Consider the following 67532-nt stretch of genomic DNA (forward strand, 5'->3'; position numbering starts at 1 on the left):
CCAGCTGCAAACATGAAACTCATACCCAGAAGAACTTCGATCCCTTCGCCGATGTTAGCAATCCAGACATCCAGGAGATATATCACCCTCAAACCGAGAGTAATCTTCACCTGAGCACTAGCACCGATGTACGTCGGAACGCCTCCCATGCCAGACACCTTGGTTTGCTTGTGCGACTTGAGTGTGAGTCCGAGCTTACACGCTAAGTCGAAGCTCACAATATTCACAGTCGCACCGGTATCCAGGAGAACTCTCGTCCGGCAGTCGTTCACAGCACCATGCACCATCGCCACATCACGTTTCTTTGGGTCAGGATCATTGTTTTCCCACCATCCGTAGCGCTCTCCAGGGTTCAGCTTGTACTCCACAATTTCTTCAGAGTTCACCGACCCAGAGTTCGCTTGTTCAGAATGCTGGTTTTCAGGGGAAGTCATGAAATCCTGAGTCAAAGTAGTCATGCATTGTTGGTTATCTTGGGTTCTTGTTCTCAGCTCCGGGCCTACATACACTAGAACACATAACTCTGGGGCCTTCTTCAGCCCGGCGCGTACTGGGTCCCCACCCAGCGGGCTTATTGGTTTGACGGCCTCCCAGAGTTTGCTTCGCCATCCAGGAGTTTATCCAGGATTTGGCTCGGCATGTCCTTCAGTGCACCTGGGCGGGCGAGTTTCTTCACAACTTCCAGTGTCTTCCCGTCTTCACACGGTTTCCCGAGATGCAGTTTGCCACAGTTCTCGCACGGTTGCGCGCGACACAAGTGAGTCGGATGACCCACTTCCAGGCAGCGATCACACTTCACGTCTTTCCAGCAGTTTTCCTCTGGGTGCCCCCACTTGCCGCACTTCTCGCAGAACTTGTCCCAATTCGGGTTTTCGCGGCGAGGGGAACGGAATCCAGAGTTCGCGTTCGGTCCTGGTTGGGCGTTCGGTGGACGCCATCCCATGTTATCCATCACGCGATAGACCTCGTTCGTCAGCGTCTGAGTCCACTCGGCACCCTTCATACTCGCCAGACTCCCAGCGCTAGGCGTAGAAGCTTCTTCTCCAGAGATCTCACGAGTTGACCCTGAATTCGCGCTCGCACTTCGGGCTGAAACTCTGGGTTCGTCCGTGATTTCCCGGAAACGCGCATGAATTTCAGGGTCTTCGTCTGACTCAGAGTCAGAGACATCGCCCCTAGTCACATACACACGTCCTTGTCGCTTCGGCTTGAAACGTCCCTGAGGAATGTTGTCGGCACGAAAGTCACGAACTCTGGGAGGCGGAGCATCATGGTCGCTGCGGCTCCAGACATCTTCGTCCTGTTCCAGAGCGTACTCTAGATCAGCGATACTCCTGAATCTCTGGCCCTGCAACGACGTCTTGAGGCGCGTGTCCCTGAGTTTCGTGATGAACCTCCGGATATGCTTCTCCAGACGCTTCGGAGACTTGCGAAAATCAATGTCAGCCTTCCCAGCGGCGGAATTCGGACGATAAAAGAAATCCAGGGCGCTCTCTGAGTTCTTCATCTCCATCGTGAAGTAACGTTCAGAGTACGACGAGCGCGCTTTGCAGTACTTCTTCCTGAATGCAGACGCCAACTCCTTCCAGTCACGCTGAGTGTGTTTGGGCAACTGGTTGAACCAGTCACGCGCAGCTCCCGAGAGTTTCAACTTGAGTTCTTGAATTCGCATCTTCGTAGACCAACCTCCCTGAGCCGCCATGTTCGCAAAACGCTCCCACCAATGCACGCGTTCCCTGAGTGACGCCTTAGTATCGAACTCACCCCAAGTATTCGAGTTGATGTACGGTCTGAACGTCAGGAGCGTAGTGCCAGCTTGAGCCGTAGAGGCCGTCGTCAGGTTAACCCCAGGGTTCCCGTCCGAACTATCATCCGAACTCTCAGAGGACGAGTCATCATCGCTGGAATCGGAGCTTGGGTCTGAGTCCGAGGGTGGATTGGCATCCTGACGCTTCTTCTTCTTCTGCCGGTGTTTCTTGGGTGCAGAGCGCTTGGAGTCTGCTTTAGAGTCCTGCGAGGCCTTAGAGGTCGCTGTTCTCCTGGGATCCGACGTCTTCCCCAGAGACACAGGCTCGAGCTTGACATCCTGCGTCACCTTGGTCTCCGTAGCGCCATGTCCCCGCTTGACGCGCGCGATTCTGCCGGAAGTGTCGGCGGGAGTCTGCGCGAGGGTCGCTCTTAGCTGGGAGGCGGCGACTTCGGACGTGTTCTTCGGATCAGCTGTCTCCCGTCTCTGGCCTGTGACACTTGCGTTTCCGTTGATTACGCCACTGGATTCTTGGGGTCGGGTTGCAACTTCAGGGTTCTGAGCCACTGACGACCCCACAATTGTTGCCAAATCAGGGGCGACGATTGCGCGACGCGCTTGAACTTGGGCCAATGTTGCACGAAGGTCGCGCACTTGGTCGGCGTGGAAGCGCTGGATATTCTCGAAAGACTCCCGCTCTCGCTCTTTCTCCGCCTCAAGTTCTTGGACCTTCTGCTCCATAGTTGACATTTGTTCCTTCCAACCGGCGTAGGTCTCGGTAACCCAGCGCGCGCGCTCCGAGTCGGCTTCGGCTTCGTGCTGTTGCCAGCGCTCGGCGTAGGCGGCATCCAGGCACTCACGCTCAAGACGTACAGCTTCCGTGATACTCTGGGTCATCCCCTGAGTTTCAGTGGAACTCAGGGTCTGGCGGGCTTCCACGTTCTGCGCACGCCGTTCCGCTTCTCCTCGGGCGATCTCAGCGTGGACCAAGCGATCCGTAAGTTCCTGGATCTGGCGACGCGCGTCCAGGTCACGTTGTTCCCTGAGGCGCTCGCGCTCCAAGGCATCCAGACGTTCTCTGGCGAGAAACTCGCGTTGCTCCTGTTCCATGCGGGCCTGCCACTTCTGCTGTTGTCGCAAGACGTTCAGCTCGATTTGGGCGGACCCAGACCTCGCGGACACGGACGAAACTGACCCAAGATTCCTGAATCCACTCGAGCGGCTCGACGCAGATGATTTTCTGGATTTCGTCGAGCGTCGAGAGCGCACCTCGCTCTTAGAGCTCTAGTGTTGACTCCGCTCATCGGCGCTGACATCCCTTGGACCACCAAATCCAGCAATCGGGGCAGAAACCCTGAGTTTCGGCTCGGAAGTCGTGGCTGAAATCCTGGGGAGACCGGCCTTCCTGGGTGCGATCTCTGGGTCAGAGTGCACCGACGATGCCATCTCAACGTCATCTTGGTCGACTGACACAATACGCGACGGGATGACTGTCCGGGTGACCTGAAATCCAAGATCACCGGCAGCTGCAAAGCCACCGGCACTCTGGGCCACAAGCACTAGAGCTCCAACTCGTTGTCCAAGCGACATCATCGACGAAGACGAAGAGCTACCATAAGACGTTTGAACGCCCGAGGCAGTACTCTCATCCGAAGCGCGCGAGGTACCGATGACACTTGGCACCTAGCGTCCTTGGCTTCCGCCTCCAGAGAATCACGTCCATTGGACATGGAATTCAGGGGGGTGGGATTCTGAAGCGAGGCACCAGTCGAAGACTTGTACGCTGGAAGAGAGGACAGCGACGGTGTAGACAGCGCGGATGGCGTTGACGGGACTTGTGGCCGAGGCGGTCCATGCTGAGTACGCTTGGATCGTGGCTCACCATCACTCAACCCTCGTGGGCTCCGTGAAATCGTGAGTCCAGTGACTCTGAATCTCAGGACAAACTGTCGGCCCAGTAGATCCGCATCGTAGTCCGTCATCAATAGATCACCGTCTCCATCTGCCTTGTGGTAGTCCAGTCTTGGTGCTTGCTCTTGGGCGCTTGGTGCGGCGTGATCTTCAGAGTTTACCTTGAAAGGCACACCAGCTATCATCAATCTCCACTCGACCAGTTCCACAGAGATGAAATTCTGGGTCTCCTCCATGACAGAGCGCACCAGACTTTCTGGAATCCTGGAAGCACGCGTCGAAGACCAGCCAGGGATCAAATTGACAAACTCAAATCCGGCTTCGAAGAACAGAGTCTGCAGAATGGCGACGCATTCGCGGGTGGTCATGATACTCTGAGGAATCGTAGTCGCCATGAGGTCCTGAGCAGTTCCGACGCCCCACCGGGCGAGGTGAAACTCAGAGATCCAGGCTTCATCTTGATTCTCCAGAGGCAAACGTCACTTGAGGTAGCCTCCCGTTGCGTACGCGGCCGCGAAGTATGAGTTGGCATCCGGTTTCGGAGTCGGCCACTCATAAACGACACTTGGCGGCGTCACCTTCCCAGGATTCACCTCTTCCCAGCGTCGAACTTCACGTCGAACGTACAGCACCATGCTCCCGGCGTCCAACGCTGCTTCTCCTGATTCCGGAGCAGGCGCAGCAACTTCCCGGATGTCGCTTTCAGGCGTCTTCCTGGGTGCCGCTTGCGAACTTGGCGCTGAAACTCTGGGCTCAGGTGGTGCGAACCCAGAATTCACCTTGGAACTCTGAGTCTTCGCCTCCTCCTTCGCTCGCACGGGCTCCGACTTCACTTCCACAATAGACTCGTCCGAAGATGAGACCAAGTCAACCACCTCCGGGGGCTCAACCGCATTGGCGCCTCCCTCAGACGCCTGAGCACCACCCTCGCGGGTGTGCTCCTCTGGGACTTCAGGAATCCGCGACCCAGAATTCACCTCCGTCGAACCTTGGAACCCAGGGGAAACTTCTTCCTCCTGAGTTTGCGATCCAGCAGCAGGCTGACCTTGGACTGCAGACGCCTCGACGTCCCCACCTGGCACTACCTCGCTCTCGCGAGCAGCCTTCTTCGCCTTCCGAGCATCGCGGACGACTGTTTCCAGGTCCTTGTGCCCTCAGGCTCCATACCTTGAACACGACGCGACTGACGTGACGCCTCACCGCGTCCTCCATCACCGCGTCCACTCTTCTTCGCCCCTCGCCCTCCAAGCATCTTGGTAGCTTGAAGTTGACGGGCACTCAGCACTTCTTCAACACTTGATTCCGGTGAAATCCTCGACAATCGAATCCGGGCACGCGCACCAGCTGAGGCGAGGCCAATGAAACCTTTGTCGCCCAGGGGGGTTCGTATAGCGCAGCCCAAGACTGTTCCCCAGGGGTAGACCCAGAGAATCGACTTGAGAGTCAACAGCAAGAAGATAGACCCAGAGATTCGCAGCTGCAAAACTTTAAACCCTGAAACTCACTCCTCTTGGTTGGCGTGGGTACCTTGTGTAATCCCTGTCGGCTCGTTTGTCTTCGACAGAACGGCACTCCACCGGTTGAAAATGTAGCCTCGAAGAAGTGCGGGAGCGCACGTCTACTTCAGAACGCACCTCCACACCAAAAGGCAAACCCAGAGAATCAGATCCCCTGAAACCCAGAATATCACGAATTCAGGGTCCAGGTTTTCAGTCAACTCTGGGACTTGGAACTCAGAAGACACCTTACCCAAATGCCCTCCTAGCTCGATAAAACCAACAAATACAGAGTATACAAACACTACAACTAGCCGTCACTTATTGTTTTGGACCCTTGGACGGTGGGTCACACACACACTAGGCTCACTCGAGTCTGAAATTCAGGGGCCTAGCTCCCCTGAGACTCACACAAACGCGCACCACCTCCAATAAAGGAGGAAAATACAATCACTATCAGTTACCTTCCCTTCACACAAGCAGTCAATACAAAATCCTGGAGGTGACTACCTAGCACCCCAGAATACCCTCTGGAATAATATGAAATGGGCTACCACGAGCACAGCAAGTGGCCCAACCAGGATATGGAATAGATGGATCACCCCACGAAGCTCAAGGCCGTCGCTGGTCACCACCTAACTGGACTTGAGTTTGATGGAGCCCACACAGACGGCTGTCCTTCGCCATTGATGTGCCCTTAGCGACCCGCGGTCGTAGTCTCGGGTCCTCCGGATTTCCGTCGGCAGGCTTGGCCGAAGTCACTTGCGCAGTACAGGGTAAAAGGAACTCTGTTTGGTTTTTATCAGCAACTTCTCTCTCTCTCTCTCTCTCTCTCTCTCTCTCTCTCTCTTCTTCGGGCAAATATCTTCTGTTCACTATGCTTGGGGTCAAAATGTATTGTCTTGAGTATACCTTGGGATCAGCGGTCCAAACTTGCGATCGGCTTGCGAATCCATTGTCGCACGGCGTCGAAAGTGCCAATTGTGGGTCCTTCGACTTGGTTTAGTATGGTGCAGGACTCCCTCTCGACTCCTCGAAAGTATCCAGTCTGTGCATCCACAACGGTTCTTCAAGGTCACGCATCACTTTGATTGCAGACTGGCTTCGAACTGACTCGAGTCCCTGAAAACCAGGTGACACTCAGGGTCATCTTCTGAAATCCTGGGAATTCTGAGGAATCTTGGGGAACTGTGGGGATTCTTGGGTGTTGGCTCGGGAAACACTTAAGTTCAGTATAGAGAGTCTGGATTTATGGTCCAAACCCAGAGAATCATCTTTGGAACTCTGGGTCACCTGCACTCAGGGAGGTGAACTCTGGGTCATCGTGCGGCATTCTAGGTTTCCGTGCGGCACTCTAGGTAACAAATCTGCTGCAGTGCAGACTCGTGTGTATCTCCTCAAAGCCACACTTTTAGTGGGTTTAGCGGCCTCCTGCTCATGATCATGGTAGTAGTGGGTTGATTCTCAGGGTAATTTGATCCTCTGGGGCACTCTGAGCCACAGCAAGATGAGGCGTACTCATTCTCCAGAGACACTTTCCGCCAGACTTTAGGCACTCATCGTAAGGGAAAGTCCGCGGCTGGACTGAGTGTTCTCTGAAATTCTGGGCGTGCACTCCCAGGATTCACACTTCCAGCCAGTTGGGCCCATCTGCGGTCAGACGCTGGATTCATCCCGAGAAATCACTTCTCTGCCACGGTCGCCGTCCATGTCACACGGGTACAGCCGCGCCGTATCCCAGTCATCCACCAATCAGCATCCGATACAAACTCCAGGTCACAGAGGTGACGGCACATCGTCGGCAATTTTCTGGGGACCGCCTCGTGTCAGTCGCGTTCGCCATGTCATGTCTTGGCGGACGTGCAAGAAGTTGGGCGTATGGACGCCGACTCTCGGATCCTACGTGCTTTAGCACGTACGAGGGTTTCAAGGAAGAGCTCAGACAAGCGTTTGAGCCCCCGCAAAACGAGTTCCGGTCGAGGGCGGAGTTCCTCGACCTGCAGCAGGGCAAGCATGATGTCCATGCTTACGCTCAGAGAGCATGGTACTTGGTCTCGAACATCGTGACCAATCCGATCGACGAGGCGACCAAGGTCGTCACGTTCATGAAGGGGCTGAGAGATGGGCCTGTGAAGACCTATCTCTTCCGTGAGTACCCGAGTACTCTCGAAGCTGCAATTACTCTTGCAATGCAGGAGGAGTTTAGCCTCCGGCAGGCTAAGCTGCATGCACATGTGCCGAGGCCACAGCCACGCCCGGTAGTGAGGACGGGAGGCCCAGAACCCATGGACCTCTCGAGTGCTGCAACTGCTGGACCCCAGCAGTCGCAGGGAAACAATGTGCGATGCTACCGTTGGGGTAGAGTCGGTCACTTTGCACGGGAGTGCACGGCCCCCGTGCACCAGCAGGGTGGCTATCGCGGCGGTGCCGGGCACCGTCGCAGCCAAACAAAAAATGCTGGACGCCAGTAGGCGCGGGGCGCCCTACTGGTAATGCAGTTCCGCGTGTCGACCTTGGACACGCGACACTGAGGACTGCAGCCCCCAGTGAGGTTCATCCTCACTGCAAGAACCAAGATGACAAGCCTGACCTTGTCATCCTGAATGTGAACTCGATGAGAGCAAGCGGCTCTCTCCGTGCTTTGGTAGATTCTGGCGCGTCGAAGAACTTTGTTCGACTGCGAAGTCTATCAAGGCTTGACTTCGAGGATTTAAAGATACCTCGAAGTATGTTGGAAGTACGACTGGCAACGGGTGCCGTCGTGAAGACCGAGAAGCGCATGGTACGCGTGGGCTTCACGTATGAAGATTAAGAGTTTGGCGAGACCTTTATCGTCCTGGATCTGGACGATAAGTTTGACATTGTATTGGGCATGCCGTGGCTTGCACGACATGATCCGGTCATCGATTGGGAGAAGCTCACTCTCGTGCGCTTCGGTCGCGACAGCGGAACCGTGAGCGATGGCCCTGTTGCCGCTACGCACGCACCGACAGGTGCGCGCGACTCCCCACTCGACACAGCGCCTAATGCCGCTGTCCCGGAGCGCCCTGGGCGCGCGCGAGCACGCGCGCAAGAGCAGCTAGCGTCGGCGTTGCTGCCGACAGCTAATGAAGGAAATTTGTTGACCTTGGAGGTCGACACCCGCTTTCAGCGAATCAGGAAGAGTCTCCGGCCTCAAGGGGCACGGATAACGCAGGCGAGTCACACGCCTCAGCCGTGGAGGCTGACGCGAATCTGATTGGATCAGGTCTGGCCAATAACAAGAGCCAAGGTGACGTAACGCCGTCGACTCCGGGAGTCGATGGCTTGGGCGAATTTGATTCGTCGGCTCGGGGAGCCGACGCACCCTCCGTAATGGAGGGCTCCGCCAATGGTTGGCGTCGAGGTATTGAAGTCGCATCGACTCCGGGAGTCGATAGCTTGGACGAATTTGATTCGTCGGCTCGGGGAGCCGACGCACCCTCCGTAATGGAGGACTCCGCCAATAACAGGCGTCGAGGTGAAGATGGCGTGTCGGCTCCGGGAGCCGACGCTGCAGGCGGTGCGGACGGTTGCAAACGTTCCGCACCGGAAAAACTTGCATGCTGTCGTGCAGCCGGGCTGCACGACGAAGCGCCGGGCGACCAAGCCGGGCTTGAAGTCGCTCGCCCGCGGGACGAACCCGCCGGCGGTACTGAAGAAGAACACCCGTCCACGGCTGGGCCTGGACGAGGCTAAGAACCAAGCGGAGCCGGGCTCCGCAAAACAAGAAGACGGCGCATGCGAAGATCGCTGCGCAAGTCTCGGCCTGGGGCCGAGACGCTACAAGGAATGTCTGCAGGGCAGACGGAGGCTGAGAAGCCGGACGTCGAGACGTTGAACGTCTTGACGCGTACTTGTGCCGGGTTCCGGTACAGGGAGATGACTCTCGCTAACCCTCCGACGCAAGCGTCGGAGTTGACTTCGCTTCCAGTCATGAGCTGGAAGCGCTTCGCGCGTGACTTGCACGATGGACGCATCGAGCAAATATGCATTCTCTCGGACGCCGAGAGAACGAAGAGCGAGAATGAAGAACTGAGGCAGTTCTTCATGGAGACCACCACTGAGAGCGAGGACACTCTCAGTGAGAAGACGAAGAATGAGCGCTTTGAAGAGCAGAGCTGGGACTCGTTGAAAACGAGTCCCTACTACGAGATCTTACGGGGGTACGCGGACGTACTTCCGGAAGAGATTCCTGCGGAGCTTCCGCAGGATAAGGGCATCCAGCACGAGATTGATCTCGTGCCGGGCACGAAGTACTGTGTCACGCGGCAGTGGCCACTGCCGCGAGAGCAGGTTAAAGCGATCGACGACTTCTTTGAGAGTCGTCGCAAAGCTGGACAAGTGCGGGAATCGAAGTCCCCGCACAGTGCTCCGACGTTCTGTGTCAAGAAGCCACAGGGCGGCTGGCGCATCGTTTATGCGTATAACAAGTTGAACGATGCGACGATACCGGCACAGACGCCGATACCTCGAAAAGATGTCATCATCGATTAGATGGCCAGGAGCACTATCTACAGTGCTCTTGATCTGCGCGATGGGTTCTATCAGATCCTCATGCGTGAGAGCGATATCCCTCTCACGGCTGTGAGCACGCCGAGCGGCATGCTCTGGGAGTGGCTAGTGATGCCGCAGGGGCTGAAGCACGCCCCTGCGACCTTCAACAGGTGCGTGACGCACTTGTTGCGCTCGGTGCGCGACTTCGCACCGAGCTACTTCGACGATGTGTTCGTCCACAGCCGGGCTGCGGACGGGATGAGCGATGTTGAGATGCCACAAGGTGCACCTCCGGAAGTTGCTTGCGCTTATGCGCAAGTACAAGCTCTATGAGAACCTGAAGAAGTGTATCTTCGGAGTGAGCGAGATACCCGTGCTCGGGTGTCTCGTTGGGAAGAACGGTGTCCGCCCTGACCCTGAGAAGGTCAGAGTGATCAATGAGTGGCCGACGCCGTCGAACGTCAAGGAACTGCGGCAGTTCCTTGGCTTGGCCACGTACTTGTGCAAGTATGTGAAGGACTACGCGGGCATGATACGCCCGCTGTCACAGCTCCTGAAGAAGGACGCCGAGTGGGTTTGGACTGCTGAGTGTCAGCAGGCCTTCGATGCAGTCAAGCGCGGCTTGACTGAGGCGCCGATCTTGGCGGTGGCCGACCAAGATCGCCCATTCCACGTTGTGTGTGACGCATCCGACTTCGCAATCGGATGTGCGTTGATGCAGCACGATCACGAGGGTCGTGATCGTGTCGTCTACTACCAATCGCGTCAGCTGAAGCCAGCTGAGCGCAACCCGGTACATGACAAGGAGCTCCTTGCTATGAAGTACGCACTCGCGAAGTTCCGAGTGTATCTACTCGGAAGCAAACCGTTCGTGGTCTATACGGACCACGCGTCGTTGCGGACGGCTGTGAAGTCGCCGCACATCTCGCAACGGATGGCGAGATGGCTCTCATTCTTCGCAGAGTATAACTTCCGGGTTGAGTACAAACCCGGAAGACTCAATGTGGTGGCCGACGCGCTCTCGCGTCGACCTGACTACTCCACGGCTGATGCCGACGTCAATGCCATTGACGCCATGCGATCGAGCACCCCGACGTCGTCACTGTTGGACGACGTGAAGGTCGCGTACGCGCACAACGTGGACGCAAAGCTCTTGCTGGTTTACGGCTCAGCGCCTTCTGACCAAGCTCGTCAGAAGCTGCCGAAGCATCTTCGTGCTCGTGCACACCGTTACCGGGTGCACGACGGGTTATTACTCTACAGTGCAGTCGACGACAACGCGGTCCGCGTTGTCGTGCCCAATGACCATGACCTGCGACTCAGGATCATGTATGAGTATCACGATGCACCGACTACGGGGCATCCGGGCCGTGATAAGACATACCTTCTTCTCACGCGAGACTTCTACTGGGCCCACCAGTATAAATGGGTGCGCAAGTACGTCCGTGCTTGCGAGGTTTGTCAACGTGTGAAGCCTGCGCCTTTCGCGCAGGCTCCCTTGCAGTCACTACCAACTCCACGGGAGTGTTGGCAGTCCATGTCTTTGGACTTCGTGTTCGGTCTTCCCCCGGACAGCCAGGGGAACACGGGCGTTGTGGTCTTTGTTGACCGCTTCAGCAAGATGGTACATCTTGCTGCGGTACCCGCTGAAGTGACTGCGAAGCAGACGGCGCGTCTGTTCGTTGACGTGGTGTTCAAACACCATGGCATGCCGATCAACATTGTGTCGGATCGGGACCCGCGCTTCACTGCACACCTTTGGCAAGAAGTGTTTACACTTCTTGGCAGTCAACTTTCGATGTCGACTGCGGACAATCCGCAGACGGACGGGCAGACCGAGCGCGTGAACCGCGTGCTCGTAGACGTGCTTAAGAGCTACGCTCACTCGTTCCAACACTGGAGCGAGTGCCTGCCGATGGCGGAGTTCGCCATCAACAACTCGGTGCATGCCTCGACCGGGCAAACACCGTTCTCATGAACGCCATCAGGCACCCACGCCTCCCGAGTCTACTCGGGATGGTGGCTCCTTCCTTAAGTGGGGGAGGATCTACGACTGCAACGCAGCAGCCGCAGAATGCCGCTGACACTTGCACAGTGTCAGCCGCGACTACGCGCAAGAAGAACAAGAAGCACGCGTCTGTGCAGGGCACAGACGCCGACAAGAGCAAGAAGAAGAAGAAGAAGAAGAAGAAGAAGAAGAAGAAGAAGAAGAAGAAGAAGAAGAACGGGTCTGTGCAGAGCACAGACACCGCGAAGACGAACGCAGAGGCCGGGCCTACTGCTAGAAACGAGCTGAACGAGTTCAGCTCGGACGCAATCAACTTCGTGCAGCGCAGACAAGCCGTCATTCGGTTTGTCCAAGACGCTATCGCAGCTTCTGTCGACCGACAGAAGCTGAACGCAGACAATGTTGGTAGGGGCAACACTAATGAATTCAAGAAGGGTTCATTGGTTTTGTTAGCAACTCAAAACCTGCCTAAACATGCAGTTTCCGACTTCGGGGCGAGCAAGCTTGCCCCGCGCTTCATCGGGCCGTTCACGGTGTTGGCACGGCATGGCAACGCCTACACGCTAGATATTCCACCTAGCATGCGCCTCCATCCGACCTTTTACGTCGGGCAGCTGAAGCCATACCGGCAGCACAAGCCACCTAGCTCGGCTGGCCCGAAGCGGAAACCCCAGCGGGAGCGAACCTCTGCTCCAGCGCGTGAACGCGCTGGGCCAAGCGTGCGACGCGACCTCCCACGTCGACAGAGATGTCCGACGCGGTCTGCGAGGCCTGAGCAACTTGAGCTCTCAGGATCGCCACCTCCTGCTTTAGAGCGGCGAACTCCCGGCTCTGATGCTGTTCCACAGCAGCGACCCGCTCTTTGAGCGTCGGGCCAAGGTCAACCCCAGGTTGACACGTGTTCCCACCACCGCCGCCTCCGATCCGCGACGCCCGCGGCTCAACACGCTGGATTGTTGAGCGTATTGTGAACTATAGTTTCCCGAAAACGAACCGGCAGCCGGTTCGTTATCGTATTCGTTGGAGAGGGTATCCGCCCCACCAAGATACATGGGAGCCACGGGACGTCCTGCTGCAGGACGTTCCGGAAATGGTGAGGGCGTACGAAGCTCACCACGCACTGCCGACGCGAAGGTAGTGTGAGCGCTGTGGTCACCTACAGCGCCCGAAGTCCCACGATCGTCGCGTTCCTCACGTGCCAAGAACTTGGCACGGAGATCCTTGAGACTCTCAGGTACACGAATCGTCGTGTACCCGTTTAGGTCGCGGTCGCTCAAGCGCGCCGCACCCGGAAGACACAACGTGCACTGTTGGCCTTCGGGCACAGCGCATGGAATACCAGCGTCCACAGAAGATCTGTGGAGCTGCTCCAACCTCCCGCGCGTCGAGAATGTCTCTAAGCGTTCACAGGCGTGCTTAATCCGCTCACGGTAAGCAGCCAGCTTCTTGTTGAAGTTCTCAACAAAAGCATTCCAACTTTGACAAAGTGCCTGCCACTCAGGCACTTTGCTGCGAGAAGAGGTCTTCTTGCTGGAGAAGTACCGGAGCTCGTGGAAGAGCCCGATGTAATAATCGCGCCTTTGATTCGTTAACGGATCAAAGTGCTGCTCCTCCGCCACAGCATCGTCGTGGATGCCGCTGCATACGTACAGCGAGATTTCATTTGGAGGCACAGTGTTGCCCACACGGTCTGCGATCTCTGACGCAGACGGCATCCATGGATCGCGCGCTGCTCGGGCAGCGCGCGGAGAACTTGAAGACGCCATCTCACGCGGGGAGCTTAAAGCCCCAGCAGCGGAGAGCGGAGTTTCGCTCTCGCCGCGCGAACGCTTCGAGCTCGAAGCGTCCGAGTCGTCTCCTTCACGAGGGCGTCTCGACCCGGCATGCGGGTCGAGACTATCACTGTCGATAGACTCCTTGCGCTTGTTGGGAGAGGCCTCGCCCTCTTCCATCTCTACGTCGTCACTCCCATAGTTAACGGCATCGTTGACTGCAGAGGAACCTTCGAGGACAATCTCCGACTGAGTTGTCCCCGACGCGGCCTTTGCAGCGAGCGCGTCGCGCTTTGCCTGCTGGCGCTCATGGTACTGAGCAACAGAGAGGTTGCCCTCTGTTACGGCGGCGGTCTTCTTCTGCGGCGAGCTCATTGCGGAATGAGCTCGAGTTTTCTTTCTCCCAACATGAAGAATTGACGAATGGTCAATTTCCTGGTTGACGTGCCGTGACTCGGTGCGTCTAACCTTGTGGGGGGGATGGTGTAACAGGGTTACACGCACAAGTGGCTACAGTCACTTGTAACTCTAACAGATACGACGTCTGTTAGAGGTTCGAAAGACTTTCTCGACCTTGGTGTAGACACACCAAATGCTACATACATTTACGACCACCATGACGGGTGGTCCATAGAGACTTAGGATTCCTATTGGCTGAGAACAGCATCTCTTAGCCAATGAACGACATGCATAGCATTGGAATTCTGCCAACCAGCCGTTGGCAGATTCCTATCTTAGAATCTTAGAATATTACATTTAGAGGAAGTCAGAAACATAAAACAAAATAGCAGTTTTCATTTTAACCCAAAAACATTATTTGGATCGTTTATTTAGATTAATCTATACTCGGAGACCCGAGTATAAATAACTCTAAGTTAAACTAAGCTACGCTTCCTCACATACACGCGCACACGTGTAAGCTAAAGTAGTGAGCCAAAGTAGGCCCATTACAGTTGGGGTGCAGGACATATTCAATCCGTTGTATTTTGAGTCCGATACAAAACGGACGAGGGCGAGCGGATGCGAGTTCGAGGCTCACTCAGTGCATTCACCAATCGCCAACACCCGCCGATTAGGCGGGGGCGTGTCTGCGCGAGCGAGCGAACGCGAGCGCTGCAACCCGATATTTTTTTTCAGACACCGCGCCTGGCCGAGCCGAGGACTTAGCGTAAGGCATGAGGGGGTGGGGCAGGCCGCGCAGCGGCGCTCCCCGAGCGAAGCGAGAGAGGGGCGGGCCCCCCGAAGTGCCGTCGCTAAGTCCGCAGGCGAGAGCCAACGGGCGAGTGTCCGCCCTGTGATGTATAAGTCCAGTGAAACGGCAGCTTTGATTGGCTAAGTTAGCTGGCCCAGACTTAACTTAGCCCGCGAGGGTAGGCTTCGACACAAATAAAAAGCAGTTATTGTGCTTTGCAGATAAAATGTCGACCGGTTTTATGGCCTAGATCGAGGTAGGCCGGTCCACAAATCAGGGCACAAATCAGAGGGGGTAGCATGGACGATCTCGATTTACTTCGATCGACCTCGAATTACGCTTTTGAAAACGCAAAAAGGATCGATTTACCGTAGATCGACCTCGTTCTACTCAAATCCACCAGCAGGTCGACCTCGAGCCCTGATTTGGATTGGCGTAGGTCGAGTTATTAGCCGGCCTAAATAGATCGATCTGTCCCTTTCTTTGACCTCGTTTTATTAAATCGATCTTGATTTATTATAACTCGAGGAGAGCTCCAAGTCAAAACGACAAAACGATTGCAAATCACAATATTTACTGTAAAACAGAACGGGTTAATGTAAAACGTAAATTTTATAGTGGGTATGTGGTATTTTGCAGGACACATTCCACGATTTTGCAGGACCTGTTTTATGGTGCAGGACCAATTTTCTGGCTGCATAAAATCGTCCCCGGCCGGGGATGGATGTCACGGCCCTCAAATCGTGAAAACCTCAAAGTGCTCCAGGGAAATCAATGCCTTGAATCCCCCACGAAATCGATGAATCTGGGGTTGGTCTCAATGGAAAGAGGGAGGAATACCCTAGCCTAGGCCTGGGCCTAAAGCGCACTTCTACAGGCCACGCTCTCGCTTCACAGGTACCGAAATTGCAGTTTTGGGGGATCAGGTTTCACCTTTCCTCTACCGTCTCTACGCCCGGACTCGGCTATACGAAATCATGCCAGCACACACTTAGAGACACCGGAAAACACACTTAGAGTCTACAGCTTTCCGGTGTCAGTAGAACTTTTCACCGAGTTCAGGGGTCATTTTGGGAGTGCTTACGTACACAGTTTTTTTGATGGGGGTCGAGGGGGTGAATGTGATATAGAAGAGGACCAACGGAGGCTCGCGGTTGCGAGGAGCGTAGCCGCAGCAAACCCGCGCGGTAATTGTGGAGGCGGGCCCAGCGACGAGCATTCCAGCGAGCCGAGCACTGTTCTCGCCAGGTGAGAGAATCTTTTTATCGCAGGAGCGCAGCGACTGCCTTTGCGGAGCGCAGCGGAGCAAGGCCATTTCCCGCGGACGACATCCGTCCTGCGGGAAAGTCGTCACATTGTGGGGTGATGGGCTGCCTATACAAACTCCAAGATATCACCGAAAATAGACTGTGTACGTAAGTCCTGCCGGGTCATTTTACTCCGCCGATGCATTTCTTCGATCGTTCGTTTTCGCCTCATTGGTGTCTCCGCCGGCGATGGCGCGACTGATCCATTCCACACATTCGTGTGATTGTTCTCTCCCCCGTGTTGTACGCTGAATCTAGAGCCGATGCTTGTTTACGACCGCTGCGCACTAAATTCTGTTCAAAGCCGAAGACGAACTAATTTTTATTCGATAGGGACCCCGAGTGTCAGTCTCGAGGTACACAACTTCAAGAAGCAGAAATTCCAGTAAGTTATGTGACGTAACTTACGTCGAGATCAACACGTTCAGCAGCAGCATCACTAGTCTTGAGTACAACTTCCCAGTATTTCTTGATCAACCAAGCCTAAGCATGACCATTGGCAGCAGCATCCGCCAGCACACCACAGGCAAATTGGCACAGTAGCTTCTGGGGCCACTGTGTTTCTTTCGTGGCTTCTTTGGGCATCATCAATACGGTTTCAATTATCGCCATCACGGGCAAAGCCGATATTTTATCCGGGAAACGGCAATCTCCCAGACTTTTGGGGAGATGGTGTGTTGTAGCTTCACGCCCAGTGGATACTCGGGCGTGTGGGGCCCGGAAAGCGACGAGTTCGCGCTTGTTCGTGCAGGTAGAGACGGAGTGGCGAGGCAGCATGCTACAGTACCAATCGCTCGGAAAAATGGTTTACACATGGAGGTAAAGTATGTCCACCGAAGAGCTCTTTTATTTAGCGTTAGCTTCAAGCTTGTCGTGCCATGCTTCGCGGGTTGTCGTCCCACCAATCCACTCCAACCCACTCCAACCCACTCCAACCCACTCCAACCCACTCACTCCACGCGATTGCGACTTGAATGAATCCCAGGGGATGGACATCGAAAACAGAGGGTTCCTTCCTATCTTCGCACTGAATTCGTATGTACATGTATTAGAGCCCCGTGGTCTACCTCGCCAATCGCCAAAACCAGCGATGTACACATGCGCATGCAGGGCTAAGCCCCTTTATTTTGCACGCGGCACACGCTGCACCCCAACTCCACTTGTACTTACATGAAAAGTCAGTTGCAAATGATTGGGAGCCTGCATAGACACAGTATGATCAATGCCACAGCAGTCTCGACTCGAGACTGTCGACTAACGTTCATGTGCCGGTACGGTACTGGTCGGACTGGGGCTGCGCATACATACTACAGTGCATGCATAGACTATGCAGCATAGTGAGCCGTCGTTGCTTCGTAGTTGAGGGCATTTCGTGGGATCGCCGGGGGTTGTATGGCTGAGACAGGTTGAGAATTCATGGAGTTCTTGTAACGTTACACCAAATGAGGCGCCGTAAGAAGGCAGTCTATGAATATAATATGAATTTGCACCACGCTTCAGGAGAATCTGACTTGCGACGTCATTTATACAGCACAGTTTTCACGTTACAGTTTTTTTATCTTCAAGTCAATGGCGTGTAACACGCAGGATCTTCGATTTGGATGCTTTTCGCGTGTTTCATTCCCGCTTATTGATGGTGGGAATTCCACAGCATCATCAGATTTCCCATACAAAAAAGTTGACTAAAATGCACTGTGGAGATTCGTGTACAACCGCTATCTCTGGTTCGATAATACAATTTTCCTGTAGGCATGCGTGTGCTGTACTGGGCACTGAGAGAACTACGTCAGCTCGCCCAAACGCGTACATAGAATCATTTTTTTTGTCGTTGTTTCACAGTACAAGTACAGTAGATGGGCAGGCTGTACATGTATCGAAGCCATGGATGGCCCTGTCCTGGACACGATAAGAGCATCACGCCCAGCTTTTGGATGGGATAACCTTGTTTATCCTACGATTACATACCCGGATCCAAGAACGGCTCTCGGAGAGAGCTGAGACACAGGGGAGCGTAGGATCGGGGAAGCTATGGTTGGGTGGCTCCCGTATCAACCTCACCGCAATGTGGACGCTACACTTTCGAAAACGGCAAGGACAAGAGACACAATGAAGTTTACATTGCCAAAGAACGCCTTCCCCGTCGTGGAGCTGTCCGAGGACCAGCAAAAAGCGCTCGTTGAAGAGGCTGACACCGTCGTGAAGGAGATCGTGACAGCGAATGACGCCTTCATCGCGGACGGAGGCGTCCTCCGAGATCCGCAGTGGCGTCTGATGCGCACGAAAGAGGGTATGCAGGTGTATCGCCAACGCAGAAAGGCGATCAAGCAGCGAGGGAATGAGTCGTCCGCTCCAGTGATCGAGAGTCCGTCCTGGTCATCCAGCCACACGCTGTCAAGGTACCGCACGGAGACCAGCAACCTTGTTGAGCCCTTCGACGACCGAGAGACGTCGCTGTCTTCTTCATCCGGGATCGCTGAGAACAGTATCATGGAGAAGGCAAGGCCTCCCGGTGTATCTTTGATGGCCCTCCACGGTACTACCGACGGCACACTGGACGACTGCATGTTCGGGTGTTTCGCCCCCAACGACGACGAGTGGAAGCTGCGCAGTTCCTACATCAACGATCGACTCGATGATGCTCGAATTGTGGCGTCTATTAGAGGTCCAACAGAGGAGGACCCCTACCGTTTCCTTGGTATCAAGTGGTTTGCCAAAGAACACCCAGTGATGCTCACGGGTATCGTTCAGCAGCGAGATTTCCTCATCCTCGAGTCCTCGGGGTTCACGCGCGACTGCAACGGCGAGAAGGTCGGCTACTTCCTGATGCACTCGGTGGCACTGCGAGAAATCCCCGAGCTCTCGCACTTGAACATCGTTCGCGGACTGATGAGCTTCTGCTACGTTTTTCGCCAGGGAAAACCTGGCAAGGTCGACATCTACACTCGCGGCTTCTTCGATTCCCGTGGTGAGATGCCAGGCCGCCTTTCAGTCGCGATCGCTGCGGATGCCGCTCTCTGCTGTGTGAATTTGATCCAATATGCGTACATCAAGAAGCTGACGTGGCTGATGAAGCACAGCGGCCACGGGCGATCTGGTGGTCATGCGACGCAATCTACGCACTGTGAGGCGTGCGAGAAGAGCTTCTCCAAGTTTTCGCTTACTCATTCCGGGTCGGGTACGGCGTGTTCCATTTGCCGGCGGGTAGTGTGCTCCAAGTGCAGTGTGCTGAAAAAGATGGTCATGGACGTGTCGGACACTGGGTCCGTCCAGCACTGCTCTCTCCAGTTCTGTCTGCGCTGTTTACTCAAGGCGAAGAAGCAGTGTGGCTGGGAGATTGCGCTGAGCGACTCTGAGAGTGTATCGCAATCGTCCAAGTGTTCGGGATCGGGTGTAGTGTATCGGGTTCTACCGACGGAAAACTTCAGGCGCGACGGCCGCTCGCACTCGAATGTTACGGACTACCAACGAGGCGACATGACCGCGAAGTCCAACAGCGACGACAACGTCGATGGAACGCAGTTTCAAAACAGAGTGACGCAATTCCCCTCTGCGAGCGCGGCGAGGTTTCGATCATGGACACCACGTTCGGATGATCGCTCCGGAGAATCTCAAACTACACGAGGTATAAGACCCCGTTTCCTTAATTAATAGAATACTGTAATTTACTTATAATACCTTTATCTGTAGCATTATCTGTAGCACTACATGAAATTCATTGTTCATACTGATAAAGTTTGCCGGCATTTAGAGTCGTCTATCACACGGCCATTACGAGGTCTACCGTCTCAATGAACTGTGCACACTCACTCAGACTGTGTGGCGAATACGTGATGATTCATTTTTTTTACGAAGTACTACTAACGTACTATCCGACAAGCAACGTGGTGTGCAGGCCGCAGTCTCTGGAATATTTCAAGAGAAACACTGCAACTGGCGAGTTTGTACCCTATCGACGCTGTGTGGACACAAGTTCGACATTTTGTATTCTTTCGGGTTTGGGGGCAACTAGCAGCTAAGGAGCGCAATGCCGAAACTGAGAAGACCATGGTGGCTAGTGTGAAGCGGCTTTCGCGACTGGAAGGCAGTTATCGCGCCAGTGTTTACCGTTGTAAGTACTCAACACCTTCTGCCGACACCATGTAGGAAGGATTCGACAGCAGCTCGATAAAGAACTCCAAGCACCGCGCCACCCGCCGCGAGTAATCCAGGGCTTGCATCCAAGTCTGACAACCACTAATGTCGACGTGCAGTCACTCGCACGCACGAATGTGATGACCAAAGTGCAGCGAGCACCAAGCAAAATGCAAAAATCTATGCAGACACAACGTGCACCTACAGTAGTGTCAAATTTTCATGAGACTTCAACGAGTGCCAACGACCTTCATCGATGGATTCTCGCCAGGAGCCGATTACCTAACGTCAAGACAACCTGCCCCGTGTTGAAAGGCAATCAAGCGCCCATAGTAATGTACACTGTACTGTACGAGTTTCCGGGGACCACCTGCAGTGGTTGCGTCTGGTTTCAATAACCGCACGCCACCAGCCTGCCCGAAGTCTTTTAGTAAATTTTTAATCTCGAGTGCGTGGCGATGGAAAGACGGAGGAACGCAGCGCCATGCCATCGTCTTTCGCTCCGAAGCAACAAACCAACGACTCGGAGCTTCGACCGCGCAAAATGGGAGGAGGATAGCCGTCTTCGTTCGCGTGGCACGTGCGTCAGTTCCGTCGACTGGACAACCAAACGAACCGGCAGCCAATACAAAATCCAGCAGGAAAAAGTGGCCAGTAAACCAGCAAACCATTCTCCCCCATCATGTCTGCATACAAACGCCCAGTCAGCCGATGTAATCCCCGCACATCCGAGCGCCATACAAACGCCAGTCAACTGCCCAAAGTTCCGGCACATTTTCGACCATGTGCTCCATCATGTCTCGGCTCTATCAGAACCTCTCCCTCACTGCACCACACCACCACTGCACTGTGCTCTACGCACGTACGTACGTGGACCCCAGCTCTGCTTCAGTCTCGAAAAGCTCATCAGTCCGACACACAGACAGATACCCCCGCTCTACCCACCGCTCTACCGTCATGAAGGTCTTCCAGGTTCTCCTCGTCGCTGCGTTGGCCGTGTCCGCCGTCTCGGGTGCCACGACCACGACCGCCCCCTCCACCACTGCCACTGCCGCCTCCACTTCGTCGGCTGTGGCCTCGTCCAGCGCCAGCGCCGAGACGTCCGCCGCGTCCTCCGTGGCGTCTTCTACCAGCGCCAGCGCCGCCGTGGCCGATTCTACCTCGGGCTCGTCCAACGTCACGTCGACGACGTCCGAGGAGTCCTCGGCTGAGACGGACGCGTCGGTCACCGCGGACTCGGCCTCCACCTCGGACTCGAGCTCGTCGGAGGAGTCGACCACGGCGCAGAGCAGCTCCGGCTCGGCCGAGTCCGACTCGGGCCCCACGGGCAACTCGGGCGGCGCCATCGCCCCGCGCTCGGGCTCGGCGCTGTCCAGCTCCTCGGACGCCATACCGCACGTGACGGCCACCATGGGCTCGGTCGCCGCGGTCGTCGTCGCGATCGGCGCCTACTTCCTGTAAGTTTTAGGCGCGTTAGGCAGACTCCAGTGACGTCGACGGTTCTACGGTACACTAGACTACTTTCTCCTAGTACAAGCCGGGGAGGCTGGCTGAATGTACAGAGGCCGCCGCCCCGTATCATTAACACGTATATTTCCGCTCCCGATTGAGCACACGTCGTCGTCGCTGGGTGTTTGGTGTTGGTTGAGTTTGTGTAGAATGTCCGTCCTCTGTTGCTGGGGTGCCGTAGGTTGTGTCTTGATGGGAAAGAGGTGAATTGGAGAAGGGAGAGAGGTAGGGACTGAAGTTCACTGTCGATGAGGAGGGTCATGGTGACGCTCGCTGGAATTGGGGCATCAACATCCGAACGTCTCATCTCGTATGAGGAGGCTCTGGCTTGAGTATGTGCAGAAAGATTGTGCACCAAATTCCAGCGCGAGCAGGTAGGCCAAGAAACAAGAATTGGCTCTCTATTCGGCACATTTGCAGCTTGGCGCGATTCTGACGTAACGAACGAAAAATGAAAGTTGCCAGACCGGTTGCCTTTTGCACTTGCTGTAACATTATGAAAGCTGATAGCGGGCTCAATATGCACGGCATATAGCCATCGTGGATCCAGAATGTCCGCGTTGAAATCGAATCGCAAGTAGTTTCATTAAAAAGAAGGTAAAGAATTTTAAGAAAGTATGTTGTTCAACTCGCGCGTTCTACTGCTTGCGCGTCACTCATCCGAGACTTTTTGCGCGTTACCGTATCCCTTAGCTGCGGGGAAAGCCATTGGGATGGCAATGCAGCAAGTATCGCTTCCACAACATTGGACGTACGGCCCCGTACAGCAAATATTGCACTAATTGCGTGCTCGAAGACTCGCAAGCGTGTGGCGGGATTGCACCGCAGCCAAAACAGCTCGATCATCTCCACGTAACAGGAAGGAATATCGGCCTTGCTCGATAGTGGTCTGGTTGCTGTGATCAAGCAGGAGCACCACCATTGTCAGATCATTATTTGCCGTCGCTATCTCCAATGCGTTCTTGGTCTCAAAGATCCCGCACTTGGCAGCAAGTAACTTGATCATGTCAATACACCGACTTGACACAGCCTCTTCTGCTGCCAGGCCAATGGAGGCTCCGAGATCGAGCTGGTTCTCTGAGGCAACCTCCAGCAGTAGTTTCACCACTTCTAGCTGTTGATTTGAGGCCGCAATCTTCAATACCTCGGGGGATGCATCTACCCACCAGCTCCTTCACCACACCAATGGACCCTTTCTCCGAGGCACCGATAAAAGTCGCTTGGATCACTAGCAAGAACCAATCTTCTCGGCTTCTAGCCATTATCGTAGGGTGTTCCAGGATCACTTTAACCATGTCGGATCGGTTCGTTTGCAGCAGGTAAACTGCGATTTCATGCACACGAAAGCTGCACCGGTCCAATAAAAATTGCATCGTTCCACCGGAACATTGTTCGACCACAGTCAACATTGTAACGGAGTGGTGGTAGCCGCCTTTGAGAAGCATCTCCACCACATCCAAGTGTCCAAATTCTGCAGCTTTCTCGATCCCGGAGGCGATATGACTCGTTCTGTCCTTGAAGCCTCTGTCAAGCAGCAGCTGCACAACATTTGTGTGGCCATTCTCAGCAGGGGCGAGGAGTTATGGCAGTAGGTCGACGAAAGCAAGTCCACCACAGCAACATGGCCATGAGCAGCAGCAGCTTCAAGAGCTCGGTCAAGTGCTGCGACTTGGAGGTTGTTGGACTCTAGGAATTGAACCACCTCCGCACAGCCGCCCTTCGCGGCAGCTACGATTTCCTCTTCAAGATTGCACTTCTCTGGATAATGTTTGTGAAGCCATTCCAATACGTCCAAGTGGCCATTAGCCGCAGCGCCGACACCCGTCTTACTGGAACAACCTTCTGTCCTCGTGTTATTTAACGTTCTGACGATATCGAGTCGCCCCCGAGTAGCAGCTCCATCCATTGCCCCCACCGTTATGGGGCGTGACGCTCCATGAACTCGATGCACCCGTGAAAGCTCATTGTACACGGCGCCATCGATGGTTGTCGGCTTCAGCAGGTCGTTTATTTGCTCCAGAACATGGGGAAGCGCCTGCAAGTCCAGAGGAAGAGCCCTCGACGCATATAGTAATGATGTGGCCTCAGGCATTCTCCCTTAGAAAGTAAAAGTGAAGACTTACCCTTTCTGAAAAAATAACCGAGAAAGTTCGACTGGAAGAGTGTTACTTTGGTAATCTATCACAAAGCTACTAGCTTCAACACGGGACTTCGAGCACCGACTAAGAGCTTTGTTCGAGCCCAATGCTTGACATGAAGAGAACGATCGTTCCCACGGCCAATGTCGTGCCTACGATGCCTTTGAGGGCGTCAACAAGGGTAGGATGCCTCTTTAAAGAACGCTTTGGTAGCCGCTGGACTCTTTCGGAGAAATTCTTTAAACTTCGAGGGACTTCCAGCCGCTCCTCTCTCTTCGGCGTTACCATGGGCTTCTTGGACTCGCACCAACTCTGAAATGGCGTGAACGGCTTCTTCTTTTTCGGTCTTTGGTTTTGGGCCCATTTTTTTCTGCGCCCCTGATGAAACGAGTGACACGATTTCCTCCTTGGTTTGCGTCGTTTTCAGCACTGATTGCATCACTGGCAACTGTGAAGTGGTCGGAGCATGCAACAAGTACGACCACCGCAAACAGGGCACACGTCAAACGCATTGTCGACTAACAGTGCTCTTGAGTCCAGTAAATTGAGGCCTTGTTCGGAGTGTCGGAAGCAAAATGCGAAGTGCTGAACGGTTCGAAAGGGTTCCGTACTGGAGACCTCGAATGCAGCGATAGGGGCAGGGTCGAGACGAGATTTGACTCAAATCCCGAACAAAGTCTTGCCAATAATGGAATCTTGAGCGTTGCCATGATAGCAGACCAGTACTTCATCAGTAGTGTCCAATATGTACATGTCATAAAATGCAATCGCTCTATTCGTCGAACGCCTACAAAATTCAAGCGTACTTGTACAGCAGGTTGCAGTTGCAAACAATTGCATTCGAAAACCTGAAGCCTCAGTTAATGTGGCTTTACGTTTTCATCAGCGTAGTTGTTGTGACATTACCCTGGTCAGAAGGATCCCATCGAGAGCTTTTGACACGCCAACGACGTGTAGTATACAGTAGTTCGCCACGTGAGAACTGGGAATGGTATCATGGTAAGTTGCTGACGAGCGCGGATGTATCCATGCGCGATGGGATGAAGATCAAGGCATAACCACCACAAACCAACCAACACAACAGTTTTGGCTGGCTTCACGGACTGGCTCAAATCACGTAAATAAACGTGATCGGCACATCGGTAGCGTGTTATTAACGTCTAACGGTCCCCCTTTGACTGATAAGCACATGCTGAAGTGCGTTTCGCAGTGATTGCCTTTGAAGTTCGTAAAGTCTTGGCCAGGTTGTGCCTTTTGTAGGTACCATTTCGTGCGTGCGAATTAAAAATGCGTGTGCGCGTATACACAATGCACTTTAAGTAGCAGATGCAACGTGTTCGATCATATCAGCATCACTAGTTTCATCATCGCGCACCTTCTCGATCCTCCGCTTCAACCACAAGTCCCTCAGTTGGCCAGGTGCGATGACCAGAAAGACTCGCGCCATCACGGGGTCCGCCATGATGTCGAAGGCGTCCACCATGTCCTCCGCGTCCAGCTGCTCTGCATAGCAACTCTGCAGCTCTTGGACCGCTCGTTGCGAGGGCGTGAGCTGCTCCTTCTGCTTCTTCTGCTCCTCTCTGCCCCCCACCGTCTCAACCTCCTCCTCCAGAGACCCTAAAAGCTGCTCCACCGTGCTCTCGGCCAGCACTAAACTGGTACCAGGGCCCGACACCTCCGCGTGGCGATCTCGGAAGCGCTGGAACCACTGGATGCCGCACTCTGCGGCCTCGGGCTCCTTCATCTCGTTGGCCTTGTTTAAAACATCTCGCCGCCGGACCTTCACGCCTGCGCGCTGCATCCTCGCCATGACCAGCAGGATCTCCTCGTCCACCTCCGCCAATGGGGGTGCAGCCTGACGTGTTGCACTTGCACTTGCACTTGCACTTGCACTTGCAGCAACTGAAGCTGCGTCTGAGGGTGAGCCCTCCCCAGCGGGGGCCAAAAGTGCCGCCATTTGCACCTGCTGCCTCCTCTTGGCGGCCGGCTCGTAACCGGTTTTCTTCCAGTGCACGCGGTTCATCAGCGTCGTGTACGGGATATCCGTGTCTCTGCTCACGGCGGTGGCCGTCTCCCCCGCCAGCACGCGAGCCACGCACTGGGCCAGCAGCTCCTCGTCGTGGCGCTTCCTCTTGGGGGCCATCGCTGCTGCGTTCCTGTCGGCTGACTGGTCGGTTACTTTCGTGAAGGGATTTGTGAATATGGGGAGTTGAGTATGTACGTAATTTGTACACGAATTATGCAACGTAGAGAGTCGGTATTGGAATGGAGAGGGTCAGATAAATACTCTTGAACCAGTTGGCAGTCAGGAGTTCTGCCCTGCGACCACCTTGACTAACTCAGCTCCTCGGTTGACATACTAACAAACCCGTTACTGTGAGGTACCGACCTTTTGACAAGAACAGAAAATCCTGTACGCTGTTGATATTATTTTCCCTTGAAGGCGTGTATTGTCACTTAGTTGCTTTTTAGCTTACTATAGATAGATATTTGTTCTACAAAAAATAAATGCTTGACCAACTTTTGTTAGCTCGGATGCCCGACATGGGCCCGTACAGTACTACCTGTCTAATGTTCAATAGCTTTTATTACTGTAACACTGAATGGCTCGAAAATGTGTCTGCGAGTGTGATAAATGCGTCGTGATAAAACCTCAACAAGTGAGTTGCGCCATATACAGAGATCAGCTCCTATTATACCTATCTAATCCTGCCTAACGAAAAAATGGCGCAAATGACAATACCGAATCATCGCGCTATTCCGCCTGGTGCCCCCATCTTCTAATCGGTCTTGAGTTCGTGTGTTGACGAACATGGTGGATACGTAGTGCGATCGCTGTGAATGCTATGGATTTTCAAAGATCGAACTGTCTTTCAGAGCCTATCCCAACCAAATGCCCCAATGTTTGCTTGGGTAAATTCACTGTCTTGAATACCCTGGACAATAATTTCCCTTTCAGCTTCTCCCCCCCTTTCAGTGCTTGAAGTGAACAAGCACCACATGAAAGCGTTTTTAAGTGTTCACAAAGTGATCACAACGAAACACTGTAGCAGTCTAACCATGCTCAAGAAATTATCAAACCTAACTGATTCACTAGTTTCAGTGATACCAATTTCGTTTAATTTATAGACAACACTGTAGTAGTCACTACAGCAGCTTTCACATTGAAGATTACTTCGACTCATGCTTTCGAGGAATTGAGATAATGCATGAATTTACTGTAAGCTTACGGCCCATCTCGCACCAAGCCAGTTCCTAATTTCTACTCTTGCTTAATCAAAGAATCGTTAGTGGACTAGCTTCGTAATGCGCAAGTGACAATGCATGCACCTTGTCTTCTCTCTACATGTTCCCGGTGCCCCATCTTTAAAACGGTCTTGAGTTTGTTCTCGCGCTATGTTGACGAACATGATGGATACGTCCATCGAACTGATTCGGTGCAAGGAAAGCTATTAGCTGAGCTCACTTTTCCATTTCTTCTCTCCTCGACACCTTCGACACCCACAAGCTCCCAGTTTCCAGTACCCACCATGCGTCTGCTACTGTGGGTGCTTCTTGCAACTTTGGTGATGCTACTATCCAGCACCGACGCAGCCTCGGCCAAGCTTTCAAGCTCCGCTTCGGCGAAGATCGACTCGGATATCCCAGTTCGTGGCCTGGTTGCTGAGTACAACCACGTCGGCAAAAGAAAATTGCGGGGCAATGAGCTTGTGGCGGAAGATGATGACGATGAAGAAGAGCGAGGATTACCCGTGTCAAGCCTGCTGAACCGCTGGAAGTCTTCTCTGCAGGAGATCCAGCGCACTACATCGTACAAAATCAAGAAATACCTCGTGGAGAAGTTCTTCCGTTGGATTTACAGACAAGGAGTGAATCCTGTGACCTTGCGAGCCAGGATGATGGGGAAAGACAACAAGGTCATCGGGCTGTATAAGGCCTGGTACGATAAATTCGTCGCCGCAAACGCCGTTAAGCCTTAAAGTGGACAACATTGAAGGAGTGTAGCAGAAGAAAACAAAGTTGTTGTTGCTTTTTTCAGTTCATTTGCCTCCTACGTAAGCGTGTGAGTTGCTTGCTTTCACTTCAAGATATACATAGCCCTTCAGAAATTAGGAAATTAATCAAATCCTTTTGTATCTTTGTATCTTTGTATCTTTTGTTGTCGAGCACTCGGCGAATTTGTCGTATCTTTCCTTTTCATTCCCTCATGGGTTTAGCACGAAAAAGCTCTGAAATATTGAGGGTTCTGTGTTAACGCTGGAGAAGTTTACGTTGAAGATTTTATTATGGGATAGCAGTCCACATCCGATTATTTGAAGCCGATCAGATGAAGCCTCCCGTTGAAGTTAACACTTCAACAATAATGGATGCCTTAGACTCAGATATAAGATACTTGAATGTATTGAAGTTCTCAAGGTCAGAACCTCTCAAACTCAAAGAACCACCCAACACCGCCGTTCATTCCTGATTTTGCCGATTCCGCGACCTGCAGAAAAAAAATGGAGGCGGTGACCTATCGAGCGCATTCTAGATGTGCTGAGTCGATGGGTGCCCCAGTCTTCTCGTTGCTAGAGCGAGGACAAGGTGCCGGTCGCTAAAAAGTTATTTTGACCCCGAGAATTTAGTTAACTTTTTTTAATTATTGTCGATTTTACAGATTGGTTCCGGCGTCAAGACACAGCTACAGGCATTACTCTCCTCGGCTAACAGCCTGGCACGCTGTAAGAAGTGCTGCCGTAGTTGGAGGTCTTCAACGTTTCATATCACTTCACTGTTCATCGGTGAGTGATGAGACCTATCGATAGATTTTTGTTAAATCGTGGAACTAACTCTTTTTTGGTTTCGTGATCTATTGGCTTTGACGCTGCAGGCAATTGCTTAGCCACAGTCGCCCCAAACCCCTCGGAGCTTCATTGGCGCACAGCAGAATCCTTTTTTCTTCACGCTGCCGGTGCTCGGTTGCCTTAGCTGCTGCTTTCGAGCAAAGCGAGCGCAACAGGAGCTCAGGGACATCACCAGGCTCGGGATAGTGGGACGTCACTCAACCGGGACATTGCTGATGAGGACGCCGATGTGGACATGCTGCTGGATCAGACGCTGTACGAACTCATTCGTTGGCTAGTGGCTTGAGCACCGCAGATGGAGCACCTGCAGCACGACAAGGCAAAGCACAGAGCCCTTGATGAGCGGCAGCGGTATCCGATAATTTGAACGATACAATGCTTTGGACTCAGAAGTGTAGATACTTTAGACGAAGAAGTTTCCGGGTCAAGGTGCGAGACTGCTGTTCTTCTGCGGGCGATGGCCGCAGAAGAAGCAGTCCTTGCGTAAATCAAGAACTGCGGCAACTTTAGTGAGTGCATTCATCGAGGTCACAAGAGCATCGTAACGACGTCGAGATTAGTTTGATCATTTCGACAGAACAAGTTCAGCGCGTACTGTGCTATTTCGGAGTCGGAGCCGTTAAGTAATTAGTTAGTGGTGTTGGGCAGCGCAGGAAGAAACCAGCACTACGTTACGTGCTTTGCTAAGAAGGATACTGATTATCTGCCCATTTGCTCTTGTCAACAACAGACTTCCATTGTAATTGTTTCTCGCTCGACCATTGTGCGATCATACTTACTGTAAAGTCTAAAATGTGGCTTGCTAAGCATTTTATTCAATCCACGGCTTGATATTATTTGTGAGCGAACTACCAAGCTACCCCAGCCTACGCAAAGCTCTAGTACACTCCCATGATCCGTGAAAAAAAGCGGACAACAGATAAAGTGGGGTTGAGATCGTCGCATTACATAGTGCGTTTTTACTCAAATTTGGACTTGTTGATTGATTCATTTCGAGAAGCAAACTAGGCCTTTATTTGTTGTGCGTTGACGACTTCAAGGCGTAAAGTAGCTCAGCAATCTGAATACGGCAACCTGAAGCAGCTATTTTAGCTGCAAATGCCATGGATTTCTTAAGATCGAGTTGGTTTTCCGAGCTAACCACAAGCAGCAAAGCATCGTTTGTGACCTCTTTTGCCGCCGCTAAACTTCCGCTTCAGGGTTGCATAAAGCCGGAAAGTTAGACTGTGGAGCCGAACTAATTCAACACAGCCACAAATCCATTGGGCGCAGCACCAATGAGCGCTTCGCAGGCCTTCGGCTCGGGCGACGCGGAGAAGTGCGACAGCGCCACGCCGACGAAGCAGTAGATGATAGCCTGCACTTGACGATATTGAGTCGTCCATTAGTAGTGACACAAAATGCTTGCGGGAAAACTGATGGAAGGATACACAATACAACATTCCTCAGCACAAGTTCCTGGCTTGATAGGCGGTACTTCCTTTCACATGAAAAGAAAAAAAAAGAGATAGGATGTAGATCTTTGTTCCTATTAATAAAAAGAACGACAAAATTTGCTTAGCTCGTTCGCGGCTCGTATCTGTCCAATGTTCGATAAATTACTGAATGGTGACTGCGAGTGCGATACGTGCATCGTAGCAAAAATTGTTTATACTTCGAAATATCATCTCCATACTACAGATACGGGAGGTCACTTTCCCGCAAAACCTGCCTTGGCTGCAGTTTTGAAGCGGGAGTACCACCGCCTGCGTCCATTTATGGTGTTGTTATGTGTATCACCAAGTTGTGTAGCATGCTTTATGACGCAGCTTCTTCGGCTGTGAATGCTATGGATCTTCGAAGATCGAACTGTCTTTCAGAGCCAATCCCAAGCAGTGGCTCCAGTGCTTACTTGGGTAAGTTCACAGTGAACGTCACTGTCTCCAACGCCTTGGATAATACATTTCCCTTTCGGTTTCTTTCCCACTTCAATGCTCGAAAATACCACATGACGATTTGACACGGTTCACAAACTGATCTGAAGCCGACAAGAACGAGTTTATCAAGCCTAACATGGTCGCTTGGGAATTTAATAAGCTAACGTAGCCTCCACATTGAGCACGACTTCGATTCTATATTCGTGTTTCGAGAATCTGAGGTAATATATGAAGCTTAGTTTTTTAGTTTTTGGTGAGGTACATTGCAGTCATTTAGAAAACCTAACGACTAAGCCAGACGGCATGTAGTCACTACATTGTAGTGTCCATCTTCATGGCAGGATTCGATTTTTCATATGATGACACATGCACGAGAAATTAGCTACACTAGTTTCCCCCATCCTTAAATCGGTCTTGAGTTCGTCCTCGCGCTATGGTGACGAACATGATGCGCATATGTCCATCGAACCAATTCGACGCGAAGGAAAATTATCTGTTGAGCTCACTTCTCAATTTCTTCTCTTGTGTGTTCAGAGGTCCTCTATTTACGTTTGTTTAAACTATAGAGTCCTGATATCGCTGTAGACTGGGTAACCTCCAGTTGGGGTCATATACGGTACAGATCTGAGATTGGATCTGACGTGCTAAAAGGTGTTCTGGGGGTTGCACCCCCAGACCCCCGCAAAAAGAAAACTAACTCCGAGTTGCGGCAACGGGTCCGTTCGCTGGAATGCTCGTCGCTGGGCCCGCCTCCGCAAATACCGCGCGGCCCGCACCCCGCGCGGGTTTGCTATGGCTACGCTCCTCGCAACCGCTCACTGCCGTAACATATGTTTTGCAATACAAAAATTAGTATTAAAAACCGATCCATTCTCTGATCTGTACCCTATATGATCCCAACCGGGTTTTACCGTAGACTGGGTAGACTGAGCCTAATTGACAAACGGTGGTGCGGCGAAAATTGTTCTTGCAGGTAGTCCCATAGCTTGACAGGCAGGTGCTCTCGAAGTAGTACAGCATTGGTAAACTGAGATAGTTGTCGCAATTTGAGAAATCCCCTGATCGCTTTGTAGATGCGTTTGGAAGCTGGTTTCCATGCTATCGAGACAACGTCTTTGAGCGCTTGGTGCGTGGCATTCTGGGCTCGAGCCGACTTGATCATTGGTTGGGTGCCTTGGACACAAAGAGAGACTGTAGATAGTTGAGCTCGCTGCTTTAGCTGATTCATGGCTCGGACGATGATGTAACAGGGTTACACGCACAAGTGGCTACAGTCACTTGTAACTCTAACAGATACGACGTCTGTTAGAGGTTCGAAAGACTTTCTCGACATTGGTGTAGACACACCAATAGGCTACATACATTTACGACCACCACGACGGGTGGTCCATAGAGACTTAAGATTCCTATTGGCTAAGAGCAGCATCTCTTAGCCAATGAGCGACATGCATAGCATTGGAATTCTGCCAACCAGCCGTTGGCAGATTCCTATCTTAGAATCTTAGAATATTACATTTAGAGGAAGTCAGAAACATAAAACAAAAATAGCAGCTCTCATTTTAACCCAAAAAACATTATTTGGATCGTTTATTTAGATTAATCTATACTCGGAGGCCCGAGTATAATTAACTCTAAGTTAAACTAAGCTACGCTTCCTCACATACACGCGCACACGTGTAAGCTAAAGTAGTGAGCCAAAGTAGGCCCATTACACCTGGTAGCACTTTGTAGTCCGTCCAACGACCGACTACCTGAGTTCGTTCGTCACCGCACGAACGCGGAGCTGAGAACCTTCCCATGGATACGGAGGTGTCCATGGAAAGCTCCACTACGCCTGCAACTCACGTTGCACGCGCTGACTGTCCCCACCTGTCGGACCCAGAGTGGGAAGCTCTCCAACGACTGTCAACAGTCATTGGTGAGGCGGCTGTAGCTACGATGCTGCGTACGCTATCGCCGACAGAGCAACATGGTGTTGCTCAGGGATTCGTCATGAGGGAGCAGCGAGATGCTGCTTCGTCTACCACGGTGTCGTCGGGGACGACACCGCGCGCGCAATCGCTGAAGCTCAGCGTGAGCAATTACGTTGGAAGAGAGGGTGAACCTCTCCTCCGTTGGCTTGTCGAACGCGACACAGCCATTGCGGCTAGACGTATCGCCGACCCGTTGTCGTAGGTTGCGTTCGCCATGTCATGTCTTGGCGGACGTGCAAGAATTTGGGCGTATGGACGCCGACTCTCGGATCCTACGTGCTTTAGCACGTACGAGGGTTTCAAGGAAGAGCTCAGACAAGCGTTTGAGCCCCCGCAAAACGAGTTCCGGTCGAGGGCGGAGTTCCTCGACCTGCAGCAGGGCAAGCATGATGTCCATGCTTACGCTCAGAGAGCACGGAACTTGGTCTCGAACATCGTGACCAATCCGATCGACGAGGCGACCAAGGTCGTCACGTTCATGAAGGGGCTGAGAGATGGGCCTGTGAAGACCTATCTCTTCCGTGAGTACCCGAGTACTATCGAAGCTGCAATTACTCTTGCAATGCAGGAGGAGTTTAGCCTCCGGCAGGCTAAGCTGCATGCACATGTACCGAGGCCACAGCCACGCCCGGTAGTGAGGACGGGAGGCCCAGAACCCATGGACCTCTCGAGTGCTGCAACTACTGGACCCCAGCAGTCGCAGGGAAACAATGTGCGATGCTACCGTTGCGGTAGAGTCGGTCACCTTGCACGGGAGTGCACGGCCCCCGTGCACCAGCAGGGTGGCTATCGCGGCGGTGCCGGGCACCGTCGCAGCTAAACCAAAAAGGCTGGACGCCAGTAGGCGCGGGGCGCCCTACTGGTAATGCAGTTCCGCGTGTCGACCTTGGACACGCGACACTGAGGACTGCAGCCCCCAGTGAGGGTCATACTTACTGCAAGAACCAAGATGACAAGCCTGACCTTGTCATCCTGAATGTGAACTCGATGAGAGCAAGCGGCTCTCTCCGTGCTTTGGTAGATTCTGGCGCGTCGAAGAACTTTGTTCGACTGCGAAGTCTATCAAGGCTTGACTTCGAGGATTTAAAGATACCTCGAAGTATGTTGGAAGTACGACTGGCAACGGGTGCCGTCGTGAAGACCGAGAAGCGCATGGTACGCGTGCGCTTCACGTATGAAGATCAAGAGTTTGGCGAGACCTTTATCGTCCTGGATCTGGACGATAAGTTTGACATTGTATTGGGCATGCCGTGGCTTGCACGACATGATCCGGTCATCGATTGGGAGAAGCCCACTCTCGTGCGCTTCGGTCGCGACAGCGGAACAGTGAGCGATGGCCCTGTTGCCGCTACGCGCGCACCGACAGGTGCGCGTGACTCCCTACTCGAGACAGTGCCTAATGCCGCTGTCCCGGAGCGCCCTGGGCGCGCGCGAGCACGCGCGCAAGAGCAGCTAGCGTCGGCGTTGCCGCCGACAACTAATGAAGGAAATGTGTTGACCTCGGAGGTCGACACCCGCTTTTCAGCGAATCACGAAGAGTCTCCGGCCTCAAGGGGCACGGATGACGCAGGCGAGTCACACGCCTCAGCCGTGGAGGCTGACGCGAATCTGATTGGATCAGGTCTGGCCAATAATAAGAGCCAAGGTGACGTAACGCCGTCGACTCCGGGAGTCGATGGCTTGGACAGTTTGATTCGTCGGCTCAGGGAGCCGACGCACCCTCCGTAATGGAGGGCTCCGCCAATAACAGGCGTCGAGGTGAAGATGGCGTGTCGGCTCCGGGAGCCGACGCTGCAGGCGGTGCGGACGGTTGCAAACGTTCCGCACCGGAAAAACTTGCATGCTGTCGTGCAGCCGGGCTGCACGACGAAGCGCCGGGCGACCAAGCCGGGCTTGAAGTCGCTCGCCCGCGGGACGAACCCGCCGGCGGTACTGAAGAAGAACACCCGTCCACGGCTGGGCCTGGACGAAGTCAAGAGTCATGCGGAGCCGGGATCCGCAGGACAAGAAGACGGCGCATGCGAAGGTCGCTGCGCAAGCCTCGGCCTGGGGCCGAGACGCTACAAGAAATGTCTGCCGGGCAGACGGAGGCTGAGAAGCCGGACGTCGAGACGTTGAACGTCTTGACGCGTACCTGTGCCGGGTTCCGGTACAGGCGCAGGGAGATGACCCTCGCTAACCCTCCGACGCAAGCGTCGGAGTTGACTTCGCTTCCAGTCATGAGCTGGAAGCGCTTCGCGCGTGACTTGCACGATGGACGCATCGAGCAAATATGCATTCTCTCGGACGCCGAGTGAACGAAGAGCGAGAATGAAGAACTGAGGCAGTTCTTCATGGAGACCACCACTGAGAGCGAGGACACTCTCAGTGCGAAGACGAAGAAGGAGCGCTTTGAAGAGCAGAGCTGGGACTCGTTGAAGACGAGTCCCTACTACGAGATCTTACGGGAGTACGCGGACGTACTTCCGGAAGAGATTCCTGCGGAGCTTCCGCAGGATAAGGGCATCCAGCACGAGATTGATCTCGTGCCGGGGACGAAGTACTGTGTCACGCGGCAGTGGCCACTGCCGCGAGAGCAGGTCAAGGCGATCGACGACTTCTTTGAGAGTCGTCGCAAAGCTGGACAAGTGCGGGAATCGAAATCCCCGCACAGTGCTCCGACGTTCTGTGTCAAGAAGCCACAGGGCGGCTGGTGCATCGTCCATGCGTACAACAAGCTGAACGATGCGACGATACCGGCGCAGACACCGATACCGCAAAATGATGTAATCATCGATTCGATGGCCAGGAGCACTATCTACAGTGCTCTTGATCTGCGCGATGGGTTCTATCAGATCCTCATGCGTGAGAGCGATATCCCTCTCACGGCTGTGAGCACGCCGAGCGGCATGCTCTGGGAGTGGCTAGTGATGCCACAGGGTCTGAAGAACGCCCCTGCGACCTTCAACAGGGGCGTGACGCACTTGTTGCGCTCGGTGCGCGACTTCGCACCGAGCTACTTCGACGATGTGTTCGTCCACAGCCGGGGTGCGGACGGGATGAGCGATGTTGAGATGCACAAGGTGCATCTCCGGAAGTTGCTTGCGCTTATGCGCAAGCACAAGCTCTATGAGAACCTGAAGAAGTGTATCTTCGGGGCGAGCGAGATACCCGTGCTCGGGTGTCTCGTTGGGAGGAACGGTGTCCGCCCTGACCCTGAGAAGGTTAGAGTGATCAATGAGTGGCCGACGCCGTCGATCGTCAAGGAACTGCGGCAGTTCCTTGGCTTGGCCACGTACTTGTGCAAGTACGTGAAGGACTACACGGGCATGATACGCCCGCTGTCACAGCTCCTGAAGAAGGACGCCGAGTGGGTTTGGACTGCTGAGTGTCAGCAGGTCTTCGATGCAGTCAAGCGGGGCTTGACTGAGGCGCCGATCTTGGCGGTGGCCGACCAAGATCGCCCATTCCACGTTGTGTGTGACGCATCCGACTTCGCAATCGGATGTGCGTTGATGCAGCACGATCACGAGGGTCGTGATCGTGTCGTCTACTACCAATCGCGTCAGCTGAAGCCAGCTGAGCGCAACCCGGTACATGACAAGGAGCTCCTTGCTATGAAGTACGCACTCGCGAAGTTCCGAGTGTATCTACTCGGAAGCAAACCGTTCGTGGTCTATACGGACCACGCGTCGTTGCGGACGGCTGTGAAGTCGCCGCACATCTCGCAACGGATGGCGAGATGGCTCTCATTCTTCGCAGAGTATAACTTCCGGGTTGAGTACAAACCCGGAAGACTCAATGTGGTGGCCGACGCGCTCTTGCGTCAGCCTGACTACGCCACGGCTGATGCCGACGTCAATGCCATTGACGCCATGCGATCGAGCACCCCGACGTCGTCACTGTTGAACGACGTGAAGGTCGCGTATGCGCACAACGCGGACGCGAAGCTCTTTCTGGCTTACGGCTCAGCGCCTTCTGACCAAGCTCGTCAGAAGCTGCCGAAGCATCTTCGTGCTCGTGCACACCGTTACCGGGTGCACGACGGGTTATTACTCTACAGTGCAGTCGACGACAACGCGGACCGCGTTGTCGTGCCCAATGACCATGACCTGCGACTCAGGATCATGTACGAGTGTCACGATGCACCGACTGCGGGGCATCCGGGCCGTGAGAAGACATACCTTCTTCTCACGCGAGACTTCTACTGGGCCCACCAGTACAAATGGGTGCGCAAGTACGTCCGTGCTTGCGAGGTTTGTCAACGTGTGAAGCCTGCGCCTTTCGCGCAGGCTCCCTTGCAGTCACTACCAACTCCACGGGAGTGTTGGCAGTCCATGTCTTCGGACTTCGTGTTTGGTCTTCCCCCGGACAGCCAGGGGAATACGGGCGTTGTGGTCGCTTCAGCAAGATGGTACATCTTGCTGCGGTACCCGCTGAAGTGACTGCGAAACAGACGGCGCGTCTGTTCGTTGACATGGTGTTCAAACACCATGGCATGCCGATCGACATTGTGTCGTATCGAGACCCGCGCTTCACTGCACACCTTTGGCAAGAAGTGTTTACACTTCTTAGGAGTCAACTTTCGATGTCGACTGCGGACAATCCGCAGACGGACGGGCAGACCGAGCGCGTGAACCGCGTGCTCGTAGACGTGCTTAAGAGCTACGCTCACTCGTTCCAACACTGGAGCGAGTGCCTGCCGATGGCGGAGTTCGCCATCAACAACTCGGTGCATGCCTCGACCGGGCAAACACCGTTCTCATGAACGCCATCAGGCACCCACGCCTCCCGAGTCTACTCGGGATGGTGGCTCCTTCCTTAAGTGGGGGAGGATCTACGACTGCAACGCAGCAGCCGCAGAATGCCGCTGACACTTGCACAGTGTCAGCCGCGACTACGCGCAAGAAGAACAAGAAGCACGCGTCTGTGCAGGGCACAGACGCCGACAAGAGCAAGAAGAAGAAGAAGAAGAAGAAGAAGAAGAAGAAGAAGAAGAAGAAGAACGGGTCTGTGCAGAGCACAGACACCGCGAAGACGAACGCAGAGGCCGGGCCTACTGCTAGAAACGAGCTGAACGAGTTCAGCTCGGACGCAATCAACTTCGTGCAGCGCAGACAAGCCGTCATTCGGTTTGTCCAAGACGCTATCGCAGCTTCTGTCGACCGACAGAAGCTGAACGCAGACAATGTTGGTAGGGGCAACCTAATGAATTCAAGAAGGGTTCATTGGTTTTGTTAGCAACTCAAAACCTACCTAAACATGCAGTTTCCGACTTCGGGGCGAGCAAGCTCGCTCCGCGCTTCATCGGGCCGTTCACGGTGTTGGCACGGCATGGCAACGCCTACACGCTAGATATTCCATCTAGCATGCGCCTCCACCCGACCTTTTACGTCGGGCGGTTGAAGCCATACCTGCAGCACGAGCCACCTAGCTCGGCTGGCCCGAAGCGGAAGCCCCAGCGGGAGTGAGCCTCTGCTCCAGCGCGTGAACGCGCTGGGCCAAGCGTGCGACGCGACCTCCCACGTCGACAGAGATGTCCGACGCGGTCTGCGAGGCCTGACCAACTTGAGCTCTCAGGATCGCCACCTCCTGCTTTAGAGCGGCGAACTCCCGGCTCTGATGCTGTTCCACAGCAGCGACCCGCTCTTTGAGCGTCGGGCCAAGGTCAACCCCAGGTTGACAATACCCGGGGCGTGTTCCCACCACCGCCGCCTCCGATCCGCGACGCCCGCGGCTCAACACGCAGGATTGTTGAGCGTATTGTGAACCATAGTTTCCCGAAAACGAACCGGCAGCCGGTTCGTTATCGTATTCGTTGGAGAGGGTTTCCGCCCCACCAAGATACATGGGAGCCGCGGGACGTCCTGCTGCAGGACGTTCCGGAAATGGTGAGGGCGTACGAAGCTCACCACACACCGCCGACGCGAAGGTAGCGAGCGCTGTGGTCACCTACAGCACCCGAGGTCCCACGATCGTCGCGTTCCTCACGTGCGAGGAACTTGACACGGAGATCCTTGAGACTCTCAGGTACACGAATCGTCGTGTACCCGTTTTGGTCGCGGTCGCTCAAGCGCACCGCACCCGGAAGACACAACGTGCACTGATGGCCTTCGGGCACAGCGCATGAAATACCAGCGTCCACAGAAGATCTGTGGAGCTGCTCCAGCCTCCCGCGCGTCGAGAATGTCTCGAAGCGCTCACGGGCATGCTTAACCCGCTCACGGTAAGCAGCCGGCTTCATGTTGAAGTTCTCAACAAAAGCATTCCAACTTTGACAAAGTGCCTGCCACTCAGGCACTTTGCTGCGAGAAGAGGTCTTCTTGCTGGAGAAGTATCGGAACTCGTGAAAGAGTCCGATATAGTAATTGCGCCTTTGATTCGTTAACGGATCAAAGTGCTGCTCCTCCGCCACAGCATCATCGTGGATCCCGCTGCATACGTACAGCGGGATTTCATTTGGAGGCACAGTGTTGCCCACACGGTCTGCGATCTCTGACGCAGACGGCATCCATGGATCGCGCGCTGCCCGAGCAGCGCGCGGAGAACTTGAAGACGCCATCTCACGCGGGGAGCTTAAAGCCCCAGCAGCGGAGAGCGGAGTTTCGCTCTCGCCGCGCGAACGCTTCGAGCTCGAAGCGTCCGAGTCGTCTCCTTCACGAGGGCGTCTCGACCCGGCATGCGGGTCGAGACTATCACTGTCGATAGACTCCTTGCGCTTGTTGGGAGAGGCCTCGCCCTCTTCCATCTCTACGTCGTCACTCCCATAGTTAACGGCATCGTTGACTGCAGAGGAACCTTCGAGGACAATCTCCGACTGAGTTGTCCCCGACGCGGCCTTTGCAGCGAGCGCGTCGCGCTTTGCCTGCTGGCGCTCATGGTACTGAGCAACAGAGAGGTTACCCTCTGTTGCGGCGGCGGTCTTCTTCTGCGGCGAGCTCATTGCGGAATGAGCTCGAGTTTTCTTTCTCCCAACGTGAAGAATTGACGAATGGTCAATTTCCTGATTGACGTGCCGTGACTCGGCGCGTCTAACCTTGAGGGGGGGATGGTGTAACAGGGTTACACGCACAAGTGGCTACAATCACTTGTAACTCTAACAGATACGACGTCTGTTAGAGGTTCGAAAGACTTTCTCGACATTGGTGTAGACACACCAATAGGCTACATACATTTACGACCACCATGACGGGTGGTCCATAGAGACTTAGGATTCCTATTGGCTGAGAGCAGCATCTCTTAGCCAATGAGCGACATGCATAGCATTGGAATTCTGCCAACCAGCCGTTGGCAGATTCCTATCTTAGAATCTTAGAATATTACATTTAGAGGAAGTCAGAAACATAAAACAAAAATAGCAGCTCTCATTTTAACCCAAAAAACATTATTCAGATCGTTTATTTAGATTAATCTATACTCGGAGACCCGAGTATAATTAACTCTAAGTTAAACTAAGCTACGCTTCCTCACATACACGCGCACACGTGTAAGCTAAAGTAGTGAGCCAAAGTAGGCCCATCACAGATGAGCTGAATAGCCATACTAGTTTCCGTGACTGGCTCGTTCTTTTGGGAAAATTCAATGGCAATTATTTCTTGTGGGTCGTTCCCCAACACCACCCAAATACCTCTTCGCCCTGGTAATCCTTCCAATTTCACAGAGTAAAAAGTTAGAGTCCAGCGCTGAATTGCGACGGCCTGTCTGAAGGTTGAATTGCCAAGAAAACCGCGTAGCACTGGTCCAACCGAAACTCGCTTCTTTGGTTGCTGGACGTGAAGCCATTCCCCGGATGACTGCATGCGTCTCGAAATCAGCTGCCTTCCACAAGATTCGCTTAGCTTCTTGTGGCGGTACTTGATCTCCGTCAAAGACTTCTCTATTTCGTATCAGCCAAAGCGTGCATTGAGTACATGTCGTCCAAATCAGCCACAAAATCCTCATAGCTTCATCCTGCCCTTTCCCCCAGCACGAAATACTCTTCATGGCTTCGTCAAGAAACGTTGGTGAAAGAAACCTCAGGCGGTCTTCTGGCTGCAAGATGCGGAACCAGTGATGCTAGCTCGTCTCGATGCGGGTAGTGTCCGATCCATTGGTATAATGTTGGACCACGAAGTGTTCGGAGTTGCTGAGTTGTATTGAGCAAAATACAGAATGAGCAAAAACTAAAGAAGCAAAGCAAAAGCTAAACGGAGACTTGGTCAAAAGCTCCGCTCGTAAACATACAGATGGAGATTGTTACGCGGTGGGTCCGGTCACAGCGCCACCGAGTGCACGCCGCCAGATGCCCGCCATCAGTCACGTGAAATGCAACGCGCAACTTGTTTCCGCACTTAGTCTGCTCCTGGACTTGCGTCTGACCGTGCTGTTTCGAGACTGATCTCCTACTCACTCAATGCAGTGTGACTGCAGCAAGTCTGTCAGCCACTCATACTACTTCAACACCTGTCTGCTGCTCCGCAGCTTCTCCTGTCCTCGTCCCTCCTGCTTGGACTCACGCTCTTGTTGTCGCTGCTAGCGACACCTCCGTTGCGCCAACGGCTGCAACCGGAGCCGATTCCTAACAGAGATCAGTGCGCACGCTGGGTAGCAGCCAGCACCGATGGCAGGAACACGACTTGAAGTTGAGGATGCCATCGCGCAGCAACTGGGTTTTGAGAACATTACATCCTCCCCGAGTTTATCTGCGTCTGCGGGTCGGCGGAGCACGGCGCTGCTTATTCTTGAGATCCTTCAGCAGTGCGTCCCAGTGGCTGACATGGTTGATTTCATCTTCGAACTCCCAAGAGTTCTCGCTTTCAGGCAGATCCACCCATGAGCAGAGGTACTGCTTGCGTCCACCTTGGCGACGCTGGTCCAGTAGTGCTCGAATAACATACACTCTTTCGCCATCTTCGTCATACATGCGAGGTGCGCTTTTCGTGATCTGGCGACCACGAAAAATCTCTGGGACGTTGACAGAAAGCTTGAGTTGATCCACGTTGAACGTAGCGTGACGTCCACGGGCAAGGTAACGATGAGGCAGAGCGACACGGTATGCATTTTCACTGATGCGTTCCGCCACAGGAAACGGGCCGTACCACTTCGGCAGTAGCTTGTTGCAGGCAGGGTCGCGCTCGGGGTCGTAATCCGGTTGGCCAAGCTCACTGCTTAGGACCTGAGCATCCACGTACACCAAATCACCTTCGTTGAACTGCACTTGCTATCGCCCACGGTTGTAGTAGTGCGCCTGACGTTCTTGAGCTAGTCGCATGTTGCGCTGAGCCAACTCAATCACTTCCTGCCGGGATCGGATCATGTTCTGTGCCAGGTTGCCAGAAGTTGCCAGAACTATCGGTGAGCGAGGTTTCCGTCCACAATCTACCTCGAACGGGGAAATGCGAGTTGAAGTCGACACCAACGTCGCATGCGCGTATTCCACAGTCGGCAGCATCTTCACCCAATTGTCACCATAATGAGAGACGACACACCGGAGACTGTCCTCCAACGTTCTAATCTGCCGTTCGCTACGTCCGTCGGCTTGAGCTCGCTTCGACACAGTCATTCGTTGCTTCACCTACATGATCGTCATCAACTCACGCCAGAACTCGCTTGTAAACTTGGGGTCTCTGTCGGAAACGGTGGAGTCAGGAAGAGAGTAGTAGCGCACAACGTGGTCGAAAAACAAACGAGCTGTAGTCTTGGCGTCGACATCTTTGGTAGTCGGAATGTAGCAAGGTCTGTTCGACAGCCGACACACGACCACATAGATTGCGTCAAACCCCTCACTCAGTGGCAGTGCCGTGACAAAGTCCATAGTCACGTGCTGCCAACAGTGTTCAGGAACCGGAAGCGACTGCAGCAGACCTTTGCGCCGACGAGATCCAGACTTATGGCGCACACAAGCTTCGCAAGTTGAAATATGCTGGGCAATATGCTCGCGCATGCCTGGCCACCAGAATTACTGACGCATCGCCACCATTGTCCGCTCCACGCCTGGGTGCAGCGTCATGAAAGTCGTGCATCAATCGAAGTAAAATCGTATCCACTTGAGGAACACGGAGCACACGTACAGCATCCGGACTTTTCATCACAAGAACGCCCTCTAGAAGCTCGTACTTCTCCGAAACCCGTTGCTCTTGGCGTTGCAGCCCTTGTATGATGGAAACGCAGTCCTTGTCCTTCGCGTACGCCGCCTTGATGGCTCGAACGAACTGCGCATCCTCCCCCACCACCAAAAGCGATGCGTGCCCGATGCACGTTACGTCCATCAGTGACGCGTTCGATGACGGCACAGCAGCTTCGGTTCCCTCGATCAAAAGCTTGGCAGCTCGAGTAGGAAATCGTGTTTGGAAGACAAACGAACCAACCGTCGTGACGCATACTGGTGGTCGAGAGAGAGCATCGGCGACGACATTTGACGTTCCCTTCTTGTGCACAAGTTCGAAATCAAACTGGCCGAAAAATTCAAGCCAGCGAGTCATCTTAGGAGACAAGTTGGGGTGGTGCAAGAACCAACGCACGCAGAGTTGTCGGTGTGGACCACGAAGTGGCCTCCGAGCAAATAGCATCGCCATCGCCCTAGACAGTGTTTTATCGCGTAGAGCTCCTGTTCGTGCGCGGCCCACTTGCTCTCCGTGTCTGATAACTTGCGGCTGTAGAAACAGACTGGGTGATCAAAACCATCAACTTGCTGGCTGAGAACACCACCCACACACGTCTTGAAGCGTCCGTCGTGACTTGGAATGGCATGGTCATGTCGGGTAAGCGCAAGATTGGTGCCGAGATGAGTGTCGTCTTGATAGTGTTGAAGGCCAATTCTTGTTCAGAGCCCCACACCCACTCCGTCGTGCTCTTCAGTAAGTCAGAGAGAGGTAGAACGAGATCAGCGTAATTTTGCACAAATCGTCGGTAGTACCCAGCGAGTCCCAGGAATCGTTGTAAGTCTTTCACGTTTTGTGGTCGAGTCCAGTTCGCAATCGCCGCTGTCTTGTCTGGATCAACACGAACTCCTTCCCCACTGACGATGTGTCCGAGGAAACGGATCTGAGGCTGAGCAAAATGGCACTTACTGGGTCTTGCGTAAAGTTGCTCGCTCCGCAAAATCTCGAACACGTGACGCAAGTGCTGCAAGTGTTCGGCTCGGTTCTTGGAGAACACACAGATGTCGTCCAAGTAGACGACCACGAACGCAGAAAGCTCTTTGTTCTCGAAGATCCGCCGCATTAAGCGCGACCACGTGCCTGGCATACCTGCCAGGCCCATGGGGGCCACGCACCACTGGTAGATCTCTGACCCAGCGCGAAAGGCGGTGTATTGACGTGAGTCAAACGCCATTCTCATCTGATGATATCCGGAGGCTAAGTCAATAAGCGTGAACACACGAGCGCCAGCCAGTCGGTCAAAGATCTCGTCAATCCGGGGAATGGGAATACGGGGAATGTCTGTAGCGGAGTTCACATAGCGATAATCAATAACCCAGCGCACGGGTTTTGAAGGATCGCCACCCCGCACCCATTGAATCTTCGTCGGCAGCTCGCCAGTCACGGGATCGCGCTTGGGTACAGCGAAAATGTTGGAGACCCACGGGGACGAGCTGCGTTCAATCCACTTCTTCTGCAAAAGCTTGTCAACAAAAACTTGTAAGGCTGCTTTCTCAACGTGTGCATGCCGAAACGGAGGTCTGGAGGACGGGACTGCACCTTGCTTCAGTTGCACGGAGTGCTCAATGTCTCGCTCGGGTGGGAGTCCTTCCGGGAGTTCCTCACGCAGATAATCGGCGAATTCACTGACTAATGCCGCTACATCAGCATCCGGTTTCATTTTGCCTTCATCTGTCACGACATCGAAGTGGAATACTTCGGTGTACATCCCGGCCTTGAAATTCGTCCGCGTCTATATATTCGATCTCTTGTTTAGAACCCGGAGGTGGTGTCCATTCTCGAGGCAAATTACGGCGAGGTGGGTGTCGCCACGACACAGTGCCAGCCGCCCAGTCAATATCGGGGTTCTCACGACGAAGCCACGACTGACCGAGAATGCCGTCAAAGTCCTGTCGTAAGGGCCACTCCACCATCTCGACTGGACATAAGCGATCTTCCACCGTCATGTCCACCGTGAACTTCTTCGAGGTAGTCACGGACAGTCTTCCTTCAAAGTCGCGGGCCTGAATCCTTTCTTCCCGCGTCCCAGCAGGAGCCACTAGCAGATCGCGTCGCACAATGCTGTGTGTCGCTCCAGAGTCAACCAACATTTTCAGACGTCGCCCTTGCGCGAGAGCTTCCACAAATAAAAGCGCCATCCATCGCCCCTACTGTTAGGGGTCGTGACGTTCCATTTATTGGAGAAATACGCGAGAGTCCATTGTACACGGCACCATCGATAGTACTAGGTTTCAGCATATCGCTTACCTGTTCCACAACGTGGGGCAGCGCTTGAAGGTCGAGGAAGAGCCGTCCTGACGAATAGCAGTGGAGGTGACTCGGACATCTTTTCGTTTTTTTTCTTGTGTGAAGAAAAACTTGCAAATAAAAACAAAAAGACAAATGATGGAATTAGACGAAGAATTCGGCAAACTAGTTGATTGACAGAATCTAACATCATCGCTGATAAGGAAATCACCATTCACAACAAGCCGTGATGAAGGTGGAGCTGTTGTGCAGAGTTATGGGGAGAGACCCCCAGTTTAGTGTGGAGATTGGGCTCGACGACAGAGTGGAGAAGCTGAGGAGCGTTATTGCCAGCACTCGAGAAGTGGATCTCCACCCGAGCGATATCGCGCTTTACTGGGATGCTTACAAAACCTACGGACCCAGACTCGAGATGTGCGACGGCGTCAGCGTGAGGTCCTTTGGTCCGGACTTTTCTCCTCTACCCAACAGGCCTCGTATTCACGTCCATATCCGTCATGGAGGTGTGCGTCCCAGCAAAGCCAACGTGTTGGAACCAGAAGGAAGGCTCGATGGAGAAGACACTGGTCTGAGCGGCCTCTGGAAATTTTCAGAACTTAAATTGTTACGGTTTCCCTCTCCGACTCAACTGGCCTCGCATCTGGAACGGCGCCTGCCATTCCGAGTCCGCATTAAAGATCAGCACACGGCTGCGAAGATTTTTGCCAAGGATGGCCCGCAGATTCGCTGCGATGCTCTCTCGTCGCTGATTGACGTTCTGGTTATGACTTACGAGGCTTCGCTGGATGAAGAGGATACGAAGTGTTCATGCCAGAAGTTCGACGACCTATTGTTCGCTTTGATGGCTCAGATTTGTCACGCCAATGGCGTTCAATTGAAGGTGGAGCGTAAAATTCTCGCTGACGATGCCGGTCCTGGGGCAGATCTGCGGTCGGATGTCACGATGTACTGCAATGGGTGTGTTGTGCTCTGTGGAGAAAAAAGGGATGGCTCCGCGGATATTCAGCGCACATTTTCCCAGCTGGAGCCAAAAATGAAGTGCTGGAATGCAAACTTTTACGGCGAGCTCCCGTACATTTTGGGCTACGTCGCCTGTGGGAACCGTCGACAATTGTCAGCATTCCGATTCTCTAGTGGGAAACGCTTTCAGGATCTCTCTAAGGTTTCGTCGACGATTGCGATCAAGGTTTTCTACAACTTGGCTTTCGTTCTAAGGTATATGGCGACCCAGTCGAAGCTGACGACTCCTACTCAGCTCTCACCATTCGAACCCCATCAAACCGACACGGGGACAATCGAGCTGGTCGACGGCATAGTCGATGGCACGATTAAGCGAACTGTACGACGCGATCGCTGTGCGAGCGGCGGTGACTACAAGAGAATTGTAGGTGTCTACAAAAACCTACAGAGCTTAAAGTGGCCCTCTGAAAGTGCAGAATTTCAGGCAAACTCTGTTTCCATCCCGTACGATCGCGGTGCAGTTGTATCCGACGGGATTTCGCCGTCTTCCTGAAAATGTGGAGGAAGTGAACAAATGGCTGGACGGTATGCTGTGTGCGTTGCAAAGTTGGCATGAAAGCGGCTACTGCCACGGTGGCGTGCAGTGGAGTAACACAGTGTATGTCCCCAGGCAAGAAGTCACTGAACATAACGCCCTTCAGGAGCCTGGGTACTGGATGCTGGATAACATGGAGTCGTCTCGTCCGTCGAGTTTGCTGATCCGTGGTCATGGGTATGCAGGGAAGTTCACTTGTCAGTACGACTTGTTCCAGCTGGGAATTTTGATGAGCGAGCTACACAAACACAAGTTCCCGTTGCCACACCGACTGCTTTGGGTGCGGGACAAGCTGCTCGTAGCTCGGGACACGTCTGAACAAGTGACGGCCAGGAAAGTGCTCGAGATGCTGCGTCAGACGAAGAACTGCCGATCGGAAGACCTGCAGAAGGTAGCCAATGTGCTTCTGTCGGCGCTTCACACTCCTGACGTGACGGCTGACTCGGTGCTGGGTATGATGAAGGCTTTGGTGCCGCCTGCACAGGCGAAGTATTCGAAGCCGAGTGGGGAGGAAAGTTAAGCCTCTTCGGTCATTCTCCTTGCGATTGCAAACTTTTCATCTGAAGGATGTCGTAGTATTTGTTTTTGCTTATTACATTCAGCGCTTACCAGCAAAGTATTGTGAATGAAACAAAAACAGTTAGTGAGGTCGATTCCCCCCTTTTTCCAAGTTGAAGTAGTCTGGAAACATTGGAACGGTATGCGCTATCTGGGGGAGGGATTCTCCTCCGTTCACAGTGGTCGTTGGACTCGACGACGGAGTGGAAAAGCTGAAGAACATCATTGCCAAGACTCGAGAAGTGAACGCTCACCCGAGCGATATCACGCTCTACTGGGTCAGCCACAGTCTGGCTGGACTCGAAATGAGCGACTGCATGAAAGTGAGGCGCTTTGATCCGGACGTTTCTCCGCAACGCAAAGGACCTCACATGCAGGTGCGCATCCGCTCTTCCAGCAAGGCCCCGGAAGCAAAAGTCGGCCCACTCGTTGGAGAGGACGTCGGTCTGAACGGCCTGTGGAAGTACTCAAAGCTTGACTTCACGCTACCGCAGCTATCCTCTCGTGCTGGATTCAGACTGTCGTCGCATCTTGAGCGGCGACTGCCCTTCCGAGTGCGCATCAACGATCAGCTCACTGCTGCCAAGATCTTTGCCAAAAATGGTCCGGAGATTCGTTGTAATGCTCTCTCGTCGCTGATCGATGTTGTGGTTTTGAGTTACGAGGCTGGACTGGACGAAGAGGACACGAAGCGCTCGTGTCAGAAGTTTGACGACCTGTTGTTCGCGTTTACCGCTCAGATTTGCCGAGTTAATGGGGTGCAATTGAAGGTAGAACGCGAAAATCCCGATGGAGATGCAAGTGTCGAAGAAAAGCTACGGGCGGACATCACTGTAAACTGCAATGGGTGCATCGTGCTCTGTGGAGTTGAGAGGGGTGGATCTGCGGGTGACAGCCGCGTCAATACCGAGCTGGAGTCAAAGATGAAGTGCTGGAATCCATTGCATTACGGCGAGCTCCCCTGCATTTTGGGTTACGTCGCCATCGGCAACAAGCGACAGTGGTCTACATTCCGATTCTTTGGTAAAGACCGCCTCCAGTATCTCGGTCGAGTTTCCTCGACGGAGGCGATCAAAGTGTTCTACAACTTGGCCTTCGTCCTGAGCCGAATGGCAGCCCTGTCCAAGTTGACCGTTCCCACTCCGCTCTCTCCGTTCACGCCTTACCGCAGCAAAGTGGGGGTTATCCAGCTAGTGGACGGCATGGCCCAGCTAACGACAAGTCCCGAGCATTTTCAAGATGGTGACGACTACAAGAAACTCGTTGAAATCTACAGAAACCGCATGAGGTTGTCCGCGCCAAATCTTCAAAGCGTGAGGAGCTTGAAGCAAACTCGCTTCCGGACACGCCAGGCCGTGGTGCAGTTGAGTCCGATGGGGTTTTACCGTCCTCCTGAGAATGTGGACGAAGTCAACACGTGGCTGAAAAATATGCTGGAGGCACTGCAAGCTTGGCACGAGAGTACGGCGCCATTAAGTGGGAGAACGTGGCGTATGTCCCCGCGCAACGAATTGATCAGTGGGGTTATGACCGACTGAAGCCCGGTTACTGGGTGCTCGTCAACTTGGAGTCGTCACGCCGGTCGAGTTTGATAACCCTTGTCGGCCCTGGCGTTGATATGTTGCACAATTGCCAGTATGACTTGAAGCTGTTGGGCTGCTTGATGAAGAGTCTGGAATTCCCCTTGTCGCACCGACTGCTGTGGATTCAAGACAAACTTCTGTCGGCTCGGGACAAGACCGAAGAAGTGACGGCCACGAAAGTGCTGGCGATGTTTAACCAGACGCAGAGCTGCCGACCAGAAGACCTGCAGAGGGTGGCCAACGTGCTTTTATCGGCACTTCACACGCCGGAGATGACGGCTGAGTCAGTGCTGAAGATGATGAAGGAACTGGTGCCACCTGCAGAGGCGAAGAGTGCGGAGCCGAGTGGTGAGAACAAAAAATAATTACTGTAAGCTCTGTTGCTACTCAGAAGACCACGGAAGGTGCAGTTGCTGGACAAGGTTAGTCGAATTATCGGAGTGCAATTTTCGTGCAGCTGGCGTAGTGCTTGGAAGCTTACAAACAGCGTTACTTTTCAGGTGCAGGTTCAAATCTACACGGTCCATTTCCTGCTTTAACTAGGCCGCAATTGACCTCACTCAACACACTCACGTCTACTAACAGCGCTGCGCCACCCTTCTTCACCACGATGGCTGCTTCTATCCACTGCCACCCGTTTTGCGTTGTGCTTCTATCGCCCACTGCAGGTGCTTCCTTGACTTGAGAGCCCACACTCTTCGCGACGACAGAATATCCATCAGTTCCGGCGCGTCGCTCGCCTTGCACGCGCCGTAGGACTCCAATCTCGCTTGTGCTTTGTGACATGAGTGCGGATTGCTTTCAGTTTTTCTCCTTCTCCCTGCCCCCTAAGTGTACGTCGCGCCTAGAAGGCGGAGCGTAGTGTAATGATGATGTGGCGATGGCGTCACAGTGTGATGATAATGTGCTTGGTCTACTCGGCGGAGCTCTGGAGCCCCGCCTGCTGCTTGTGCGTCTGCAGGTTCACCTGATCGCGCACTTGCGACGCCTTGTGCAGCAGCTGAATCATCTGCTCCTTAAGCACCGGGTCTTCCTTGGGCCGATCGCGGCCCTGGACAACCATGGACGTCTCGGAGTAGCTGCTGAGCGGCACCAGGTCCGAGGAGCCAGCGGCCGCGTTGTTGGTAATCTGGCCGCCGTTCTGACGGGCCGGCACGATCTGCGAGGACGCCGCCATGGCCCGTGCCACCTTGTTCTGTGCCTCTCTCCGCTCCTGAACCATGACCATGGCGAGATGTGCCAAATTCTGCATCGTAGCGATCTGCGACTCCTGCAGCGACTCGCGCGGCGCCGTGTCCAGCACGCACACGGCTCCGACGCACTCGTTGTCCACCGTGAAGAGCGGCGCGCCGGCCAAGAAGCGCACACCGAGCGGGCCGGTGACGAACGGGTTTGTCCTGAAGCGCGGATCGCGCAGCGTGTCCATGACCACGAGCGGCCGCTGGTCGCGCACCGGGTACTCGCAGAAGCTGAAGTCGCGCGGCACCTCCGACTCCTTGACATTGACGGCGCTCTTGAACCACTGGCGGTTCTCGTCCACCAGACTTACAACGGCGTACTTGCAGGCCAGCGTCTGCGCGGCCAGGTCGCACAGTGTGTCGTAGATGTCCACCTGCTCCTCCATCGTGCTCGTGTCCTTCTGCTGGGCGTCGATGTGTAGCCGCTCCATTAGAGCGTTGACCATATCCTTGCTCTCCTGATCTCTCGCTGCGAGCTGCTGCAACCAGGCGATGCCCACGAGGTCGGGCACAGTCGACACTTGGGCGCCGGGCAGCGCCAGCGCGTACTCCTCCACTGCATCTCTGAGGACGCTGTTGTCCACGCCCTCAGGCAGCGCCACGCCGTCCGGTTTGACTCCGTTGGCCACAGCAGCCACCGCCGCCGCGGCCTTGAGGTTGGCCTCCTCCTTCTCCTTGTCCGCCACAGAGGCCGACGTGCCGTCCATGCAGGCCTTGCACACGCGCAGCGTAGTGAGCCCCACGGACTGCAGATCCACGCTCTTGTAGACGGAGCAGCCGCGGCAGATGATCTCGCCGCACGCGCGGCAGTGGTGCTTGCGCCGCGTGTTGGTGAACGTCTTGAGGCACAGGTGGCAGCACGCGCGGTCCTTGTTATTGACCCACGTGGGCACGCGGCGCTTGGTGAGCTCCTTGGAGATGCGGCGGCGGCTGATAGCCTCCTCGATGCCGCCCACGGACTCGGCCCAGTGGGCCAGCAGCGCGCGGTTCCAGCGGCGCTTGGAGCGGGCGCCGGGCGGCTGGCGGATGCTGCAGACGAAGGTGGCCTCCACGACGCCCTCGTCCGGGTGGGGGCGGAACACGAAGCCGCACTTGGACACGGACGCGCGCTCGAGCTTGTGCGAGTCGTAGAGCGACGGGCACTCGGCCTGGTCGATGGACTCGTAGACGCAGACGCCCACGGGGGGCGCGGCCTTCTTGCTGCTGCCGCCGGAAGAGGCCGAGCCGTTGAGGTTCTGGCGCGGGCCGTCCACGACGTCGGCCGACACGACGCCCGCGTACTCGAGGAAGCAGAAGTCGACGCCCACGTGGCCGCCGAGGCTGGCCACGCTCTTCTTGGCGCGCGCGGCCGTCCACTTGATGCTCAGCGCCTCGCTCTCGTTCTGCTCCTTGTGGAAGAGCACGGCGGCGTCCGCGAAGAACTCGCGCAGCTGCAGCTGCATGAGCGAGCGGTAGTCGGGCGTGGTCTGCGCCAGGAAGATGTCCATGACGTCGTCCAGCGACGCGCGCACGGTGCCCACGGCGCGCACCGAGTAGGTCAGCCCGCCCTTCTGCCGGTCCTCGAACAGCGTCACGCCCTTGCGCTCGTGCACCATGGTCCACTCCACGTCGGGCTGGCGCACCAGGTCGGGCACGAGCGAGCGCCCCCAGGCCAGCAGCTCCGCCTGGTCGGCGTCCGACAGCTCCGGCGCCTTGAAGAAGCCGCTGCGCAGCGGCAGCGACCGCACCATTGTGTTACAATCCTTAACCTGACACGGACGCTGCACGGCGAGACTTGGCCGGGGTAAAGCTAAATGGAGCGGGTCGGCTTGGGCGAGGACGCCAGCGGTATATTGGGGGCAAGACAGGCGACTGGCCCTATCATAGGGCCCCTACAGTATGTCTGTGTTGTGCGGTCGAGGTGTGTAACACTGCGGGTCGGACGCTAGGTGTGCTGGCGACACACGAGGCCGGCTGCGGCCACCGGACGCGCGCGCAGCTTTTTTGCAACAGTGAAGTGGCGAATGTACCGGGAAATGGGTACGGCGTACCATCCTTCGGGCCCTCCCTGCACAAAGCGATCTCGCCACGCGGCAGCTTCAACGCGCGTGGGCTGAAGGACTGAAGGTGAGTTCGGTATCAGGCTGTGAGTGGCACGCCGGCAAGCCCGGCGACAAGTGAAGTAGAATTCACTGCGTGCAGTTCAGTCGAGCGAGTATGGGTTGATTTCTGGAGCCAACCGTCTATGCTTGTCGAGGGGTTTCAGTGCAACTGGTAGCACGACTTTATAGGACAGCAGCGAATTCAAGGCGAGTTTACTGTACTGCACACGTTATTCGTGTACATATTCTCGGGGGTACAGAAACAATTAGGCTCGCACGACGACATCCCCATGCTGATGGCGTCTCACTTGGGTATGTACAGTAGTCCATACGGCACTTGCAATTGCTGACGAAAAGGCTTGGCCTGGACGACGAGTCTCCCTCTCTCTCATATGCGCGCGCGAACGACGCTAGATCCATGACATGGCACCACTTTTGACTCGCGACAAAAGCAAGGCCCAGGTGTTGACGCACACCAGCCGACATTCCAGAATGCTTTTTACGAATACTTAGGTACCTTTAGAAACGAATACGAAGGGCCGATTTATTATAATAATAGTACGCAGATGTCTAACATATTCCTGGTGAAAGGTGTCCCGCACGGTACTTCCCACCTGAGTTCGCCCATAGTGCGTCGATTCGCGCCATCATGCCTTATTGTGTCCGCTGGACGCGCATAGCCCGGACGCGTCCAGCGACGAGGCTGTGTCTGAGCTCCACCAGCACTGCGAGCCCCTCTCGCTCCCGCCTCCCCCCTTTTCCTCCGCGATAGTTCTGCCGTTCAGGCAGGCACTCCTAAAGCCACCCCGAGGGGATCGAGACACACTCCGTTACTCGGCTCCGGCGCCGCACCGAGGCGTACGCACTCAGCCCGCGCCTGCCCCCGCCCCTCCGCGCTCGAGGACCAGAGGCCCTAGCAGCAGCAGCAGCAACAGCAGCAGCCCCAGCAGCTTGCAACAGTCGACCACCGACCACGTAGCAGGTGATGCCTCTCGCCATCTCATTCACTTTTGCATTTGCGTATGGCATGGCAACTCCCGCCCCCCTGTCGCTTTAACACCACCTAAACGCGCTAACCTGTCCTTTCACTCCGTCAGACCCCCTCTTCTTAACCCGTCACCATGTACACGTCGTCCGCTCCCGGCCCGGCCCGCGGCCGCGGCGGCAACCCGAACGCCGTGCCGCCCCCGCAGCAGGCCCAGCAGCCGCAGCTGCGCGGTCCGACGTCGGGCAACCCCGGCGCGCCGCCTCAGCTGGCCACGGCGGCCACGAGCCGTGTGGGCGAGATGCTGGACCAGGTCAAGGCCGAGTACGAGGCCGCCATCCAGCAGCTCAACATGGCCAAGATGGAGCAGCTCGAGATGGAGCGCAAGATCCAGTCGCAGGTCGTGGAGATGGACCAGATCCAGCAGTCGCTCAAGGCGCTCGAGGCCAACCACCGCCGCATCCGCCAGCAGTACGAGGAGGACATGATGCGCATGCGCCGCCAGCTCGAGACGGGCCAGGTGCCGCCGCCGCAACAGCAGCAGCAGGTGCCGCCGCCGCCGCAGCAGCAACAACCGGCCGTGCCGGCCAAGCTCCCGGCCAAGCGCTCGCGCGCACCGCCCACCAGCGGCGGCATGCAGGACGACTCGTCCTCGCTCATGTCCAACCTTGTGGCGGCCGCCACGTCCTCGGGCCGCGCGCCCACCACCCAGCAGCAGCAGCAGCGTAGCGGCAGCTCCCCCGTGCGCGTCGTGCCCGTGCAGCCGGCCTCGCGCAGTCTGCAGCAGCTCGGCCAGCAGCCCCCTCAGCTGCCGCCTCCGCCCCAGGGAGGCGCCGCCAACCCGCCTCCGCAGCTCAGCCCGCTGGACACGAGCAACTCCAACACGACGCCCTCGTCCCGCCGCATGCCCAGCATTAACAGCGAAGTGAACGGCAAGGACCGCGCGGCCAGCTCCCCGCCGGCGCTCAAGAAGTCCAAGCTCAACGGATCGGAGCCCAGCATCCCCAGCCTCAACGCCAATGGCAAGGGCGCGCTGCCGCCCGTCAGCTCGGCCGGAGGCAGCGCCCCCGCGTCCAGCGGTATGCTTCCCCAGGTCAACAAGATGAACCGCGAGCAGGGATCCAACAGCACCAACTCCAGCCCCAGCGCCGCCAGCGCGAACCAGTCCCAGAGCGCGCCTTCTAGCGTGAAGAACGAGGGCGAGAACGCCGAGAGCCGGCCGTCCGCCAGCGCGCCCACGACGCTGTCGGCGGCTTCGGGCAACAACACGACGCAGAAGAGCTCGAACACGAAGGCCAGCCGCCTCAACTGGAGCTGCGTGTACTCGTCCAAGACCAGCATGTCGTACCAGGAGTCGGAGCGCCCCGCGGCTGAGATGCACCAGTCGATGGACCACCAAAGCGTCGTGTGCTGCGTGCGCTTCTCGTCGGACGGTACGATGATGGCCTCTGGCTGCCACAAGACCGCGCAGGTGTTTGATGTCAAGACCGGCGACCGCAAGTTCCTGGTGTCGCGTCCTGCCGGCTCCAACGGACAGACCCCCACGTCTCAGGCCAACGCTGCCGCTAACGAGGCCGACGACGCCTACGTGCGCGCTGTTTGCTTCTCGCCTGACTGTACAAAGCTCGTGGCGGGTATGCCGCAGAACACTATCCGTGTGTGGGACATTGCTTCGAACGAGGAGGGCCCTGCCATGACCGGCCACGAGTCAGAGATTTACTCGCTGGACTACGTGAACGACCTGATTGTGTCTGGCTCGGGTGACCGCAAGGTTCGTCTTTGGGACGCTCGCAACGGCCAGTGCAAGAAGATCTTCGGCAACGAGAGCGGCGGCCCGTCGGACGGCGTGACTTCAGTGGCGCTGTCCCCGGATGGACGTCTTCTGGCTGCAGCCTCGCTGGACAAGGTTGTACGAATTTGGGATACCGAGACCGCACAGCTGCTGGACCGCCTGGAGGGCCACAGCGACTCCGTGTACTCGATCGCCTTCTCGCCCGACGGCAAGAACGTGATTTCTGGCTCGCTCGACCGCAACATCATGTTGTGGGACGTGTGCGCGCAGGGCCGCACCACGACGCGGCCGCGCATGCTTTTCCAGGGCCACAAGGACTTTGTGCTGTCTGTTGCATACACGCCTGATGGAAGGTGCGTCTGCTGCGAAATGCTCTTGCTTTATATGCTACTGGGCATTACACTTACTGACTCTGTCTGCTGTTGTGATCATTACATTACAGGTGGTTGATGTCGGGATCAAAGGACCGGTCTGTGGTGTTCTGGGACCCGCGCTCGTCGCGCTCGGTGCTGACGCTGACGGGCTACCGGAATTCGGTGATAAGTGTTGCGTCGTCCCCAGCGTCGCCCTACTTCGCAACGGGAAGCGGCGACTGCTTCGCCGTGATCTGGAAGTACCAGTGCCAGACTTTTTAAACTATACAGGGACGACGCGACGCGATGAGGCGCCCACCGCAGCTAGCAGCTCAGCTCGGCCGAACGAAGCGCAGTGGGAGCAATGTAGTTGCAACGCTTGCGGCAGGCGTGCGGGTGTTGGCTGGGCGGCTTGGCGAGCGGTGGGTGATGTATTAGCGAGCGCGAGACCAGCAGCAGAAGACGAGCAGGCATCGGAACGAATCGAAGACAGAAAAAGACAGCTTTTGTGCGATGGCCGGAGGACAGACAGACATTAGGCAGACAGAGCAAGGAGACGCAGCGCCCGGTTGTGCGACGAGCGCCTTCGACGGTCCGAGCGGCGCTGCCGTGATGAGCATTGGCGGTGCGTTTACCTGAAGTGATTTGAGGTGGATAGTGCGTGTGCAATGGAATGGATTTCGAACGACCGCGGAGGTGTTGCGTTGCGTCGGTAATAGCCCCCATACCTAAAGGAGTCTGCATAGATACATTTTGTCACTACACTGCGTCCAAGTGCATGAGTCCCATTCCACGCCACACTGTCTTGAGACCGCACACATTCCTCATCGATAGGTCTCTTTCAACCGGACACACCCTCCCTATGTACGACGCCACGGCGGTCCCCACATCAAAATCCGCTACGTCAGTGACAGACTGAAAGTATCACTTGAAGATGCTGCGCTTCATGGCGTCTAGCGGCCGATTGCAGCCGCTGCGGAAGGCTGCATCAGATGCGCCTCGTCGCGGCGTGTCTCCCTCCTTGAGTGCGCGTTACGCGGGTCCACGCCGGCGACACTACAGCGCCCACCACGTTCCGCCCCACACTCCGCCGCAGGTTCCTCCTAACCTGAGCGAGCCGGAGATGGTGCGGCGCCTCATGCGCAGCCAGCGCGTGTGGTGGTGGGTCGGCTCGCTGGTGCTGGGCGGCGTGGGGCTCGTGGCCTTCGGGCCGGAGCTCAAGCTCGGCATGAGCCGACACACGGCCGAGGTGGCGTCGCGCTCGCTGCAGGACGAGACGCTGCGGGACAACACGCGCGAGCTGGCGTCGCAGATCGTGCAGACGGTGCTGAACGACCCCAAGGTGCTGGACCAAGCCTCCAGGTTCCTGCAAAGGGTGAGGAAGCGCTTCAAGGGCGAAATAGTGTTGTGTTGATATGATTGCAGCTTTCATTGTGATGAGTTTGGGTGAAATGGTGCAATCATTTATGTACGAGTAGTTGCTGACAAACTGGTGTTTCGCTTGCTTGCTGCAGCTTGTGGTGATGGATTCGACGCGTGAGGCGCTGCGCGCTTTGGTGATTCACACGCTGAACGACCCGATGACGCGGACGCAGGTGGCGGATCTGACGAAGCACACGGTGACGGCGCTGCTGGAAGACCCCAAGACGCTGCGGCAGCTCGTGGACCTGTTGCGGTCGACGGTGGTGGACCCCAAGGCCAAGGAGGCCTTGTTGCTGCTGCTGGAGCAGATCATGCGTGACGACCAGACGAGGGCCAACTTGACGCAGCTGCTGGCGCACACGTTCCTGCAGGACGCGGTCAAGCAGAACGTGGGCAAAACGCTCAGCGACTCGGTGCACGACGTGCTGAGTCGCAGAGACGTCCAGAACCACGCCAAGGAGTTCGTGAGCGGCGTCGTGCGGGACCAAACGGTGCAGGCGCAGGGAGGAGAGGCGATCTGGAGCACCGTCATGTACGCTCTGACGCCCGGCTGGCTCTCGTGGATCTGGGAGAACCCAGGAGATCTGGCCAAGGGGGCGACTACGCCTGCTGCAGAGGCTGCCAAGGTTATGGTCGCTGCTACTGTTGCTGAGGAGAAGCTGGAGAAGGAGAAGCAGATGAGGAAGGGGGAGACTGACAAGCAGAAAGACGAGCAGTCTGCTTCAACGGAGAAGAAAGACGCGTCGAAAAGCGCAGCAGCTACTATCAACAAATTCCCCATGAGAAGAATGAGGACAAAGCGTATGTCAGGACCTCAAGAGGAAGTCTCGAAGGATGAGAAGAGCAAGGAATCAGCGACCAAGAGTGCGTCATCACACGCGGACTTCGCTGAGCGGTACGAAGACAAGCACTGGAGCGGATCTGGCAGCGGCTTCGTTTAGATCAAGCGCCAACTGATGAAGATTCTCCAACAACTCAACAATTCAAACCTCAGCAAGAAACTGGGGACTTTACCAACCAACGTACGCAACATTGCCCGCTGTATTTCACTGATATTGAGCAGTTGTTGTGTTTGTACCTGTGAACTAGAACCGGCCGTAGACAAGCGAATCGAGACGATGCACCTGGTTTAACAACTCGCTGTTCTGGCGTTTGAGGCGCATCTTTTCGCCGGCCAAGAGCTGGTTCTCCTCGCGCGCGATGCCAAGTTGTTCTTGCAGTTGTGCTGCTGCAGCCTCGGCACTCTGCGCTGCACGTCTCCACGAGTCAACTTCGCGCCGTGCGTGACGGTATTCCTGCTCGATGTGTTTCCGCTCAGCTGCAGCTACGCGCGCGCCATCGCGTAGTGTTTGGATCTCCTGGACCAGCTCCCGCTCACGTGTTTTGGCCTGAGCATTCTCAAGTTCAAGAGCACGCAGAGCCGCCTCGACGCGCTGCAGAATGTGCAGCTCAGCTTGAGAGGACCCGCCGTCTCCGTCGTATGCCGTCGAAGTTGCACCTTCACTGAACCATGCGGGTGATTGCCGTGTACGAGCTGCAACTCGGTAGGGGGGTGAGCCTCTTGATGACAATGAGGATGCAAGTTTACTACCACTAACCGCTCGCGTCGTGGTTGTGTGCCGTTCGTCCAATACTTCAGAAGTCCGCCGAAAGCTCCGTCTCCGGTACTGGGTTGGTTCCAGATCATCGTCACTCCCCTGATCGTTGTTCTCAAAGTCTCCAACGCCGTGTGGCGATGGTCTGCCTCGACGAGAGCGCCGATGCGGTGAATGGGGCATTTCACTCTCAGATGAAGACGACGAGGACCGAGGGCTGGAGACATGGACTGCGCTCCCTCGTCGCCACTGCGTTGTGGGTGGATCTGTTGTCGAGACGGAAGAAATGGACGATATGAGCGACTGTCGAGTATCCGACCGAGGCACCGGCTCAAGCGCAGGAGCTGGTGGACAGCTTGAAGAAGAGTCGACAGTGTGATCCAGCTCGCTGTTGTTCACCGCTGGCTGGGCAGGCTCGCAGCGTTCGCGAACGCGACAGGAAGCCGCGGTTGCAACTGCTGCTAATCTGTCCGGCAACGTGTAGGAGATGGCGGAGGACGACAATGACGAAGACTCGAGACGCTGCCCCGGACGGATTTCTGGAGGGCCTAGATCTGACCGAGACATCTCACATGAGACGTGCCTTCTAGCAGGCGAAGGCTCTCTGGTTGTAGTCGACACTACTGAGGGCGCTACTGCTCCAGCGTTAGCGTTGGTCGTGCTGGAGGCTCTGCTGTTCCTGCTGCCATTAAGCTCACTGTGGCTTGTGAGTGGCGACGGCAGCGGTGCAACGGGCGACGCTCCTGACCTCGTCGAGGCGCTGGAAGTGGGTCTACGTTGCTGATGCGCTTGCTGCTGGACACGCCGCACCTGCGTGATCCATTGCTGGCAGTGAGTGGCGGACGGCGCCATGAGCTCCTCTTTCAGCACTTGGCCGCTCATGGTGGCGACGGGCGCGTAGTACTCGAGGTCGCAGCGCGCCTTGTTCTTCTTGGGCACGACGTTGAGCAGTTGCGTGGCCAAGTCGATGGTGACCGTCTCCGTCTCGTTCTCGAGCTCGCTGTGCGCGTCTTCATCTTGTGGTGGCGTCTGCAACTGCAGTAACAACTTGCCATCGCGAGCCAGGATCGAGCAGCTGCATGGCCGCCACTCGAAGAGCTTCGTCTCGGCACTCAGCACCTTCCGCTTGAGCCTCACGCCGAAGCTCTCGGCCGTCGTCATAGCCCCTCGACAAAAACAACGAGACTGGGAAGTGGAGCAGCTGGCAGACAGCACGTCGCGGAAGTCTCAGCTCGTAAAAATACCAGAGTTGTCATGCAAAACCAACGGCTATTCAGAGACTCGGGATGTTTCAGGGGTGTGACCGGTTTACCCCGACAAGTCTTACACTTCCGCGAATGGATCAAGCGACATTATGATCTGGCTATTGTGTCTCCTGTGCAACTCCGGCCATGGCTTGATTACCGAGTCGACTTTCAAGACGTCATTGTGCTGACTCCGGAGGTCCCGATGAATGTGTTAGCAGCCACGCTAGGCTCTTTATACTCGTAACGAAGCCCAAGACGTACAGCAGCGACCCCCAGATCTGGGCTCTACTTTTCACGTGTCGTGGGGACGACGTCATTGGCGAATCCCATCGAACGGAAGCCATTCCGCCAGTAGTTCCAGCGAACCGACGACGATCAATCGTTGATAGCCTTACACTACAGTATCTTCGAAATCCCATGACACCATGTTCCGTGCTCGGCTCAGTCCCCAACCTTCCGCCTTCTGGCGGACACGGTCGGATCGGCAGCACCTAACCAGAAGATGGACGTCCCAGACGCACCGACGAGAGTGAAGCTGCGGTGCCGCCTATTGGGACATGGAGTGGTGTTTTCGGTTGAGATTGGTCGTCGCGAAGTGGCAGGGTCTTTGGTGGCTCAAATTTTCAACACTCCGGAAGTAAATTGGCGGGAAGTGCGCGTTTACTAGGCGATGGATGAGAACGGCAACTGGCTGCTCGACACGGTGAACGTGGCAGCCTTACACGGAGCGGTTCCTGACGTGTATCAGGAGCTCACGGATGGCTTACTTATCAGCAGCGTCAAGGAGCTCATCGGACGCTTCGGTGTTGCTGCTGATAACACCACTCAACTACTCGTGTGCCTGAGGCAGGAGCCGTCGACAGCAAACGCTACACTTCCGCCAGCAGCCCAGCAGCGCCGCGGTGGCGACGGAGATGTTGGGTTTTCTTCGCTGTGGAATTATCCTCCATTCCCAACTGACCAGCCAAATCTTCCTGAACCGGACGAGCTGGGGGGATTTCTTCAACGACATTTGCCTGTATCGGTTCAAGTGGGGAGAACTCCCACCAATCTGTTCGCTGAGGGGACTCAGGAGATCGTGTGTGGAGATCTCTTGGCGCGGATTGACACCTTCTTGGAGAGTTGCGTGCCTGGACTCCCGGAGACCAGCTCGGAGGAGAGGTGGCACCTGTTCTACGATCAATTGATTGAACTGAGCGTGCACATTTGCCGCGCAAAGGGCATGGACATCAACTTCGTGAGGAACGCAGCTGACCCAACCGGAACCACGTTCGGCACCTTAAGACCCTGATTTGTAGAGGGATTCCGTTGCTACGAGTTGAGGAGAAACGTGCTCGTAAGAATATGTCGAAACCTCTGGCGGAACTGACCGACAAAATGGTTCCCTGGCAGTCGACGTACTATGGCAACCTTCCCTACATACTGGGGTATGCGTCGAGTGAAGCCCAGATCCAGTTTGTCGCCATCAATACCAACCTCAAAAGGATCCCGTTGGTGACGTTCTCCGTTTTCCACAATGGTGGAACGGACGCCACCAAAGCGTTTTATAACTTGGCGTTCCTCTTTGATTGGATGATGACCGTGTCGAAGCAAGCACTTCCTGCAACATGGTTCTCAAGACACCCAAGTGCCACTGGGGAGGAGCGTGGCCGAACACTTCAAGTGGTTCAGGATGCCATGAAGCGTGAAACCAAGCGGAGCTGGGTGGAAAAAGAAAACTACTCGCGACTCAAAGGCATTTACAGGACATTGGCTGGAATAACTCCGGTGCCTGGTGGACATACGCATTTACAGGAAGTGAGGCGCCTGGATATTCAAAGATGGCGGCGTAAGTTGATCGTCCGTCTGGGTCCGTTGGGCTATCATCGCCTTCCTGAGACCGAGACCGAATTGAGCGAGTGGTTACGCGGCATGCTGGTTGCTTTGAACAACTGGCATAGTCGTGGTTATTGTCACGGTGACCTGCGCTGGGGAAATGTTGTCTACGTCCCTGCTACTGGATTCTCATTGATATGGACAAGGCGCACGAGCCCGGGGCACCGATTACATAGGAGCACCCGTGTAATGGTCGGAAGCTGAAGTATGATCACGACCTTTACCAGTTGGGAAAGCTGCTTGATGTAGCTGTTTCGCGAGTTGCGTTGACTGGAGGACCGGAAGGAGGTCGAATCCGGCAGATACAAGAGTTGCTAAATTACTTATCAGCTCTCTTGGACGACCATGATGACACTGATGACCGCGCAGACTCCCCCGGTGCGGATTGGTACCTTGAGTTGTTGGTGCCTGACAGCGATGCTTCTTAAGGATGCCGAGGACAACGAGGGTGAACCTCACGGCTCTGTGACGCGGGATTGACTTGGAATCCAAGCTTCAACCTGGATGAATTCCGGCGTGTGGAGGGAGATACAAGGGATACGGCGGCTCTCCCATTTATTAAATGCTGTTCTAAATTCCTAGTTAGTCGGGCTCAACACAGAAAAAAAGTAAATCGGGAAGATCTTAAAGTAAATGGCAAACCACAGGTGGCGTTCGACATCCTGTCCAATAAAGCGCTAGTAGAGTGACAGAGATCGCGAAGGCCGACTTGCCTGACCGCTCGACTCTGCCGCCTTCACCTGGGCGGGTGGCACCATTTCCTTCATCATCACCAGCATCGATTCGGGCGTCATTTCGGGAGTGTGAAGCGCCGGTAGAAGAAGCACGTTCGCAACGCTCTGCAGGTCATCCGATTGACACTTCTTCGTCCGATTCAGCTTCGCGAGCACTTTCTTGGCCGTCACCGCTTCAGTCCTGTCGCGAGCTGAAAGCAGCTTCTGCTGAATCCACAGCAGTCGGTGCGTCAAGGGGAATTCAAGCGTCTTCATCAGTGTGCCCAAGTGGAACAAGTCTGACTGACAAGTGAACTTGCTGGCGGAATCCTGCTCCTGCATCAAAATACTCGACCGGCGTGGCGACTCCAACTTGACGAGCATCCAGTAACCAGGGTGCCGATATACCACGTCTAGATCTAGAATGAACTCCTGACTGGGGACATACACCATGTTCTCCCACCGAATGTCGCCATGGCAGTAGCCGCTCTCGTGCCAGGTTCGTAGCGCATGAAGCATGTTTATCAGCCACCTGTTGACTTCGTCCACATTTCCAGGGAGGCGGTAGAATCCCTCCCGAGACAGCTGCACCACAGTTTTACATGACGGGAAGCGAGTTTGCTTCAGCCTCCACACACTTTGAAGGCTTTGTGGTGTATATTTGATCGCCTGCAGATTTTGGTAAATACCAATAATCCTATTGTAGTCGTCTCTATTCGCGCAATGATCACGCCGTATTGTTATCCGCGTCGTGCTGTCGTCTACCAGCTCGATTGTCCCCGTATCACTTTGGTAGGGTTTGAACGGAGAGCCGAGAAGGACGGGTCCACTTGGACTTAACTGCCATGTAGCTCAGGAGGAAAACCAAGTTGTAAAAAAGCTTGATTGCCATTGTCGTGGAGACTTCACAGATGGAATAAAAGTGGTTGAATCGGAATGCAAACAGCTTCCGACGGTTCCCACAGGCAACGTAGCCCAAAATGTACGGAAGCTCACCAAAAAATTGCGGATCCCAGCATGTCATCTTCGACTGCGGCTCGGCAATAGTGTCGTTCATATCCGCAACGCCTTCTCTTTCTTCCCCACAAAGCACAAGACATCCATCACAAAACACAGTGAGGTCCGACCGCAAACTTTTCCCAGTACTTCCATCGTCAGTGGGGTCTTTCCGCTCCACCTTTAATTGAACTCCATTCGCTCTGGAAATCTGACCGGTAAAAGCAAACAACAGATCGTCGAGCTTCTGGCAGGATTGCTTCGTGTCCTCTTCATCCAGTCCAACCTCGAAACTCATCACCAGAACATCAATTAGCGATGAGAGAGCGTCGCAGCTAATCTCCGGACCATCCTCGGCAAAAATCTTAGCAGCCGTGTGCCGATTGTTGATGCAGACTCGGAATGGCAGGGGGCGTTCAAGATACAACGACAGTGTAGACGGAAGGGATAGCTGCAACATACCAAGTTGTGAATATTCCCAGAGGCCTCTCAGATCAATGTTCTCTCCACCCACTGGACTAGCAATGGCTTCCGGTGGTAACTTGAAGGATTTGACGGACATTGTTTTCTTGGAAGCGATCTGCACCTGAACGTGACACCCTCTCTGTCGAGGAGACAAGGCCGTACCGAAGTTCCCCACTTTCTCGTAGTCGCGCATTTCAACTAGGGCGCCGGCCTCTTTCAGTTCAGCTAGGCTGCGCTCAAACCAATGTATGCTCTTTACCGAGTACAGAGTGATATCACTCGGATGGACGTCAACGTGTGGGCTGTTGGCAATGACGCTCCGCAGCTTTTCGACTCTGGTATCGGGCTCAATCATCACTACGAACGGAGGTGATCCTCTCCCCCAAATGCCGCAATATAGCTTCATCTTCATCGTATCCTGTTAGGAAATGACTCGACGTTTCCAGACTCCTCCAGACATGCGATGTCTTGTTCTATCAGCTTGTTTTAAGATATTTCCGAGATTTTGTTTTTGAATATTTCCGAGATTTTTTCACCAGTAGCGTGCACCTCGATGACTACATTCAAAAGATCTGCTGCATTGATGGCGACATGTATAGTGAATGAGCTGTTAGGGCCGTCTCGGTCAGTAATGGATTGAATTTATGATTTTGGTAAATGGACTTTTAAACTCCAAGCAAGGATGCACCGTTCAATGTCTACACTTCTCAGGCGCTAGCTCAAGCACGATAACTGTCTCTTTCTTCCCACCAATATCATGAAAGGAAGTCGCAGGAGTTTCGGGGTATGGTTTCCAGGTTGATTGCACTCCTGAGCCTTCGGCGATACAGTAAACTAGATTGCACGCCCCCCACTCTGTTAGCGGTCGGGTGTCGGATTATCTGTACTAAAACAGTCCTAAATGTCCTAAACTGTCCTAGAAAACCGAATTGATACTCCCATAAATGACGGTAACGGTAATTTAAGGTAGCTGTCCTTACAGTCCTAATTACGACAAACTGTAGGACGTTTAGAACAGTTAGAACAGTTAGGACAGTTAGGACCCCCCCAGGGACTTACGTTCTATAAAGACACATCTATTGTGGAAACCGCTTCATTTGCCTATTTTGCTCATACATCGATTGATTTGCACCCTGATTTAGCTCAATCGATTTACAAATCGATCGCGTCCTGCGATGCATATGTGAGTGGATGTGCAGATTAGGCGATCGTTTTATGGAAGTTAAGTCAATAAAGCCGCGTTTGGAGCAGAATGCCCACCTTTTACTGGACAATCGCGCAGTCAAGCGATGCATCCAGATCGCGATCGATTTCATCCCTGAATTGTACTCTGATTAACTAAGTGATTGAGATCTAATAAGGGGTTGCTACAGATGGGCATTTTAGCCGGTTCTCACAATAGAGTGTACTATACTATACTATACAGTACTTGCTGTTCTGCCACTACAGTAGTTACTTGATGTTGAGGTGGGCAGGACACTCTCGCGTTGGCTCTCGCCTGCGGACTTAGCGACGGCAAGTCCTCGGCTCGGCCAGGCGCGGTGTCTAGGAAAATAAATATCGGGTTGCAGCGCTCGCATATGCTCGCTCGCGCAGACACGCCCCCGCCTGATCGGCGGGTGCTGGCCATAGGTGAATGCACCAAGTGAGGCTCGCGCTCGCATTCGCTCGCCCTCGCCCGCATTCAGCGCTCTGGTGGACGGTGTGTGATTCACACATTCACACATTGTTAATCGAGGAAAAAACCTTACTGCTAGAACCAAGGTTTTAGGACATGTCCTAAACATTATCCTAAAAGGCGTCCTAAAAACCGATGGATTGCTTTTGGACGGTATTAGGGCAGACCTCCCTTATACTGGCACCTGCCGGGATGTGTCGGATTAGCTATATTTCGGCACTCTTGTTTTGTTTATTTCGGCACAGTGCCAGTTTAAGGAAATAAAGTATGCAATTTACTACAATTTCTCTACCATATCGAACTGTTTAGCCTGGAAGATGCCTTCAAGGGCTAAAGAAGTCAACGAAGTGCGCCGGTCGTTCAGTTCACACTTCAATACGGAAAAATCGGATTCGACGGACGCCGTATTCGCGGATACGGTTGCCAATCCGCAGCAGAACTGGCGGAGATGTGAAAATGTCTTTGGAGCAGCAGCGTTTTGCACTGAATCCCAGGCGTCGTTGAAGCTGGTCTCATACGATTCTTCCTCCAGGGCTGTGCGAACCATCTCATCAAGCAGATTGGCTTGACACAGCTCTCGATGCTCCCGTTCAACGGATTCAATTTTTGCCTCACTCCAAAACAAAGCCAATTGATCGCGGCGAGGATTCAAAATATCTTCTGCAAACTGGCGAGGAGGGACTGTGACAAGCTCAGCTGGCATTACTGGCGGAGCCGGAGATGCGGCAGCGTCATTGTTGCTGTCTCGCTCAGCTTGTACATGCTCCATACCTTCAATTAGATGCAGTACAAACTTGCCAAGCTGCCTCAGAATCGAATTTTTGTCGGCATCTGCAACACTATTCATGTGATTCTGGACGAACGTCCCCTGGTCTTTAATAAACTCGAGCAAGTGTTGCTCTTTGAGCCAGTACTTCGTAGAAATCGTGTCATTAGCGCTAGATTGGAATTCAGAGCTAGGTACGCGTTCAACTCGTAGCAGTTTGCGAAGGCGATCTACAAGGAGCTCAATCTCTGCCATTTGCTGCGAGAGCAGGATATCCTTCCCCTGTATCTTGACAAACGTGACGTTCACCACCACCGTTATCCCACAAACAACAGCTGCATTGACCCACCATGATGGCGTTGGTGCCGCAGACACGTTTTCATCAAGGTGTTCTTCGAGGCGAAAATGGTTTTTTAATATCCACTGCAATGCGTTTCCCATGTACAGCCACCGATTAGTTAGTTTTTTGGCGGCACCTCCCATTTCAGTAATCAGGGTTTTTTGGCGGCGAAGGTGAACAATTAAATCCTTTGTATTCTTCACAAAGTCTCCATTCCCAACAATGGAAAAACCGGCTTTCATGACCAGGTCCATCTGATGAGCAGCACACCACACTCTCAGCACCGAGTGGGTGGCCTCTTTCTCTAAAAGAGCGACCACCCCACCATGACGGCCTGTCATAGTGTTCTCTCCATCCGATGAAATACCAACCAACTTCTGTCTCCAGTTAGCGAACAAAATATCGAGTACTCGAACAATCAGGTGAACTTGGACCACAGCAGTGTGGCGGTCAAACATAGGGACCGCGAGCAAGTGTAGGTTGACTAGCACGCCGTTGACGGCAACACGAACACGCTGATCCATGAAAGAGCGATCGGTGTGGGTTGTGATGCCGCAAGCAAATGCAACCCCCCACGCGATGAGGTTGCTGATGTTGAAACGAATAGGCAACTAGAATACGAGCATAAGTGCCTGCCATAGCGTCGGTCATACCGTAAAGCTTCGAGTTCCCTGTGGCGTTATAGTGCTGCTGAATTACTGCTGCCGTCTGCCGAAACGACAACCCAACCGAGAGATATTTGACCGAAAGAGTAAACCGCAGAGGCGTCTTAATTTCCACTGTGTAGACCCCATCCACTACCGAGCCGAAAGCACGAAGAGCCCTCGCAACAGTCATATCATCATCTTCATCTTCAGCATTGAAAAATACTTTTCCAATCAGCTCAGTCACAATTAATTCTGGAAAAGAAAACCGCAACACAGCACTCTCTGTGTCAAAATGAGCTACCAATTGGTTGCTTCGAGAAGTGAGATCAGCAAAAAATACAGCCTTCTCTGCGTCGCTGAGACCTGTGTATTCTCCCCACTTAGCTGAGTGCGCGGAAGTATTGTGCTCGATGTAGTTCTGGGGTCGGAAAGGAGCCTTGTAGTACTTAATATTTTGAGTACGCTTTCGTTTGCCCTTGGGTGCTTCCTCTCTACCAAAATATCGGCAAAACAGGCAGCGGACCGAGCAAGCCGCTCGAGGTCGTAGCGTGTGACTTGATCGAGCTCCGTCAGGTTCATGAACCACGAATACTCGAATGAAATGGCGCCGGATGAAACATGGAAGTCGAGTCGCTCCGACTTCGCATCAGCAGGAACAAAGGGCGACCATACCGGGAACCAGGCCCAATACCTTCTGTTCGAGCTCCTTGACCTGAGGGTGGCCCCTGAGACGCTCAGCGACTTCCTCATACGGTCGAAAGTTGCCGATTATCTTGTGGTTGATCTCGATCCACAACTCGAATTGTCCGAGAGGAGAGG

The 67532-nt window shown here is 54.5% G+C and overlaps 17 protein-coding genes across 17 annotated transcripts; 7 read left to right on the forward strand and 10 right to left on the reverse strand.

Moving 5' to 3' along the window:
* Positions 1-12319: 12319 nt before the first annotated feature.
* Positions 12320-13824, reverse strand: PHYSODRAFT_501310 (hypothetical protein; the record flags this gene model as incomplete). The annotated part of the gene is given in 2 exon segments (XM_009529417.1): positions 12320-12594; positions 12609-13824. 2 exon segments carry the CDS (start codon positions 13822-13824, stop codon positions 12320-12322), a joined length of 1491 nt encoding a protein of 496 aa, XP_009527712.1.
* A 4230-nt stretch (positions 13825-18054) lies between these two features.
* PHYSODRAFT_250056 (hypothetical protein) lies at positions 18055-19647 on the forward strand (the record flags this gene model as incomplete). The annotated part of the gene is made up of 2 exons (XM_009529418.1): positions 18055-19479; positions 19636-19647. 2 exons carry the CDS (start codon positions 18055-18057, stop codon positions 19645-19647), a joined length of 1437 nt encoding a protein of 478 aa, XP_009527713.1.
* Positions 19648-20995: 1348 nt separating this feature from the next.
* PHYSODRAFT_354678 (hypothetical protein) lies at positions 20996-21703 on the forward strand. Its single transcript, XM_009529419.1, has one exon. It carries the CDS (start codon positions 21037-21039, stop codon positions 21538-21540), a length of 504 nt encoding a protein of 167 aa, XP_009527714.1. The 5' UTR covers positions 20996-21036; the 3' UTR covers positions 21541-21703.
* Positions 21704-23275: 1572 nt separating this feature from the next.
* PHYSODRAFT_445867 (hypothetical protein) lies at positions 23276-23662 on the reverse strand (the record flags this gene model as incomplete). Its single annotated transcript, XM_009529420.1, has 1 exon — positions 23276-23662. A coding segment is annotated over one exon (387 nt), but the record flags the coding sequence as incomplete, so codon positions are not given.
* Positions 23663-25041: 1379 nt separating this feature from the next.
* Positions 25042-25869, reverse strand: PHYSODRAFT_315288 (hypothetical protein; the record flags this gene model as incomplete). Its single annotated transcript, XM_009529421.1, has 1 exon — positions 25042-25869. One exon carries the CDS (start codon positions 25867-25869, stop codon positions 25042-25044), a length of 828 nt encoding a protein of 275 aa, XP_009527716.1.
* Positions 25870-27256: 1387 nt separating this feature from the next.
* PHYSODRAFT_286098 (hypothetical protein) lies at positions 27257-27706 on the forward strand (the record flags this gene model as incomplete). Its single annotated transcript, XM_009529422.1, has 1 exon — positions 27257-27706. The coding sequence occupies one exon, from the start codon at positions 27257-27259 to the stop codon at positions 27704-27706; it is 450 nt and encodes a 149-aa protein (XP_009527717.1).
* Positions 27707-37868: 10162 nt separating this feature from the next.
* Positions 37869-38291, reverse strand: PHYSODRAFT_500554 (hypothetical protein; the record flags this gene model as incomplete). The annotated part of the gene is made up of 2 exons (XM_009529423.1): positions 37869-38084; positions 38148-38291. Coding segments are annotated over 2 exons (360 nt in total), but the record flags the coding sequence as incomplete, so codon positions are not given.
* A 2824-nt stretch (positions 38292-41115) lies between these two features.
* PHYSODRAFT_499834 (hypothetical protein) lies at positions 41116-41346 on the reverse strand (the record flags this gene model as incomplete). Its single annotated transcript, XM_009529424.1, has 1 exon — positions 41116-41346. A coding segment is annotated over one exon (231 nt), but the record flags the coding sequence as incomplete, so codon positions are not given.
* Positions 41347-45053: 3707 nt separating this feature from the next.
* On the forward strand, positions 45054-48885 carry PHYSODRAFT_332412 (hypothetical protein; the record flags this gene model as incomplete). Its single annotated transcript, XM_009529425.1, has 4 exons — positions 45054-46208; positions 46306-46882; positions 47118-48354; positions 48387-48885. The coding sequence occupies 4 exons, from the start codon at positions 45054-45056 to the stop codon at positions 48883-48885; spliced, it is 3468 nt and encodes a 1155-aa protein (XP_009527720.1).
* A 548-nt stretch (positions 48886-49433) lies between these two features.
* Positions 49434-52838, reverse strand: PHYSODRAFT_332413 (hypothetical protein; the record flags this gene model as incomplete). The annotated part of the gene is made up of 2 exons (XM_009529426.1): positions 49434-51506; positions 52692-52838. The coding sequence occupies 2 exons, from the start codon at positions 52836-52838 to the stop codon at positions 49434-49436; spliced, it is 2220 nt and encodes a 739-aa protein (XP_009527721.1).
* Positions 52839-52960: 122 nt separating this feature from the next.
* On the forward strand, positions 52961-55251 carry PHYSODRAFT_498211 (hypothetical protein; the record flags this gene model as incomplete). The annotated part of the gene is made up of 4 exons (XM_009529427.1): positions 52961-53494; positions 53543-53917; positions 54038-54969; positions 55059-55251. 4 exons carry the CDS (start codon positions 52961-52963, stop codon positions 55249-55251), a joined length of 2034 nt encoding a protein of 677 aa, XP_009527722.1.
* An 841-nt stretch (positions 55252-56092) lies between these two features.
* PHYSODRAFT_315292 (hypothetical protein) lies at positions 56093-57332 on the forward strand (the record flags this gene model as incomplete). The annotated part of the gene is made up of 3 exons (XM_009529428.1): positions 56093-56344; positions 56484-57064; positions 57236-57332. 3 exons carry the CDS (start codon positions 56093-56095, stop codon positions 57330-57332), a joined length of 930 nt encoding a protein of 309 aa, XP_009527723.1.
* A 144-nt stretch (positions 57333-57476) lies between these two features.
* On the reverse strand, positions 57477-59147 carry PHYSODRAFT_315293 (hypothetical protein; the record flags this gene model as incomplete). Its single annotated transcript, XM_009529429.1, has 2 exons — positions 57477-57862; positions 58685-59147. 2 exons carry the CDS (start codon positions 59145-59147, stop codon positions 57477-57479), a joined length of 849 nt encoding a protein of 282 aa, XP_009527724.1.
* Positions 59148-59903: 756 nt separating this feature from the next.
* Positions 59904-60524, forward strand: PHYSODRAFT_332417 (hypothetical protein; the record flags this gene model as incomplete). Its single annotated transcript, XM_009529430.1, has 1 exon — positions 59904-60524. One exon carries the CDS (start codon positions 59904-59906, stop codon positions 60522-60524), a length of 621 nt encoding a protein of 206 aa, XP_009527725.1.
* A 1261-nt stretch (positions 60525-61785) lies between these two features.
* On the reverse strand, positions 61786-62340 carry PHYSODRAFT_332418 (hypothetical protein; the record flags this gene model as incomplete). The annotated part of the gene is made up of 1 exon (XM_009529431.1): positions 61786-62340. The coding sequence occupies one exon, from the start codon at positions 62338-62340 to the stop codon at positions 61786-61788; it is 555 nt and encodes a 184-aa protein (XP_009527726.1).
* A 265-nt stretch (positions 62341-62605) lies between these two features.
* On the reverse strand, positions 62606-63379 carry PHYSODRAFT_499297 (hypothetical protein; the record flags this gene model as incomplete). Its single annotated transcript, XM_009529432.1, has 1 exon — positions 62606-63379. One exon carries the CDS (start codon positions 63377-63379, stop codon positions 62606-62608), a length of 774 nt encoding a protein of 257 aa, XP_009527727.1.
* Positions 63380-67038: 3659 nt separating this feature from the next.
* On the reverse strand, positions 67039-67230 carry PHYSODRAFT_445369 (hypothetical protein; the record flags this gene model as incomplete). The annotated part of the gene is made up of 1 exon (XM_009529433.1): positions 67039-67230. A coding segment is annotated over one exon (192 nt), but the record flags the coding sequence as incomplete, so codon positions are not given.
* Between the last annotated feature and the right edge of the window lie 302 nt (positions 67231-67532).

Source organism: Phytophthora sojae (genome assembly GCF_000149755.1).
Source record: "Phytophthora sojae unplaced genomic scaffold PHYSOscaffold_4, whole genome shotgun sequence".
NCBI classification, from domain to species: Eukaryota; Oomycota; class Peronosporomycetes; order Peronosporales; family Peronosporaceae; genus Phytophthora; species Phytophthora sojae.

Coding starts and splice junctions, on each gene's coding strand:
- PHYSODRAFT_354678 (XM_009529419.1), top strand. CDS start 21,037: ATGAAGGTCTTCCAGGTTCTCCTCGTCGCTGCGTTGGCCGTGTCCGCC.